The sequence below is a fragment of the Miscanthus floridulus genome, chromosome 5 (assembly GCF_019320115.1).
Source record: "Miscanthus floridulus cultivar M001 chromosome 5, ASM1932011v1, whole genome shotgun sequence".
Lineage (NCBI taxonomy): Eukaryota > Viridiplantae > Streptophyta > Magnoliopsida > Poales > Poaceae > Miscanthus > Miscanthus floridulus.
Genome location: NC_089584.1, coordinates 31,761,249 through 31,833,337, shown reverse-complemented (window position 1 = coordinate 31,833,337; position 72,089 = coordinate 31,761,249). Strand labels below are relative to the sequence as shown.

The 72,089-nt window shown below is 47.2% G+C and overlaps 2 protein-coding genes across 8 annotated transcripts; one reads left to right on the top strand and one right to left on the bottom strand.

Annotated features, from left to right (window-relative positions):
- Positions 1–33,047: 33,047 nt before the first annotated feature.
- Positions 33,048–66,209, bottom strand: LOC136449771 (uncharacterized). Of its 7 annotated transcripts, none has more exons than XR_010758120.1 (12): positions 66,034–66,201; positions 42,562–42,655; positions 42,439–42,491; positions 41,252–41,336; positions 39,692–39,794; positions 39,520–39,612; positions 38,307–38,373; positions 37,918–37,984; positions 37,777–37,830; positions 37,523–37,665; positions 33,521–33,653; positions 33,048–33,311 (listed from the first exon to the last, which is right to left on the bottom strand). XR_010758120.1 is itself a non-coding variant. In XM_066449955.1 (11 exons), exons 1-10 carry the CDS (start codon positions 66,039–66,041, stop codon positions 37,531–37,533), a joined length of 756 nt encoding a protein of 251 aa, XP_066306052.1. In that variant the 5' UTR covers positions 66,042–66,209; the 3' UTR covers positions 33,332–33,653; positions 37,523–37,530. The 7 variants fall into 7 exon arrangements, 4 of the variants coding, with proteins under 4 accessions (XP_066306052.1, XP_066306050.1, XP_066306049.1 ...); XR_010758121.1 differs by lacking the exon at positions 33,048–33,311 and adding an exon at positions 33,733–33,848 and having other exon boundaries at positions 33,332–33,653; positions 37,496–37,665; positions 66,034–66,204; XR_010758122.1 differs by lacking the exon at positions 33,048–33,311 and adding an exon at positions 33,733–33,848 and having other exon boundaries at positions 33,332–33,653; positions 66,034–66,204.
- Positions 33,858–37,535, top strand: LOC136449772 (peroxidase 9-like). The gene is made up of 4 exons (XM_066449956.1): positions 33,858–34,759; positions 34,956–35,147; positions 35,360–35,525; positions 35,949–37,535. Exons 1-4 carry the CDS (start codon positions 34,496–34,498, stop codon positions 36,368–36,370), a joined length of 1,044 nt encoding a protein of 347 aa, XP_066306053.1. The 5' UTR covers positions 33,858–34,495; the 3' UTR covers positions 36,371–37,535.
- Positions 66,210–72,089: the final 5,880 nt, after the last annotated feature.

The window sequence follows — 72,089 nt, the reverse complement described above, 5'->3', positions numbered from 1 at the left end:
AAAAATATACAAAATCTATAAAGCATAGGAAAAAAGACCAAAATGCTCTGGGGCATGATTAATATATGCTGTTGAAATTTGAAATTATTATTTTTGTGATCATTTTAACGACCTCAAATGACAAAATTCAAAATAATGAATTTGTAGATCTCATCGAGAGGTACAATTTTTGTATACAAAGTATCTTCATCCGTCACCATACACACGAGAGAGATGATTTTTCCAAGACGACCTGCTCTAGTACATGATTAATTTGCTGCTCAAATGGAAAATCTTAAAACTAAAAGTTGTAGATATCATCGAGGGCTACAATTTTTAATATAAAAATTATCTTCATGAGGTCATATGAAAAAGATATGATTTTTTTTTAAAAAATGAGCCTTGCCACTGACACATGGGTCCCATCTGTCAGGTCCGTGTAAGCGCTGAATCAGCATGTCACGACAGCTAACGGGTTGGGTAAGCGTCCATTTGGACCTGGATGAGACCTGAATTAACTTCAGGGACCCAAAATTACCATTTTAAAACTTTGGGGACTTATATGACACCTGCGGAAAACTTTAGAGACCTGTAGTTCATTTCACTCCGCTGTTTGCTAGGCAGGTATACACAACTTGGCTGTAGATTACTGATAGTCTTCAACTCGTCCTAGTACCAATATATGCTCCAAAAGGCTACTTCATGGGTTTTAGTTGTAACGGCATCACAACAATTAATGCAAGCAGTCATAATTTTTTTCCTTCTCCCAAGCACAATGGTTGACGATCAGTCTTAGAATCGATAGTCATTAGAGTGCGCTAAACTTATCTTCATTTTCTTAGGCCGTGTACTTTTATGCAGAGGCTTAAAGTGAGTTTACAGTTATTATTTCAACGTGGTGTAATGATCGTAAATAAATAAAAGTTTTTTATTAAAAAATATATTCATCGAAACATGCGTGTTTAATTAACATCGCTTAGTACTATCTAAACTACGGTCCCACATTTTCTTCCAACCAATGATTGTTTTGTTAGAATATGAACAAACAGGACACGACAAAAATAAGCAGTAGACTGGTTGTGTGGCTCCAAATTTGTAGCCTGTTCGCTTGATCGTAAATGATCGTAAATTTCCAGCCAGAATAGTATTTTTCTCTCACACTAAACCAGTCAGCAGTAATAATCCACGATCGTATCAGCACCAGCCGAACAGGCTGTTGGTCATAGATTTATAACACTTACTTATTCCTTCTCCTAGAGTTAGCGGCGTGAGTTTGGTCGTCTACTTGTTTGTTAAGAGAGACGCGAAAGGGTTTGTTACCCCGGAAAAATAGAGTACACGTACACATGTGTGTTTGGTGGTGCTACGCTTTTCTCGTGCAGGGGAGGCTAGAGAGCCCCCAATGTCTTTGCGTGTTACGGACACGCACATGTATATGTACGTGTGGTGTAAGTGTGTAGTGTGTGGGTTGTGTACGTCCAAGTTGTGCTCTTAAATGGTCGTTGGTATACGGTGTTGATTGTACATGTATCCGTATCCCTGTGTTTTTTAGGATAAAAGTACAAACGGAGAGTAGCAAACATGTATGTGTCGCCATTATTCCATATACTCCCGGCCGGCCTCTTATCAATACAAATTATAAATATATAATGCAGGGGAGGTGTTTCACGTGTCCGTTTAGGTTTATTTTGGCGTTTGTTCTATTTCCCATGTCCGTTCTGTTTTTTCTTTTTTTTTTCTGTTTTTCTTTCTCATTCTTTTTTCTATCTTTTTCTAGAGGAGTATCTTCAGTCCATTTCTTCAGTGTCCAATATGTGATTTTTTTCTGTTGTTTTTCTTTTCTTAAGTATACCCTTTTTCATATAAACATAAAAAACAATAAATAAATAAAATATATATTACGAGCCTTTGAATCTTTAACTTTTTTTAATCTCTAATAAATAAATATTCTCATCATTAGATTCTTGATGTAGTTTTGACTACAAATAAAAAATATTTTTTATGACAACTTGGATCAATCAATGGTCTGACTAATGAAGCCGTGAGCTCTTGAGCACATTTTATTGTTTGATCTAATCTATATCTATAGACTTACTTGATATTAGAGGGCAAAGGTATTCTTCCAACTGTCTTTTCTTACTTCTCACAGTAGCCTTGCGCTTCGCTCTACCCCGTTCGTGATTTAGACGCATATACCCATATGAGTTAGAATAATACTTGTCCACCAACGATGCTGAATCTCCACTCCAACCCGCATGTGAGGGGTCGGGTTCATAAATCCGGGGTCCCTCGAGGACCGGCTCCCACGCCCGGGCTCGGCCCAGGAAAACAACATATAGTTCATGGGCCGGCCCAAAAATCTAAAACACAGCGGCCCGGAAGGGTAGTCCGGTCACCGACCGGAAGGTCTACCCAAAAGAACAAGCGTCCGCTCATCAACTTCTTCGGCCTACCTCTCCGACTGGAGCACTCGCTTCAGGCACCAGCCGTCTCCAAGCAGTCTCTCCAATCGGAAGGCCTGGCCCAAAACGCTGCTTCCTACTCCGACCCCACGACTCCGACCCCGCCACCGGGGCTCGTGGGAACCCTGCTCACCGCTCTTCTTCGACCGGCGCACTGAGAGCCGACTGGAGCCGTCCGACCGGGGACACCTCGTTCGGAAGGAACCAAAAGACGTGCGGAGAAAGGCAAGGCATGACCCACAAGTCAAAACCACTGTACCAGGGACCATACCCTGCACGAAACAGTGCTCTGCAGCCACCCTGACACAAAGTATTGTAGGGGCCGCTAAAAACTCCCATACGGTAAGCCCCCCCCCCCCCCCCCCGCATGTCTCTGGACATCGATCGCAGTATGGGCTCCAGGATTTGCCATACCGGATGAACATAGCGCGGCTCCTCACATGCCACTAGGCATCAAGAAGTATTTGCAGGTACCGGCGTCCATCCTTCCTGAAGAAGATAGCTCGACCTCCTGTGCGCATCTGACATTCTACAGCGACATCAACAATGTTGAGGGCACCTACCATTATCTAGTCTTCATCAGCGTGGGCAACAAGGCTTAAAAACATCCGTACTCTCTCCCTCTCACCTGTAAAGCCATCCCCTTCATCTATAAAAGGGGATGCGCTCCCTCCTACAAGGGGGACGAACTACTTCAAGTTCAGACTCACTAGATCGATAGCTCACAACCGTAGGACCTCCAAGTTCCGACCGCAACCCTTCCGGTCGGAGCCGACCGGACCTCTTGAACACCCCTCCTTTCTCCTTCTCGTTTGTAACCCCACTACAGACTTCGAGCACCTAGGCTCAGGAATAAAGTCACCGACCGACCCAAACTAGACGTAGGGCACGTTGCCTAAACCAGTATAAATCCTGTGTCATTGAGTGCTAGGCCACCTCCGATCACAACGTGCAACAAAACTACAAATATTTACTAGTTGGTCACTTTCTGCACCGACAATTGGCACCGTCCGTGGGGAAGACCCTGTACGTTCAACACTCTTTTGGTCATCGGATGGCCCATTTTTCCGCCACCCCCGCCGTGGCGGGCTTAGGCGATACGATTCGTTTCGGCTCGCTGGAGTTCCCCGCACTCTCGCCCACCGGGATGTGGGTTCCACCCATCTTTGAGCCATCCTAGGCCTTCCACTTCGGGAGCCTAGACTTCGTCGCCGACCGGCTCGGCGTACTCCACCTCCACGAGGAGACTCGCGACTCGGCACCCGTCGGAGGGACGTCCTCCATCGACTCCAGGACGCGCGACTTCGACGACGCGGCATCTGCGCTTCATTCCGAGCAAACTCTCTGCTCAAACCCCGTTGTAAGTAATATGCGTACTACTACTCGCTCTTTATTTACTATCTCTCATCAATCACCCGGAGGGAATGTACCGCCCACGCCACAAACGCCATACGATCGGTTCTTCTACGGCCTCGCGTCCTCCGTGGACGCATACGCTCGGGGGGCTCTAAAGGATGCTGGCACCACCCCCCTCATGTCTGAATTCATGGGAATGGCGGGCTATGTTCCTGCCATTTCCCATGAACTCCCGAATGGTGATGGTGAGAGCGACGGTTCCAGCATCGATGACGTGGCGCCCCACCACTATCCGTCCTGGGAGTGCACTATGGCGGACGCTCCGGGACAACCGCCGATGGTTGCGGAGTCTGTGCAAACTTACACCCCTTCGGACCTGCGTGTGGGGGCCCTCGTGTCTGCGCAAGCACACACTGAGGAATTACGACAACGACGGCAGAACCAGCCGCTGCCTGCACCGGCGCCGTTAGTACAACACGTTGCGCCCCATGCGCCTGGCCCGACGGGTGGCGCCCGGGGTCGTGCTCGTCAGGTTTAGCACGACATCGTGAGCGAGGGGAACGATGTCCCACAATTTGCCCGGGCCGGCCAGAATATCGCTGCTACAGCAATGCTTCTCCGTGGTGTTCCCGAGCCCGTCGACCCTCAGGAGCAGGCAGTCTACCGGAACCTCCGGGTTCTAGTAGAGGCCGCTGCCGTCCAACAGGCGGAAACCTTCGCATCGCGACTCCGACCCGCACCCTCTCTCCCAACCGGGGGGACGAGGACGCGCCAGCCGGATCGATCTATTCGCTCGCCGCCGTAGCCGGTAGGCTCGGCTCGGGGAGCGGCAGCCGCACCACGGTCCGACCAGGTGCCTGCTCCACACTGACCGCACCAGGATGCTCATAGCGTCGTTAGCAACCGGCGTTGGGCCCGGCATGGCAACAACGTCCGCCATACGGCAGCAAGCGACATAGACCCTGGCCGAACCATCGAGGGAAGCGATGAAACATGCCCCAGGCGTGGTTGCCGATCGGATGACCGGAGCCCCAGCCCTGAGGGCCTAGGGCCACGGGCCTTCAGCCGGTGCATCCGGAGAGCACCGTTCCCACAACATTTCTAGCCTCCCACCAACATCACCAAATACACCGGGGAGACAAACTCAGACATTTGGCTCGAAGACTTCTGGCTCGCCTATCGAGCCGAAGGGGTGGATGATGACTTTTTCATCATCCAATATCTTCCCATTTGTGTGGGGGAACATGTTTGGGCATGGCTCGAATTCCTTCCACACGACAGCATCTGCGACTGGGCAGACCTCAAGAGGGTCTTCGTCGGGAATTTCCAGGGGATGTACGTCCGCCCGGGAAACTCCTGTGACCTCAAAAGCTGCCAGCAGGAGCCCAGCGAATCCCTATGGGATTACATCCGCAGGTTTTCCCAGCGATGTAACTCCCTCCCTGATGTTGTTGACGCAGACGTCATCAGTGCTTTCCTCTCCAAGACAAACTGCGAGTCCCTAATCCACAAGCTTGGCTGCCTAAAACCCCGCACCACCCGCGATCTGCTCGATGTCGCCACCAACCATGCCTCTGGCGAGGAGGCGGTCGGAGCGGTCTTCAGTGGAGGCCAGGACAAAGGCAAGCCCAAGCGCACGGATCTAGACGAAGGCCCCTCCACTCAGAGGGGCAAGAAGAACAGGAAGGATCGGCGCCGGTCGAACGACACCGCGTTGATCGCCGTAGCTGATCGCACACCCAGGTAGCCCCAACAGGGACTGCCTGACCACTTCAACAAACTCATGGATGGTCTGTGCCCCAATCACGCCTACCCCATCAAACACCTCTACAAGGAGTGCAAGCTCCTCAAACATTTCCTCCGATAGGCCGGCGCGCCAAAGGAGGGAGACGGCAAGGAGCTGATAGTCAAGAGGGGTGGCACGGTAGGCAAGGATAGGGATAGTTTCCCTAAACCTGAGGAGTGCATCATGATCTTCAGTGGGTCCGACGCCATCTGGTCCAAACGCCAGCATAAGGTACGCTATAGGGAGGCGTGCGCCGCCGAAACGGCCGTCCCCTCCTTTCTCAGCTGGTCAAAATCCCTGATCACCTTTGATCAGAGGGACCATCCCTCCTACGTCGTGAGACCGAGATGCTACCCGCTCATCGTTGACCCCATCGTCCACAAGAAGCGCCTCACCAAGGTGCTAATGGACGGGGGCTGCGGCCTCAACATCCTATACGTCAACACCCTCGATGCCATGCGCATCCTCCGATCAGAGCTCCACCTGGCGGGCTCCCCCTTCCATGGGGTAATCCCGAGAGCGCAGGCATACCCGCTCGGACAGATCGATCTGCTCGTCACGTTCGGCAGCCAGGCCAACTTCCGCTCGGGAGGTCCTCACCTTCAAAGTGGTAGACTTTCCGGGGTCCTACCAAGCCATCTTGGGGCGGCCATGCTACGCAAGACTCATGACGATCCCCAACTACATTTACCTCAAGCTAAAGATGCCAAGACCAAACGATGTCATCACAGTGAGTAGCGCCTTCTCACACGCCTTCGAGTGCGACCGCGAGCACTACGAGCTCGCCACCGCGGTCATCAACTCATCCGAGCTCCTATAGCTCGGGGAGTCATCAACCCCAGCAGCCCCAGACTACAATAAACCAACCTCCTCGACGGCCTTCCGCCAGCTTGAGGAAACCAAGGCGGTGGGTGTTGACCCCACCGACCCAGCCAAGACGGTGCGAATTGGGACCTAGCTCCTGGCCCAATAGGAATGCGAGCTCATCGACTTCCTACGCGATAATCACGATGTCTTCGCATGGCAGCCTTCTGGCATGCCGGGGATACCATGGGAAGTCTCTGAGCATGTGCTACGCCTTATCCCAGGCTCAAGGCCCACCAAGCAACGCCTGTGTCGTTTTGATAATGAGAGGCGCAGGGCCATAGGCGAAGAGATCGCCAAGCTCCTGGCAGCCGGATTCATCAGGGAGGTTTTCCACTCTAACTGGCTCGCCAATCCCATCCTTGTCAAAAAGAAGACCGAGAAGTGGAGAATGTGCGTCGATTACACCGAACTTAATAAAGCGTGTAAAAAGGATCACTTTCCTTTACCACGCATAGACCAGATAATTGACTCCACCTCGGGTTGCGAGATCCTCTCCTTTCTAGATGCCTACTCAGGCTATCACCAGATCACGATGAAAGATTCTGATCAGCTCGCAACCTCGTTTATCACCCCGTATGGTTTGTACTGCTACGTGACCATGCCTTTCGGTCTGAAGAACGCTGGCGCCACCTACCAAAGGTGCATGCAGCAATGCTTCGCCGACCAAATCGACCAGCCTAATCAGCCCGACCAGGCTGAACGATTGAAACCAACAATCGTCGTCTATGTTGATGACATAGTGGTCAAAACGGCTCGAGCTTGCGACCTGATCGCAAACTTGGCCGCAACGTTCGTGAACCTTCGAAGGTTCAACATTAAGCTAAATCCCAAAAAATGTGTTTTCAGGGTTCCAAGGGAAAAGCTGCTTGGATACATTGTATCCGAGCGCGGCATCTAAGCCAACCCTGAAAAGATCGTAGCCATCTCCAACATGGGCCCCATACGCAACGTAAAAGGCGTACAAAGGCTCACCGGTTGCCTGGCCGTCCTTAGTCACTTCATCTCCCGGCTCAGCGAACAGGGACTGCCACTTTATAAGCTCCTCAAAAAGATGGACACCTTCGTCTAGACTGAGGAAGCCCAGTAGGCTCTCGAAAGCCTCAAAACATCCCTGACATCGACCCCGATCCTCGTCACTCCCGAACAGGGAGAACCCCTCCTCCTTTACATCACGGCAAGTAACCATGTGGTGAGTGCCGCCATGGTCGTCGAAAGGGAGGAACCGGGATGCCAGCTCAAGGTACAACGACCCATGTACTTCGTCGGAGAAGTACTTACCGACCCTAAGGTTCGGTACCCCCAGGTGCAGAAACTCCTATACGCCGTGCTAATGGCCACCAGGAAGCTCCTACACTACTTCACCGACCATGAAGTCATAGTCGTCACTTCATACCCACTCGGAGACATCATCCACAACCATGACGCCGCGGGACGAATCTCTAAGTGGGCCCTTGAACTCATGGGCCATGACATCAGGTATACCCCCCGCACCGCAATTAAGTCTCAGGCTCTCATGGATTTTGTCGCCGAATGGATGAAGGCCCAGCTACTGGCCCAGGATGTCTCCCACGAGTACTGGACAATGTACTTCGATGGGTCCATAATGGCGCTCGACTCAGGGGCTAGAGTGGTTCTGATCTCCCCAGACGAGAGTAGGCTCCGCTACGCCATCCGCCTCCACTTTTTGGCTTCAAACAACACCGCGGAATACGAGGCCCTTATCAACGGACTATGCATCGCCATCGAGCTTGGTGCTATGTGACTCTATGTCCGCGGCGACTCGGAACTAGTCATTGATCAGGTCATGAAGGAGTCCTCCTGCAAAAGTCCCCTCATGATAGCATACTGCCAAGAGGTGCGGAAGCTTCAGGACAAATTCTAGGGAATCGAACTGCATCACGTCCCTCGAAGGAACAACGCCGCCGCCGATTTCCTTGCAAAACTGGCCGCCAAGCGGGATCTGTCCCCGAGCGGAGTCTTCATCAACGACGTCCATGAGCCATCTGCCCGCATCCTGGAAGGTCCGACCTAGACACACCCCGACGGCCAGCCGATGCTCGAGGGCTCTGATCCCAGTACCTCTATAACAACGTCACCCGTGGATGTCACCGTATTGGCACTCGATCAAACCGATTGGCGAGTACCACAACTCGCCTACCACCTCGGGGAGGTTCTCCCACCTGAAAGAACTGAAGCCCGACAAATCGCTCGACGCGCCAAGACCTTCGTCGTGCTCGGTAACGAACTCTACAAACAGAGTCCGTTAGGAGTGCTCATGAAGTGCGTTCCCGCCAGCCAGGGAAAACAGATCCTCCTCGATGTCCATTCTGGGATCTACGGGCATCATGCGGCCCCAAGGTCCCTGGTTGGAAAAACCTTTTGCCAAGGTTTTTACTGGCCCACCGCACTACGAGATGCAGAAGAGGTCGTCCGTAGGTGCGAAGGATGCCAGTTCTACGCTTGGCAAACCCATTTGCCGGCGCAAGAGCTCCAAACCATCCCAATCACCTAGCCATTCGTGGTCTGGGGCCTCGACATGGTAGGACCCCTCAAAAAAGGCCTAGGTGGTTTTACTCACCTACTCATAGCAGTCGACAAGTTTACCAAATGGATAGAGGCCAAGCCCATCACCAATCTCTGCTCGGAAGAGGCGGTCAAATTCTTCCTCGACATCATCTATCGATTCGGCGTTCCTAACTGTATTATCACTGACCATGGGACTAACTTCACTGGGAAGAAGTTCCAAGACTTCAGCAATAGATACAGCATCAGAATCGATTAGGCTTCGGTCGGACATCCACGAACTAACGGTCAGGTCGAACGCGCCAACGGCATGGTCCTCCAAGGACTCAAGTCGCGCATCTTCGACCGACTCAACAAACACGTTAGGCGGTGGGGTTGCAGAGGTCCCAGTGATCCTTTGGAGCCTAAGAATGACCCCAAATTGATCCACGGGATTCACACCTTTCTTCCTAGCCTACGAAGCGGAAGTTGTGTTGCCCTCCGACCTCGACCACGGCACACCAAGACTAAAAGCTTTCAACCGCGACCGAGCCACGATGGCTCAACAGGACACAGTCGACCTACTCGAAGAGGCCCGTGAGACAACCGTCATCCACTCTGCTCGCTATCAACAAACCCTCCGCAGGTACCACGAAAGGAAGATCAGAGGAAGGATTCTCAAAGTCGATGATCTCATGCTCCGAAGGACCTAATCAACGAAGGAAAAACACAAGCTCTCTCCACCCTAGAAAGGACCCTATACGGTAACCAAAGTAATCCGACCGGGCACCTACCGACTGGAGGACAACAACGGCAATGTTCTCAACAACACTTGGAACATTGAACAACTACGTCGTTTTTCCCTTAGAATTGGTCTAAACACCTTCGGTTAAAGCACATGCTCCTGTAAGAGCGCCTTCGCCCGAACACTTTCAACCCAGGTCGCTCAGGGGCTCCATAAATATACAAATATTGAGTATTGCCTCTCTTTTCTCTTTACTTTCATATGGAGAAACTCATTCCTACCCGAACAAAAGGATTCGTTCCTTTAATTTACCTTACGTAACTTTGCTTTAGAACATTTTGACTGATCGCACCCCGCCTTTTCCTACGGCTACGACCAGCCGAGCCTCGCGGGCCACTCCCCGGGCTCGCAAAGTTACAGCCTACGGAACAAACGGGTAGGTACGAGAGAGAAAGAAATTTAAAACAAAATAATACTAAGGAAGAACTAAGGAACGAAAGGGAACATGCTTCCCCGAACGGAGCAACTCTATCACAAAAATAAAAACCGATTGCAGTCATTAAAACACACACAAATGTTTTACACATGGGTCCCCCCCACGAACTTAACCATTACATCTTCTACTGTTACAAAAACTACTACGACCACTCGACAACTTCACCTGAACGCCAGAAATCGCTCGGTTCCGTTCCTTCAAAACTTCGACAAAACGCAACAGGTACCTCAAGGGCGTCGCACCTATAGATGCTCAGCAGAAGAACATGGAGCTCCTGACCTTCTTATGTAGTCGAGGCAGCTCCTGAGTGGGGGCACCGCTACCGAGGTAAGGTCACCATGGCTGGAAGAAATCTCATCAAACTTTATGAAACTGGCCAACTTGAGAAGCTATAGGCACGGAACCCTCCACCGGCATAGTTGTGAGTAACCTCCCCTCCGACGAGGCTCGCCCGGTAAAGATCCACCAGAAAGTCTACACACGGCTCCATCCCGAAGGAGGCCTCGCAGACCAGATCCAGCGTCACCTCTAATCCGACATCACGCTCTGGGTTCATAACAGGATCCGTAAGTCCTCCCCCTCGCTCACTCTTCCTCTCACTTAGGAACCACCGCAACATACAGGCACTCTTGGTGAGAAAGAAGAAGGAAGAGAGAGCGAGGAATCTCCGCCAGAAGAGACCACCGGACCTCCCTGAGTCAATCGAATCACCCCGGAGGGGCACCGGGCGATAGGTAAGGAGCAAAGGGACGCCTCATACAGGCCATGCTGACTCCGTCTCGAACGACGAGCACGGGTCCCGGTCGGACATTTTCGACTAAAGCCCTCCAAACCCCGTCACTCCAGTCATCAAGATAAACATTACCAAAACCCCCTCTATTTCGTTACAAATCATTCATACATCCATACGCGCATTCATCTCATACGCCTGAACCCCCCGGACGGTTAGGGCATGAACCGCCCAGGGGCTTGGGAACTAAGCATCGCACATGCAGCAAAATGCACTAGAACGCTCCGTGTTGCGCCATGAAGCAGCGGCTTGCCTCATTCGACATGAGCAACCAAACAGAGCTAGGGGAGAAAACCGTAGATGAGCACCGCGCGGCCTTCGCCTGGTCTGGCAAACTGGGTCATCTCAACCTTCTCGTTCGATCCTGAACCTCTCGCCAAGCCCACAGAATCTCCATCGAGGGGAGGCCATTAGGCCACTCGGGTCGGTCTCCGGAACGACCTAGGCATCTACCGGGCTGCAGGTAAAGGAGTAGAGGAATGCCACAAGAGGGCTATGCCGACCCCATCACGAACGACGGACCCAGATTCCGCTCGATCACACCCGTTAGCGAGCTCACCGAGCTAGTCTTCGAGCCCGAGCGATCGGGACAGGCAACGAAACTCAGCCCCTCCGGTTGTGAGGAACCGGATGAGGTAGCGCAAAATGACTCACACCAACCCCCACGAAGGCCCGACAAGGCTCGGGGGCTCAAATGCCAAGGGACCGCGACTCCGAACTCACGTCGATTGGATCAGCGACATTCGACTATGGCTCTTGGGACCGTGACTCCGAACTCACGTCGACTGGATCGGCGACATCTGGCTATGGCTCTTGGCACCGCGACTCCGAACTCGCGTAACGGCTTCACTAACTAAAACTAACTCTCTCGATCCACGGCGAGCACCGATGCCTGGGTCTACTAGCGACTCCACCTTGCCCAATCCCACGGCGTGCACCGACGCCTAGGTCTACTCACGATTCCGCCTCACCCGACCCCACGGTGCGCATCGACGCCAAAGATCAGTAGGCTCTGTCACGTCCAAACTAAGCTATCTCCGTTCACGGTGCGCACCGACGCCAGGGCTTGTCTCAAACTAAACTTCCTCGCCTGATTCCCAGCGCGCACCGACGCCGGGATCAGTAAGTTCTGTCTCAATCCAATCCCTGCGCTTAAAAAACACATCGGCTGCACAACGACGCCATGGTTAAACAAAATTCTATCTCAAAAATAAAAACTCGCGCACCCACAGACACAACACAAAGAACCCCCAGTCGGTTCTGCCCGAACCACCCGGGGCTCGGAGGCTACACACGCGGGTGCGCTCGCGCGCACCCGCCAGCAAGACCAAAAATCCCCCGGACGATTCAGCTCAAATCGCCCGGGGGCTTGGGGGCTCCTGTCGGGTTCATAAACCCGGGGTCCCTCGAGGACCGGCTCCCACGCCCGGGCTCGGCCCAGGAAAACAACATATAGTTCATGGGCCGACCCAAAAATCTAAAACACAGCGGGCCGGAAGGGTAGTCCGATCGCCGACCAGAAGGTCTACCCAAAAGAACAAGCGCCCGCTCGTCAACTTCTTCGGCCCACCTCTCCGACTGGAGCACTCGCTTCAGGCACCAGCCATCTCCAAGCAGTCTCTCCAATCGGAAGGCCTGGCCCAAAACGCTGCTTCCTACTCCGACCCCGCGACCGAGGCTCATGGGAACCCTGCTCACCGCTCTTCTCCGACCGACGCACTGAGAGCCGACTGGAGCCGTCCGACCGGGGACACCTCGTTCGAAAGGAACTAGAAGACGTGCGGAGAAAGGCAAGGCATGGCTCACAAGTCAAAACCACTGTACCAGGGACCATACCCTTCATGAAACAGTGCTCTGCAGCCACCCTGACACAAAGTATTGTAGGGGCCGCTAAAAACTCCCATACGGTAAGCCCCCCGCATGTCTCTGGACATCGATCGCAGTATAGGCTCCAGGATTTGCCATACCGGGTGAACATAGCATGGCTCCTCACATGCCACTAGGCATCAAGAAGTATTTGTAGGTACCGGCATCCATCCTTCCTAAAGAAGATAGCTCGACCTCCCGTGCGCATCTGACATTCTACAGTGATATCAATAGTGTTGAGGGCACCTACCATTATCCAATCTTCATCAGCGTGGGCAACAAGACTTAGAAACATCCGTACTCTCTCCCTCTCACCTGTAAAGCCATCCTCTTCATCTGTAAAAGGGGATGCGCTCCCTCCTACGAGGGGGACGAACTACTTCAAGTTCAGACTCACTAGATCGATAGCTCACAACCGCAGGACCTCCAAGTTCCGACCGCAACCCTTTCGGTCAGAGCCGACCGGACCTCTTGAATACCCCTCCTTTCTCCTTCTCGTTTGTAACCCCACTACAGACTTCGAGCACCTGGGCTCAGGAATAAAGTCACCGACCGATCCAAACTGGACGTAGGGCACGTTGCCTGAGCCAGTATAAATCCTATGTCATTGAGTGCTAGGCCACCTCCGATCACAACGTACAGCAAAACTACAAATATTTACTAGTTGGTCACTTTCTGCACCGACATGAGGTGTACTCACAACCTCATGCTCATACAAATTAGAACAACACGTCCAATAATGATATAGTGTTCTACTACAAGATGTGTCCGTCCAACAATGCTACAATGTCTAAGTGCAACACGTATTGGGATAGATGACACGATTCTTAAGCAAATCTCCAAACCGTAAAGTTGTTTAGGTGACTACACCATATAAGTTGTAGGTTCTGTTGCAACGCACGTACACGATTTACTATAAATATTCTATTATGACTCTTTGAACCTTGATCTTTCTCTAATAAACAAATATTAGGTATAGATATTTTCATATGTTCTTCGAGGAAATCATGAAACTTGATATTTAACTCTACCGACACATGGATAGTGTGGAAACTAAAGTTATGTTATATTCACAAGTAAATATTTATGTCTTTACAACGAGAGAAAAAATCTATCAAAATTCTATTTTAATTTAATTTGGATTTAATAAAGCATTGTCATATACTCATATTATTACTAATATTAATTTATATTATGGTTGTCATAGACTTTATAAAATAAGTTACAAATAAAAATCTAACACATATACATATTTTTTATAGACTTTTTCTCCGATTACAATGCACAAGTATATTTGTTAGTCAATATAAATTATAAATATATAAAGCAGTGGAGACTGGGGAGTCCAGTGAACATATATATGCGTTGCACGCGCATGCTTATATATGATGATCAGGTAAAACGCGATGTGATGTACCAATTCTGAGCAAGCGGCCGGTGTGTGATGATTCGCGTTAGGTACTCGCAGCGCGCGTGGCCTACATTCGTGTCACGCGCGCGCGAGCAGCTTTCCTGGAAGGACTAGCTTGGAACTTGGATGTTGTCTGAAAGCAAGCTTCCAAAATGGTGTCGGTAGAGAAACTTTGTTCGTCTGGCGCAACACGTACGTATCAGTTGGCCGTTGTTTCAAGGAACAACAGCGTGCTTGATCCTGTCAAAAGACTTCACATATGTATATACGCTGACATCGATCTATAGTCTTCCCTGAATCCGATAGGTTCTTTTGCATAAGGTAGAGGAGCAAATTTTATACATCCCTAGCAACAACCCGGAGGCCGGAGCATATGCATGTCACACATGCCTCAAAACTCAAAAGTACCATCCCTGCTTCTAAACCCTGGAGGAGACAAAAGTATACACGCGACATGGACAAGAGCGGGAAAAAAATTCTGTGCCTCGTGCCTCCGTGTATACATACCATAGATAGTTGTACCGTGTGTCCGGTCAACGTAATACAACCGCACGCCTAGAAGATTTGCACGCATGTCCGCATGCGATTTCGGTTGCCTCCCACACCCACTACTTTTTTTGCCTCCACCGTGCACGATTGGATCGCGCTGACTAGACAAATTACAACTATCTATGGCATATATGCAAGGAGTCACCATGACAAGAGTATCTGTTCTTTTTGACTCCCTCCTATATATAGGCTCCTGGTTCGATCATAATTGTCTCCTATTCTTGTTTTCTTTTAAGAAATAGGAGGGGTTGTCGTACTGAAACTTGATTTTTTTGAAAAGAAAGACTCAGCCTGTTCGCTTCGTCGTAAACGATCGTGAATTATTTACTGCTGACTGGTTTGATGTAAGAAAAAAATATTATTCTATCTTATAATCTATGATCGTATAAAAGCAAACAAACAGGCCCGTGTGTTAGGGCGACCTCAATGGCCAAAAAGAAATCGCTAGCGACATGGAAGCAAAAGAAAAAAAAATACAAGCTGTTATTCTCACTCGTCCGTCCGAGCATAGTGTCAGAGACAGTAAAGTTGTTGAAGCCCGTCCGAGCATACTGCTTCAACAGTCGCTAGCGACTTTGCATTTTGCCTTCTCTCTCGTCCACGTGATATAAAATAGACTTGTGCCGGCGATTTATCCCACCGTTGAGAAACTCGGGAAACAAAAAAGGTGAGAAAGAAAAGAAAATCTAGGATTAAAAATTAGCATGTAGCCATTGCACAAACAAAAGGAAATAACCTTTTTTTTTTGCCCTATGAAACACCAGAGCCACTTGTCTCCCTGTTCCTCCCCTTCCCAGTTACTCTTATATAGTATATATTTTAACTCCCTCAAGTCACAAATATATAATGAAATAAATGACCTTAGTGTGTATTGACACGATCGTCAAAACACAACATTGACTAGTAATTTTAATTGGAGAATATTTATAAAGAGTATACTTTTATAAAAACCTTCGACGTACACAAACACTATAAAAAAACAACATTTGTAGAGACGTCTCATTTTTTTAACAGGGGCGGCTCAATCTAAACCGCCTCTAAAAATAGTTTCTGAAACGAGCCGTCTCTAGAAATCATTTGTTGGGATGGCTAGTATTTCCAGTTGCCTCTACAAGTACCCTATTTTTAGAGGCAACTCTAAATCCAGCCGTCTCTATAAATGGATTTCTAGAGGCAGTTGGATCTTAGAGCCGCCTCTAGAAATGGACGACGCACAGTAAAATTCATAAGTTTTTAAATGAAGTCAAATGATGATGAACTTTATACCAAAGCTATATGTTGTGAAGAGATCTATGACTTTGAGTTGACAACCTTTTCATTTGAAATCATTTGATCTAGAAAGTTTTATTTGAAGTTCTCACATTTTAAAATTTAAATTTTTTGAATTTCCCAAACGATCTCTAATGGAGAAATGACCAAAAATAAAGTTATAGATCTCAAAAAGTTATACAGCTTTGTAGTTGACAACTTTTTTATTTGAAATCATCTATCCAAGAAAAATTATGTTTTAAATTCTCAAATATTTAAATACAATTTTTTTAAAACGGACTAAGATGGAGAAACGATCAAAACGAAAGTTGTAGATACCAAAACAACTTTGTAGTCGACAATGTTTTCATTTGAAATCATCTATTCAAGAAAAATTATGTTTGAATTTCTCACATTTATTTGAAATTCAATTTTTTTTTACAAATGACCTCGCATGGAGAAACGACCAAACCAAAGTTGTAGATCTTGAAAAGTTATATAACTTTGTAGTTGACAAAAATTTCTTTTAAATTTATTTAGGGTCCAAAACACTTTATGTGGTCCAAAACATTGTAGATTCATGATAGATAGTTGTCCCATTTCACCATTTTATCTGGTCAAACCTAACACTTTGGCCTTGTTAATAAAGCTACAGAGAGAAATTAAAGAGGTCCCTTGGCACCAAAGGCAGCAGGTGTTAATCTAACAATGCCATGTGTGATGGCTTTGTCGATCCACCATATGTCATGCTAGTTGGATATGCATGTGTGGTCCCTTGGCATGCTAGTTTGTATGTACATGGTGCATCCGTGCATGGATCGTCGAACAATGCTTTGTTGACTATTTGAGACTACCCTTGCTTCCAAGCGATAGCTTAGTTTCAGTTTATCCATATGCTTTTAGCTATGGTCCAGCGGTGCGCGTTTATTGGCTTCTAGAAAATTAACAGCACTTTACTACCCAGTCTTAAGCGTGCAATTAACATCAGAACACACTACAAGCATGTCATGCGACGTCATCATAATTGTACTTCTACAACACTAGTGGAGAAACGGGCTGTACTCCCGGTTCTCAACCGTCTTCGGTCCCGGTTTTAGAACCGGGAGTACCAAATCGGGACTAAAGTTTCTCTCCTTTAGTCCCGGTTTCACGCCCGGGACTAAAGGTGCACCATTAGTCCCGGTTGGTAAGACCAACCGGGACTAAAGGGCCTCTCGGCCTGGCCATGTGGGGCGGCCCTTTAGTCCCGGTTGGTATTACCAACCGGGACTAAAGGTTTCCTTTTTTTCTTTTTTTTCTTTCTATTTTCAATTGATGATTCGTTTTGGTTTTCGAATACGCATTCCACGCTGCTAATAATATACGTATTCTACATGTTTATAACGTTCGAACATTTTGTACAAACTAAAGTATGAAACTAACGTATATATTACATGCATATACATATATATTGTACGTTATTTTATGTACATATAATATGTATGTGTGTGTGTGTATATATATATATATATATATATATATATATATATATATATATATATATTACAAATGAAGGTTGCATTGTATATTCTATCATATCCTTGGGATAACAAAATCACTCAATCTAGTTTGGCTTCCATGTTTCGTTGACGTCATTGTAGAACTCGTCGGCGGGGTTGAGGATCTGGTCATTAAGAAATCCTACTATGGTCTCTTGAATTGCTTTCAGTTGGTCACGTCGTATGACTTTTTCCTTCAACCATAGAGTCTTCAATAAAAGTTAATGGAAAAGTATATATATATATATATATATATATATATATATATATATATATATATATATATATATATATATATATATATATATATATATATATATATGTTGGTCACTTGATTACTTATATATATGAGCAACAAAAGAAATTGTGAATATATGAATATATTTATATAACATACTTTGAGGATCTCTTCAGGAGTTCTTTTTGTGTACGCCCCGATAAACTCGCAAATATAGTATCCGCAGTAGTTGTTCCCCTGTTCTCGCCTCAGAACCCACTTTTACGAGAAAAAAGATCCGGTGAATTGAAAGCATGCATGGTGTTAATTGAATTATATATATATATATAAATGTAGATAGTACTTACTTTGTGTGCGATTACATCCAGTGGCGCCTTGCAATGTTTCATGTGGTGATTCTCAATGAAACTTTTCCAAACACTGCGCCCAATAAAATAAAACATTAATTTGGTCTTTAATAATTGTTGCAGTTAAGATATCGGGGTATATATAGTTGCTAAAGAGACCATATTACCCTTGGATAATATCTATCATGTCTTGGTACTCTGTTTGCTCTTTTCTTAACGAGTCTAAGATTCTCAACCGACTATTGGCCATATCGATGACCATCAATATCCAGTGATTGCTGCATATGTTTTTATACACAAATATGATCGACATTAACTAGAGTCAACATATATGTATATATATGGGAGATAGCTTAGCTAGTAAGCAAATAATTGAATAAATGTCCATATGATCGACATTAATTATTTAACACTCACTTGAAGTTATAGGGGAAGAGTATGTCCTTGTTTTGTTGGTTCACTAAGAACCTCATGAGATTTTTTTCGAGTTCAGCTTTTCATTGAGGCGGGGGATTAGGGTGTTTGAATACGACATTTGGATCAACGAAACCAACATCATTATCCTTTCTCTTTCTGAGTTCTGTCATCTCATATCTGCATATATAAAAATATAGTGTGAGGATATATAATGTATATATATACATGTAGCTTTATATATACACACTTTAATAGTAAAAATAATCACACTTACAGACAATAGCAGCTAATGAGACTTTTGTCGAGAGAGTCCAGGTGGCATAGTTGGTGTAATTCTTCAAACTCGACATATATAACGTCATCGCCACGGAAGTAATGTTGGTTTCTAACTCTGACAGTAACAAAGGCCTCTCCCCGTTCACACGCCGCCATGTACCACTTGTTTAGCAGGTACATTTGCGTACCAGTTCACCTAAGGCCTCAGGGTTGTATAGACTCTTTCCACGTTCAAATTTCTTCCAAGGATCCACTTTCGGAGCAGATGGTCCTTCAGCGAGCACTTGTGCAAGGTCCAAACCAGTTTCCTCGTAAAACCAAGCTAGCTCCTCAAAATCGACGTCTAAGTCTAAGTTCGAACCATATTCATTACGAACGACAAGAGGGGGGATTGATTATTGCGATTGTTGTCCGAGTTGTGCAACACCTTTCCCTGGTCTAGTCTTTTTCTGCGCTGCCTCAAATGACTTGGTGAGAGAGCGGTCTGGAGGTAGGTAGAAGTATGATTTCTCTGGGTTCTCCCCTCTTCTCGTTGCTTTTTTACTTTTTCGAAGAAACGGTCCACATCTTTTTTTACTGCAGCTTTTAATTCCTTTTCACTTTTCTCGAAAGACAGTTTTTGGGGAATAACTGGATTAGATGAGGCTTTCTTCTTTGCCGGCTGGTGGGACAACGACTTTATTTGTGGGGCGGACCTCTTAGGAGCTAGCTTCCTCTTAGTCATCAAGGGAGGCGGGGTAGCCGTTGGAGGCGTTGGAGACCTCCTTGGAGGCGTTGGAGACCTCCTTTGAGGTGGCGGCGGTGGCGGCGTTGCCACCTGATTGCCCGGAGCACTACGATGATTTGGAGATTGAATAATTGGACTTAGGTTGGCGGAGGCCCTACTGTGTGATTACAAAAAAGAATAATTAGGTATAAGAAATTGTTATTATTAATCATGCATGTCAATAGAAAGTTTGTGAAAAAATTGTTTCGTTCACTTTTGTCCGCACCTATTGTCTGGCAGTTGAGGAAGCGGCGGTGGACTAGAGACCTCGGGAATAATGATGTAGCGCTTGCGCCATAGTATGGATGTTTTCTCTGCTTCTTCTAGAGTCTTCTCTCCATCACCTCCTGGAATGTCAAGAGGTAGGTCACTAAAACCTTTGTTAACTCTATCAACTGAGACGCTAACATATCCAGGTGGTATTATTGCCCCATGGATTCTTGGTGTCTTGGTAGGATCTGGAGGAGAAAAAACACCGAGAACCACCATGATTGTGGCATTCTCTTTTGGAATATGTAGCTCATATGATGTAAACGGTGCAGTGATGTCATCCATGGGGAAATGTAGCATCGCGTCATCTTGATTTGGCAACTCTGTGGAAGCGCAGCTGCTTTTCAACTGATCAGGGGGCTAATATTAATGTTCATTCCTGGATCTAATGCCTGCCTCTAGGCACTCATTGCTATTTGCACTTGCTCTATGATTTCGTCCTACATTCTAGCTTGTATGTCTTCTTCACGCTCCTGTGCTTGAAGCAACGCCTCCCGTGACTCACGAACCAATTCCTCCAACATGCTGATCCACGCTGCATCCTCATCCTTCCTTCTCTGCCGGCTTCTGTAGGTATCTCTGTCGTCAGGGAAACCATGCTCCCAAGAAATATTCCATTCTAAACCTCTCGTTCGGCCACTATGTTCAGCGATCCCGAGGGCATACGTCAGTTCATCCTTCTCTTTATTGGGCCTGAACGCACCAATAGTTTTAGCTTGTAGAGCATAAGATAATCTTTGTGTTGCTCTTTCGAATTTTGAGCCATGAATCAGCTTCCCGGTCTCTAGGTCCAGTCTTCCCCCATGAGCGAAAAACCAATTCTTCGCGCGTTTGGGCCAATTGAGTGATTCTGGTATGATACCCTTGGCAAGAATGTCCACTTCCATTTTTTCCCACTTGGGAATGACAGTCGCGTAGCCACCAGATCCCATGCCATGGTGGTATACCTTCTGCTGGGCATTCTCTTGGTTCCTTCTCACCCGTTCCTCACCCTCTTCCAATGTCTTGTACTATACAAAATCATTCCAGTAGGGCTTCAACTTCGCGAGCGGGCCACTAGTATTGAAATTGGGCGTTACGTTCTTCTTGACGTATTTCATGTATAGGGAGTTCTTCCAAGTCTAAAATTGTGTGGCCATCTTCTTCATAGCCCACTTTTGAACTAGTTCCTTCAATTTATCATTGTTGATAGCATCATAATCATCCGCTTGCAACGTGAAATGTTGAAGAATATCATCCCAAATTAAATTCTTATCAAGATCAGAGACAAAACTAACATGAGGCTCGTTGATCTTTTGCTTCCATTCACGGGCACTGATCGGAAGTCTGTCCCTTACAAGGCACCCACAGTGTTGCACGAATTTCCTTGCGTGTGGACCAAGTGGTTCGCCTGTCTCGATATTGAATTCCGATATTATGTAGCGCCCCTCCAATGGCTTTTTCGGGCCTCGATTTTTTTTTGCTTTTCACCGTTGTTGTCGTCGATCCAGAGGGCTACGTATAATAGATGATAGATATTCAAATATATATATATATAATATTCAAATATATATATAAATATATATACCTCACCTGTATTTTCTTGCATAATATTTTCTTGGTTATCTTCAAGAGCCAGGCATTGACTCCCGTCATCTACATCCTGCTGGTCACCATCGGCAAATTGAGTGCCAGTGTTGATAATATTCATCATTTCTTCATCCATGTTGTCTCTCGGGGCAGCCATCTAGCTTTTACACCACCAGATATATCTATAAAAAATAAAAACTATATCTATAAAATGAACTCCTGCAAGACGTGCCACCTCAAGGATAGTAACATTTTTAAAAATCATTTATGTATCTATACTAGTGATAGAATCTAGCATAAGCCTTATTTAAGTGCCTAGCTTGTTTGAAGGGGAAATCTTAACTGACAAAGTTTAAAGGTTTCTAGAGCGTTTAACACTACTCTGCTTGCTGAGAAAGTTGCTAGTGTTGTGTCGTTGGCATTTTTCATGGCCGTGGCCATGGTCATTGTGTTCTCGTCTTTTACTGCGGCAGGTAAGTAATTCACATGATATTTTCGCAAATTAATAGAAGAATGAGAGTGTACACACATAACAATCGATTATCGTTTATATTTATATATATACTACATTTGGGTATGGTGATTGACAGACTACTGCGACGATATCACGACATGTGAATAAATAACCATCCGTACTAGTTGACCTTGCTTACGTGATCATCTCGGCGAGCATTTCTCCACCAAACAACACCGTACTTGGCCACGGAAGAGCTCTGATTCTATGAGGAAGGGAACATGGTCTTCCACAACCGTTGCTGCTCTCCCTCGTAGAATCAAAGCTCCTCCTTGACGTCCGTTACCGCTTGGTAGAGAACATGCTCGCCGAGCTGAACACGGTCCGCAAGTTCAACTAGTACGGATTTTCTACAATTTTCTAACTAGTCATCATAAGCTACCGCGCAAAAAGGAGGAAACGACGAGACACCGAGCGCGCCCGTGCTCCACTGAGCTCGATGGCTTAGCGCAAAATCGCATTACAAGATTGCTGGCACGAGGGCTCGGCATACGCATCCATCCGATTACAAAAGGTTGGAGCAATTAATCCATCATAAATGGATTATATATGGTGGCGGCGGTGGCTCACATCCAAGGTGTTAAACGCGAGGTCCAGCTCCTGCAGCCAAAAAAACATGTTAGAGACTTAGACTTTACTAAAAAAACATGTTACAGAAGTATGCACCAAATTGATGAGCCAAATTGATACTAATAGAAATCAGCAGACTATTGTTTATAACAACAAAATGTACAAAACAAATGCAAAAGCAAGCATCTCACTATATGTTTAAAAATGTTTCCATTGTCAATGCTGCTCTCATCAGCATAGAGATTTTGTCGCAAAAAGTTTCTACCACTCAGGTTCCAATCCAAACTTCAAAGATCATGCACAGATTCTAGATTCATATAGAAGCATCTTTTTTTATGACTTGTAGAAATTGCAAAAGCTCATGATATGAGCCATAACTCCTACTAGATCAAAGTTAGCTCCTGCCCAGATTCTAGATTCATACAAAAGCTCATTTGCAACAAGTATGTACAAATATATAAAATCATAATTCTAATAAACATGATCATCTAGTAGAGCTTTTAATTAAAGGATTTGTCATGCCGGAGCTCCATGGCCACGGCGGCGGCCTCCTTCTTCCCCTCCCGCTCCCGTCGCCGCCAAGGCCAGTATACGCAGATCAGTATATGCATAGTGCACCTGTACCGTGGTTGTCAAGTTAAAAAGCAACTTGAGTTTTGGATAAACTTTGCGTGGCATCAACTTGGATGCTGACCCAACAGAGAGTTGGGGAGTGAATTTAGTAGGTCACCAAAAAATTACACCTAGTGTTCAACTTGAAACCATACTAGATTCATTTTTTTTCAAAAGATGAAGCTGTTTCTGACATCTATGACATGCGACCGCACGCAACCTGTAAATACACAAGATAAACTATAAGAACTAATTAACAATATCTTGAGCATCTATAATAACACATATATCGCGAGAAAGACTTCAAGCCAGCAAAGCAGGTTCACAAACACACACTGCTAACCATCGTCCTCCCTCTAGTGATGATAGAACAAGCCCCTTGGCCCTTGCCCCTTCTATACTTGAGCATGCTACCTCCTAGCAATAGCAACACACACAACTATCATGCACAGCTCTGGTCATCTCGTCGCTGATCACTAATACTGATTTTATTGACCTACACACATCATGAGAAAGATAGTCAGACAACAGACAAGACACATGTTTTAGCTTCCCCGACTCGACCACCTCTTGTTAGTTTCAAATTGCACAACAGAATGTAGTCATGTTTATGCAATACAAAAGCCCTCTAACAAATTCAGTAATATGCATCTTCCAAATATGAACCCCACCATGACATATCTCAACATTGTTCTCCACCAGGTATCTATAAATCCCACCAAGGCCATGGGCGCCCCGCCCCAACCTAGCCCGGTGATCTCCATCGTCGTCGGAACACCAACTACGGCCTCATCAAGGGAAGTGTAGAGGAAGAGGGAGACCGAGCCAAACCTGGAGACGTGCCGTAGCTGTGGCTTGCTGCGGATCTTGGAGAAGACTGCTTGGGGGTGAGGTGGGCCGGGGACGAGGACGACACGAGGTGTGCGCTAGCCGGCCGGTGACAGCGTGCGCGCATGAGGCGAGGCTAGGGTGGCCTAGGGGCGGCGGCACTGCTGGATCGATCTGGTGGAGAAGATGAGGCTTGGCAGAGACAGAGAGGTTTTATAAAGGGAGCCCTTTAGTCTCGGTTGCCGCTACGAACCGGAACTAAAGACCCTTTAGTCCTGGGTGATGATTAGAACCGGGACTAAAGGTCTGATCTTTAGTCCCGGGTGTAGCCACGGCCCGGGAGTAAAGGTCATTTTGGCGGGCTTTAGTCCCGGGTGTAGCCACGGCCCGAGAGTAAAGGGCATTTTAGGCTCGGGAGTAAAGGTGGTCTGCAGTTGGCTTTCTCCGGTTTCCATAAGTTTTTTCCTTTTTATATATTTCTTTTATATAAAAATGCATAGAGTTATTAATTGCCTAATAAATAAAATATTACCAAAAAAAATATTAAAAAAATCCTAGACTTGGTTTTGCATTATTATACACAACAAAAAATTATAACCTAAACTATTTTGTTTTACTGTATGAATATTTGACATAGTATAAATAATAATTACAATTTGAACCATGCAAAAATATACTACTTAATTAAAATCATTAAAACTATTGCTTTTCGACAGGAAATTAGTTTTCACATCTTATTAACGTTGATCATTTGGTTTTTCATCACACATTCTCCACGGGAAATCCACCGTCTAGCAGAAAATTCATTTAAACCGTAGAAAATATGAAAACACAACAAAAAAATCTGAAGTCACAATTATTACATAATAGGTCTAATACATCACTAAATATATCAAGCGAGCACAGTAGTAAACTTCTTCTTAACGTATATCCCTTGGTTATGATCGCGTCGTAACCATGGAGTGTCCTCATCATTTAGCTAGATGCTTGGGTCTTTGTTCACTGTGAAGGGTGGAATTCGGTCATCCTTTTCATAATCTTCTGATATGTCTGACTTGTCTTTAATTCCGACGATGTTTCTTTTCCCTGAAAGAACTATGTGGCGCTTTGGCTCATAGATTGGGTCGTTGTTGTTTTTCCCTCTCTTCGGTTTTGTAGACATGTCCTTGACATAAAACACCTGATTTACATCCTTGGCAAGGACGAATGGTTCGTCTTTATACCTAATATTGTTGAGGTCCACGGTTGTCATTCCATACTAGTTGTCGACTGCTACCCCGCCTCCAGTCGCCTTTACCCATTGGCACTTGAACAAAGGTACCTTAAAAGTAGGTGCATAGTTTAGTTCCTATATCTCCTCTATGCGGCCATAATATGTTTGCTTATTTCCATTAGGGTCGGTGGCATCTATGCGGACACCACTATTTTGGTTGATGCTCCTTTATCTTGGGCTACTGTGTAAAATATATTCCTATTTATCTCATACCCTTTGTATGTGAGGATATGCCACGATGGCTACCTAGCCAACAAATACAGTTGCTCATCAATACTCTCATCACCCTGACATTCTTTTCGCAACCAGTCGCTGAAAGTTTCCATGTGCTGACGCGTAATCCAAGCTTCAGACTTCCTTAGAAACTCGGATCAGAGCAACTCTTTATGTGTCTCGATATACGGATCCACCAAGGAGGAGTTTTGTAGAACTATGTAGTGTGCTTTATTAAAATAATTGTCCTGCGTACCAATATATGTTTTCTTCCCTAGTGTCTCCTTTCCACTTAGTCTCCCATCGTGTCGCGATTTAGGAACACCAACCGGGTCAAGGTCGAGAATAAAGTCAACACAAAACTCAATGACCTCCTCTGTTCCATAGCCCTTGGCGATGCTTCCTTCTGGCCAAGCATGGTTGTGAACATATTTCTATAGGACTCCCATGAACCTCTCAAAGGAGAACATGTTGTGCAGGAACATAGGACCGAGAATGCTAATCTCCTTGACCAGGTGAACTAGGAGGTGTGTCATGATATTAAAGAAGGAAGGAGGGAACACCAACTCAAAGCTGACAAGACATTAAACCACATCATTCTGTAGTTTAGCTAGATCCATTGGATCGATTGCCTTCTGAGAAATTGCATTGAGGAATGCACATAGCTTCACGGTGGCTAGACGTACATTTGGAGGTAGAATTTCTCTTAATACAACTAGAAGCAATTGCGTCATGAGCACGTGGCAGTCATGGGACTTTAAGTTTAGGAATTTCTTCTCTGGCATATTTATTATACCCTTTATATTCGAGGAGAATCCAGATGGTACCTTGATGCTTGCTAGGCATTCAAACATGCTTTCCTTCTCTTCTTTGCTAAGAGTGTAGCTGGCAGGACTTAAGTAATGGCATCCATCATATGTCTTCTCTAGATGTAGGTTGTCTCGTTCTTTCAAACATCGCAGGTCCTGTCGTGCTTCAAGTGTGTCCTTAGGCTTCCCATACACACCCATGAAGCCTAGCAGGTTCACACAAAGATTCTTCGTTAGGTGCATCACGTCGATCGCGTTACAGACCTCTAGGACTTGCCAATAGGATAGCTCCCAAAATATGGACTTCTTCTTCCACATGGGTGCGTGACCGTCGGCATCGTTCGGAACAGGTTCGCCGCCATGTGCCTTTCCAAATACTACTTTCACATCCTTGATCATATTGAGTACATCCTCACCAGTTCGGTTGCCCGGCTTGGACTGGTGGTCTGCCTTACCTTTAAAATATTTGCCTTTCTTTCTTAGGGGGTGATTCGTAGGAAGAAATCGACGATGGCCAAGGTACACGACCTTTCAATATTTTTTCAAGAATATACCTTTAATGTCATCGAAATAGTGCGTGCATGCATTATATCCCTTGTTTGATTGTCCTGAAAGATTACTTAGAGCAGGCCAATAATTGATTGTTACAAACAACAATGCTCGTAGGTCAAAGTGCTCCTGTTTGTGCTCATCCCACACACATACACCTGGTTTGTTCCACAAAAGTAGAAGTTCTTCAACTAGTGACCTTAGGTACACATCAATGTCGTTGCCAGGTTGCCTTGGACCTTGGATGAGCACTGGCATCATAATAAACTTACGCTTCATGCATAACTAGAGAGGTAGGTTGTAGATACATAGAGTAACAGGCCAAGTGCTATGACTACTACTCTGCTCCCCAAAAGGATTCATAACATCCGTACTTAAAGCAAACCTTAAGTTTCTTGTGTCATTTGCAAACTCTAGGAATTCTCTATCGATTGCTCTCCACTGGGACCCATCAGCAGGGTGTCTCAACATATTGTCTACCTTACGGTCTTCTTTGTGTCATCGTAATAACTTTGCATGGTCTTTGTTTTTGAATAGACGTTTCAAGTGTGGTATTATAGGAGCATACCACATAATCTTGGCAGGGATTTTCTTCGTGGGACGTTCGCCCTCAACATCACCAGGGTCATCTCGCCTGATCTTATACCACGATGCATGACATACCGGGCATGCATCTAACTTCTCGTACTCCTCGCCATGGTAGAGGATGCAGTCATTAGGACATGCATGTATCTTCTGGATTTCTAATCCCAAAGGGCAGACTACCTGTTTTGCTTCGTACGTAGTGACGGGCAATTCATTATCCTTCGAAAGCATCTTCTTTTGGATTTTCAGTAACTCCCCAAATCCCTTATCAGATACACCATTCTTTGCCTTCCATTGCAGCAATTCCAGTGTGGTACCCAACTTTTTCTGTCCCGCATCACAAGTTGGGTATAACAATTTCTTGTGATCCTCTAGCATGCGCTCAAACTTGATCTTCTCCTTTTCACTTTCGCATTCTCTTTGTGCGTCACGAATGGCCTGACTAAGATCATCAGCGGGCTCATCTTCTGCCACTACCTCTTCTTTGGCTTCCCCCATTGCAGTATCATTGAAGGCACCATATTCAGCAATAATGTCATCATCGTCCCATTGTTCTTCTTCACCTTCTTCAATTACAACCCCGGTTTCTCCGTGCTTCATCCAACAAATATAGTTTGGCATGAAACCCAACTTCAACAAGTGTGAATGAAGACTCCTTGAGCTAACATATTCCTTCAAATTCTTACATATGGCACATGGGAAGCACATGAAACCATCGCGTTTGTTTGCCTCGGCCACACGTAAGAAAGAATGCACGCCCTCAATGAACTCTTGGGAGCGGCGATCAGCATTGTACATCTAATGCCGACTCATCTGCATTACATGACATACATACCATATTAAAACCTAGAACATAATTAGTTAATTATACGACATGCATGCCACCACACAAGGTATTAATTTATGAAAGTCTCGCTACAATGTAGACAATCCCAACTACCACTAAAAAAACTAAAGCTAAAATGCACTTCAGCAGCATAAGGATTTCGTGATCAATCCCAACTAAAATAGACAGATCATGCGTTTGTTCAACATCTATGGGCTTCTTCCGCAGGATCACTGCCTCATTAGCCATCGTAGCCACCTGTGCAAGAGAGTTTTGCATGTGTTCAACATACTCTTCCTCCCAGTACCAGCCTGAACATCCAGTGCCATCCCACTTAAATTAAAACAAAAAATTAGAACTTTAATCACAATCATCATGAAAATAAGTATAAACTAACCATAATCATCAAATACGACAAAATAACTCACATTGCGATCTAGACACTTGTAGAAGATACGGCCCTTGTTGGGACACTCCTTTCTCACCCGGTACTCCATCACAATCTTCTCCTCACACTTGCCGCATGCAATGAGAGGAAGGTCCGGCCTCAGTCGCTTTGGAACCCGATGAGAGGCCGAGGACCCGGAAGCAGTTGCCATCTACTCTCTATACTCATTTTTAATATAATATAAATTTCTCATTTTATAAACAAATAAAATTAAAAAAACTCTAAAATTCTCTATATCTCTAAACCATGAAGTGTGCTATGCATGCTAGAATTGAAACCTCAATACTAGTTTTGAATAACTACTTTAACCTTCCTTCATCCAAATACGCAAACTTTAAAGTGATTTTGAGCTTAATTGGCTTACAAAAAAAATCTAACATAAAAAACCACATATATCTAGTCCACAAAATGAAATAAGCTACTGATGAAACATGAGAGTATAAAGTTGGTAACCTTTAGAACCGAAGAATCGATGGAGGAATGGAAGAAATCTTGTGATACACCGGTGATGAGGAAGAAGAGAGGCCAGCGATAAAGCAAGAACACTGAGCTCGAAGTGGCTCGGGCTCGGGGAGGAACAAGGGCTATATAGGAGGGACCTTTAGTTTCGGTTGGAGACAGAAACCGGGACTAAAGGTCCCTTCCTAGTCTCGGACAGAGCCTCCAGCCGGGAGTAGACTTTTACTCCCGGTTGGAGGGACCAACCGAGAGTAAAAGTTAACCTTTAGTCCCAGTTGGTAACTCCAACCGGGACTAAAGGTCCCCTGCAGCAAAAGCCTACCGCAGTAGCCGTTGGGCAGGGACCTTTAGTCCCGGTTAGAGCTACAAACCGGGACTAAAGGTATCTCTAGTTCTGGGCGCGAAAAATACTGGGACTAAAGCCAAATTTAGAGGTGGGATCAAATGTCGTTTCTCTACTAGTGAGAAAGGTATAGGGATAGGGTTTATGTACATATGTTCATAGGGTGAGTGTGCGTGTATGTTGTAGACGTCTACGTTGTACTGTGATTCTAAAAAAAACATTATGTCTAGATGCATAACAAAAACTACTACCCTCCATCCCACAAAGAATGTAAATCTCGCATCTCGATGAGTCAAAGATTCTTAAAAAGTATTGATGTTTATGATGCGTAATAAGTATTATTAGATTAATCATGTGATATATTTTTTATAATAAATTTAACTAGAGATCTAAATATAGATAATATCTTCTATAAATTTAGTTAAACTTAAGATTCTTTAGCTCCTCGTAAAACGAGATTTACATTCTTTTTGGGGCGAAGGTAGTATAAATTAAAAAACAGTTAGAACAACACACAATTGGAACAGATGGAGTATAAAACAAGGCAAAGCGAACTCAAAATGCATTGAGCCACTAAAGCACACATATATATAATTAAAATTAAAACCCCCATCATCAACGCTATATTATTAATCCAAATCACAACCTGGCTATATATCTATATCTACTACAATACGATCATAAAACTCCAATGAACCTAAATTCCCAAGAACCAAGAAATAGAGTATACGAAAAATGCAAACTCAAAGCACGCAACTACATGGGCCATGTCTGCCTATCGTAACTAACTCTTGCGTTTGCTTCCATCTGGCAGTGTGCGTACGGCCTTTCCACCTGCTCCCTGAAGTCAACTAATCAGCATTGGCCACGGAATCTGGACAACCACTCGACTTTTGAGATGGCGTCAATCATATGAACCTATCTACTTTCGAGTAGGTGGTTAGAGTTTTGCTTGATTTGGCTAGCACTTCCATGATCTTACTCCATGTTTCAATACGAAATTAATGATCTTACTCACTGGATTTTCGTTTTTTCTCATGATTCTAGTTCTAGTTTCGAGAATTCGGCAAGTTAGCTAAATGGTGGTTCGCGAAATGATTCTGATTCAACAGAGAAATGTATTTTAGAAGAGTCTAGATCCCTATCAAACACCCTTAATAAAAGAGTTGTTGCCTATCTCTATTGTATGCCTAAGGCCTCCACGTGATTAATATTGAACAGGCTCAGTAAGGAATAATCCGAAAGCGTAGGCCAGAGTACAATGACTATTTTGCCCTTGACGGTAAGAAAATGAAACCTTTGGCTGTTCTATCTTTAGAGGCTAGCTAGCTTGACGCCTTGACCTACAGATGGTAACAGACTAACAGGGATCTCTACCACACTCTGTTGGTCCGTGACTCGGGATCATGCTTACGCCGCATGATCATGCTGATGCAAAGCTCATCAGCCGGCGCGATCCATGCATATAGACACTGACTGATTAGTCGCGCTTCCTTTGACAGCGACTGATGACGGCTATATATATGATCCAATCCCCAATCCGCCCATAAAAGAAAACATCAACCTCAAGTGATTGACCAGAGAGGACTAGTAGCCCGTTAGACTGTCTCCAACCATCGCGATTCGAAATACAAAACTCATTCGTTCTTTCGGTAGCGCTACAGGCAAATGGTTCAATACATATTTTTGGTCTTCTCCAACAAGAAAACCTAAAAGACAACCATTTCTACAAATAGGTCTCCAGGAGAGAGGATACTCAGATTTAAGTTATGTCTCTCCTGATACATAAAATTGATCTTCCATATAGATAGTCTGTTAAAGGTTATAGATATTATGTTAGAGACCTATTTTAAATTTGTGCGTCAGCCTTAGTTCCACGCATGCTAACAAACTCACTCTCCAGCCAACTAACGTCACTGGCCTTTTCCGTCCGGTTCATCCCATTCCAAGAACAGCGAGCTGGTGCATGCATGCGTCCTCATAATCAGGTCGATACACTGGGATCGTACATGCACGATGCGATAGCTGCAATAAACAAGAGCCTAGCTAGCCATAGGCGTGTGGGCATAGGGCCTGTTTAGAATCCAAAAATTTTTATGCAGTAACCGTCACATCGAATCTTGCGGCACATGTATGGAGTACTAAATATAGATGAAAAAAAAAACTAATTACGCAGTTGGTCAAGAAATTGCGAGACGAAACTTTTGAACCTAATTAGTCCATAATTAGATACTAATTACCAAATACAAACGAAATGCTACAGTGAGCCAAAATCCAAAAATTTTTGGATCTAAACGGGGCCATATATCATGTGCTGCGGCCTATCCATGTACTGTACTAGTTGATGAGAGCGTGACGCCAAGTGAGACTCTGTTCAGCGTTTTTGAGACCTTTTTCTTCCATGAGTCAAGGCAGGCTACGAAAGGGCTATGCCGACAACGCCGGCCAAAGGCCACGGGCTGGTTGATCGCGACTTGCGAGAGTCGTTGCAAGCAAAGCATGCAGCAGCTCCAACCGAAAAATTCGGCGCTGCCTTTAATGCCGGGCGTGGATGACCGACGCCACTCTATACTAGACTGCTACTGCTGTGCCGTGGCTACTGGCTAGTGTTCGCTGAAACAAGCTAACTCAGATATGAACTGTGACCTTATTTAAATTCATGACGTAAAGTTTAGAATATCACATCAGATATCATACAAGGACGTTACATAAAATTTTTGAATACTAATAAAAAAATAAATTATATAGTGTTCACTGAAACAAGCTAACTCAGCTATGAACTATGACCTTATTTAAATTCAGGACGTAAAGTTTGGGTATCACATCAGGTATCATGGCCCTGTTCGGCTGGTATGAAGTTTGGTTTGTTTGGTTTCTTTTTTCAACCGAAACAGTGTTTTTCTCTCACAATATTTCAGTCAGAACAATGTTTTTCAGCCAATTTTAGCCAAGTTTCAGACCAACGAACAGGGCCCATACGAGCATGTCACATGGGGTGTTCGGATACTAATAAAAAAATAAATTACAGAATCTATCGATAATTCGCAAGACGAATTTAATAAGCCTAATTAATCTGTCATTAACATATATGTTACTGTAGCACCACATTGTCAAACCATAAATTGATTAGGCTTAAAAGATTCGTCACGCAAATTAATCGCAAACTGTATAATTAATTATTTTTTAGTTTATATTTAATACTCCATGTATATGTCCAACCATTCGATAGAATATGAAGTAAACTTTAGAAGGAGAACAAACAAGACCTATATCCCCATCCAAATCGAAGCTGCAGCACAGCTGGTAGACGTGCAATTTCAGACTTCAGACCATTACGAAGCGTACGGCATTTGAGCATATGCACAGTTGAAACTTGAACGGAACTATAGGGGCTTCATCTAGTTGTTGTTAGGGTGACACCGTTTGGATCGTAGCTGGCCAATGGATTCCTAACAACAATCGTCATGTTTATTTGGGCTGATTTGGCTTATAAGCCATTGCTGAGAGTACTCTTAGCTTATTTGGTGTAAGAAAAAAATACTGCTCATTGGCTGATAAGCCATGACTTATAAGCCAATAGGCTGAATATGCGTGTATGTGCATAACCCAGAAGCTTTTCTGCCGGATAACCGGCTAATTGCCAAGTCCAAGACATTGCAAAACCGTTGACCTGTACACCAGATTACGTCGGTACTACTAGTGCTACCAGATAGCTGCTTGGTGCTTGCTGGGATTGTCATGGCTGCCTGGCATGTACGACGATTTCAAATCACTTGCAACTCTGCTGCAGTTGCAAGCACAGTACTGCAATGACAGGTAGGTACTATCAGTCTCACGCTTCAACTATTAAAAGAATGGAATTCTGTTCGATCGTAGCCAAGAAATTCCGTCCGGGAGAAGGTCTACTAACTGCTCTAACCACTAACAGCTGGTGGTAGTGGTAGGAGGTCAATGCATGCTGGTACAAAAATATACACACGATTTAGAACATATCCTAGTTGACTGCAGAAAACCTGACTTCGTGGCAGTTGGAATCCCAAGCGTCGTCTATGCACCGAAGCACGTACGCCTCGTCTATGCACCCAACCACAACGTAAGCTGGCTTCTCAGAATTCTGAACCATCAAACCACCAAGCATCTGCTTTACTGAACAAAACAAACAGGATCATAATAGGCTGTGCATATTATTTTTGCAAAAGAAAATAGGCTGTGTATATGTGGTTACTTGTACATCTATAACTCAAGAGGCACCACATTAAGTCAAAGAAAAATCGATGTGCAAGTAGCCAAACGACCAAGAGCCCAAGCGTATTACAAGTTCAACTTTACTGGAATCCAATGCTGTAAGAAACAAAAGGTTTCCAATTATGCCGAATCTAATGAAATGTTTCACACAAAAAAATGAACCACCAAAAGATCGATCCCAAGAGTTACCTAAATGCACAACTCAATTTAGTTGTACCCATGTTACTTCATACTTCCTGCACAACTCTGTCCGTCCTATTACTGAATTATACAAGGATGTATTTGGAGTGGGTGGAGCTACTACTACCACTTTATGTTGTACATTACCAGGATTTAATTAGAGAAGTATGTTGAAAGAGGCCAATAGTTTATGTTTCCAGCATGTACTTAGCACACAAGCTAAGCTGAAGATCTCTCTAAACAAAACAGCAGGGAGCTTCCTATGGGAAGGCAGACATAACCCTTACAAAAGAAACTTAATGATCTCATGTGGAAGTGGAACTAGTAATAGAGAAGTCAAGGGTTTAGGCAGGTCACACATGGCAATAATAGGACATGAGACAGTGGCAACAGATAAGTAACAAAAAATACACAAAAGCAACCTCTAAATCAGGTACACCTGATGCAAACAGATGATGCTTTCCACAAGTGGAGTGGATGGAGTGATGCAGTGGAATCACATGAGCATCTATAAATAGGAAACAGAAATCACGAAACTAAAGCACAACAGCATTCAAGAACTCATGGCTTCAATCAATATAGTTCTTGGTGCAATTTTCATAGCTTCCTTCTACTTATCTGGCTCCCTTGCCTTCCCTCCTGGTCACCATGAGGGAGCCCATCCAATTGGAAATAGCCCAATCTCAGGTCTTTCTACAGATTACTACAAGTTCACATGCCCACAAGCTGATGAGATTGTGGTGCCCATACTAAAGAAGGCTATCGCAAAGGAACCCCAGATAGCTGCTTCCCTTCTCAGGCTCTTGTTTCATGACTGCTTTGTTCAGGTTAGCACAGTTCAAGTTCATTTCTTTTCATCCAGAATAAACAGAAGTCACCAGTCAGTCAGTCACCACGCATGGTTCGCCCATGTGTTAGAAGTTGAACATTGTTGAGTGCTAGAACCACGATTTCATGTTCTCTAGTCAATAATCCCAATCGTGATTGTCTCGTGGTTTATGTGGTTCTGTGATGAAATTGCAGGGATGTGATGCATCAGTTCTTTTGGATGACACTGAGGAAGTTGTAAGTGAGAAAAATGCTATTCCCAATAAGAATTCTATTAGGGGATTTGAGGTTATAGACGAGATCAAAGCTGCACTTGAGGAAGCATGTCCGAATACAGTGTCTTGTGCTGACACTATCGCCCTAGCAGCCAGAGGTTCAACAGTACTGGTAAATTTCTCTACATTCAAGTGACAAAAACCTGCACTAGTTACAGGACGAGAAAATATCCGGGATTTCTCACAAAAAATAATTCTTTTATTTTCTTTAATAAAAAGACTAAAAGCTGGTAGCCTCAAGCAAAAAATAATTAAGATTTTCCCTAAAAAATTAATTTAGGTCCACTTGATATATTTAATCAATATAATGTTATCACCTGACAGAGTGGTGGACCATATTGGGAACTTCCATTAGGAAGGAGGGACTCAAAGACAGCAAACATGAAGCTAGCAAACAAGAACCTTCCTCCACCAAATGCAACACTACACCGTCTTATCAAGTTCTTCCAAAGGCAAGGACTGGACAAGGTGGACCTTGTTGCACTATCAGGTATAGTACTGGCACATCTTAACGCTCAAATTTTTTTTTTCACAAACACGTAGGAAAACCGAGTGTCATTGTATTAAGAAGATAGAAAAAAGTTATACAAAGTGCCACACAACAAAGAGGCACATGCACACACACACACCAACAACCAACGCCTCTACTGATATATTCAATGCTCAAAAATAAACCATTGATATAAAATAGTTAATGGAATTGGTTCAGTTGTACATAATGTCTACGATTTTCCTTGTTATAAGCTTAGGGCTGAAAGTATAGCAAGAAAAACATTGTATAGGACATAGTAGAAATGCATCACTATCATCAGCAAGAATATCTGTTAGACAACAATGGAAAATAAATAGTAAATGTTGCTATTGGGTCTGCATATTCTCTTATCTTCCTAAAGAGTTTATTTTACACTGACAGGAAGCCACACCATTGGAAAGGCCAGATGTGTGAGTTTCAAACAACGGCTCTACAATCAGCACAGAGATAACAGACCAGAAAACACGCTAGAAAAAAGTTTCTATCACACATTGGCATTGGCGTGCCCACGCACTGGTGGTGATGACAACATAAGGTCACTAGATTTTGTCAGCCCTTCGCAATTTGACAATAGCTATTATAAGCTGATATTGGAGGGAAAAGGGCTCCTTAATTCAGATGAAGTTTTGTGGACAGGAAAAGACCCCGAAATAGCAGGTCTAGTTAAAAGTTATGCAGAAAACAAGCCACTATTCTTTGAACATTATGTGAATTCAATAATCAAAATGGGGAACATAAATCCCCTCATGGGTTACAATGGAGAAATCCGCAAGAACTGCCATAGGGTTAATCAGGAGATCTAGTCGTCAAAAGGCTTCAGTTCGAATCAGGTTCCTCTGCTTATGACGAAAAATTTGATTTAAAGAATGTCAGTTTAAATGTCAACATGCTAATGTGTGATGGCATAGGATGTAACTGTGATTTCAGTTTCTCGCCACCCCCAATTTGCCAACTGTAAACTTTCAATGAAATGTATCTCATCTTCTTTTGCTCTAAAATAGTCTGTTTATTAAGTCATTGCATAATCATGTCCTTACCTTCTACTCCAGTAAATTTTAAGTGACATTTTGGGGCTGGACTCAACAACCAAGGAATAATGGCCCTGTTCGTTTCCGCTTATAGTGAAAAAAAAAACGAGAATCCCACCAAACGCCTCGATTATTTATGATTTTTTACTCGGAACTTTGAACTAGCACAATTGAGAATCGAGAATGGAAAAAATCCCCGCGTTATGGCGATTATAAGTGAATCAATTATAAACGGAAACAAATAGGGTCAATATGAGTTGAGCGCATTGATGATGCAATCCCTATTTTACTCTACTCATTTTTCTTGTAGCATTACAAAGGATGCAGATATTTCATACTACCACTGGATGCACACATGCAAGAAGGGTATTATTAAGAAAACAGGTCAAGGTTGCTGCAAAGGCCACTCTTTCATGGACCTTTATCTAAGAGTTAAAACATCATTTAAACAACTGGAGGGAGTAGTTCATGATTATGGATATCTAGTTTTTTATACTTTTAATTTTTCTGAGGTTGATGACACGCTACGGGTTCAATTAAAATTTTTGAGTAGCTGTACCCTACTCTACTGCAAGATAATAAGACATTAAGCGTGATACCAAGGATGGTGTATGTGCTTTTCATTTTTAAACATGTAAAGAACTTGTGCACAAAAGCAACACTAATAGTGCCATAGTACGTATGGCACAGAGAGCACTTGCAATTGCACATATGGCAGAGAAAGCAGACGTAGTTGGACGAACTGGCCTAATTTAGAAGAGTTGACATAATTAGCAACGCTCCATAAGCTCACTTGCTAGTAGCAGAGGGAAAAAATCTTGGATAGGCTGATGCTAGGTTGTATCCATATATTATGTCTGATAAAAAAGAGCCTAGATTAATTGAGAATAGAATGCAAACCTACAAGAAATGGTCCTCAGAATATACCCATTAGTTCACATTGGCCCATATGCCCTACCATTTGTCCTTTGTGCTACTTGTGTGGTACCAGCCGCGTGCTCCCAAGATGCATGGCTTGCATGGTTTTCACTAGGATTATCTGCGGGCAAGTAGCCTCTTGGTCTACCAAACTGATGAATTATTAAGACAAATAAGTGAGTAAATAGTACCATGTATCGACTAGCATGATCATAAAAAATTTGATGAGCCAACAAAACAGTAAAGACAAAGTGAACACTCACAGCATCCAAAAAGGCAGACAAGACGGCAAAACCAGGCAGCGCATCTAAACCGTACTGAAGTGGAGGGGGAAAATATCAAATGCTTTCAAGCCAACTCTGAATAGTATTGATCTGTTGTTCAAATAATAAATTAAAAAATACCAAATGCTCCACGCGAGTTTTGTAGATGAACCCTCCACAACAAAGTAGGCTTGACAAGACAATGAACCTACACATAGACAGAACAGCAGTCAGAATAGTAAACACTAATACGGCAACAAAATTGCAGCAAGAGCCACAAAAAAGAATGGTAGTAATAGTTGTGCTACCAGGGATAGTACTGGAAGTACTACCAGGGAAAAGTGAACTTCAGTAAGCAGTAACAACAACTCATGAAAGAAACTACAATTACCATGAAAAATATTCATATGTGCAAAAAACAATTGCCAATCAGGGAAATACTAACTTTAGAAGGAAAAAAAGATGTTAAAATCCGTAATAGAATTTTCCATCACTGAGAAGGTAACTTTTTAAGTTAAAGAAACACATACACGCAAGAAACAATTCCAAATATTGCCCAGCCTTTCATGGGATCACTCTCTTTTTCTTGTCTGTAACCTACAGGGAGAGAGATATACAAACAAATTCATATAACTAGGCTACATCTAGATACTGGTATACAAAATGAGGAAAAGAATGCACAATGACATATGCATACTCATGTATTCAAGAATGAAAATAGTGAAAATTGCAAGACTATTCACAACCATGATGCACTTTGCTTATATCACATGATTTGCAGAAGCTATTTGTCTTCTATGACAAATAATAATTGCCATCTCTGAATTTTGTTCTTTGATGACTGGTGGGCAGTGCTAGTGAGGCAAAAAAAACAGCCTGTTGCAAAAGGTCTCAGCTCTCTTATCATTCTGGGGGCTTGGACTCTTTGGAAGCATCGGAATGCTGCGTGTTTGATGGCACTGCCACAAGTATGGTGGGTGACTTGCTGCTTGCCAAAGAAGCAAGCTTTAGGGCATGGCTGGTGTGCAGGGTCTCTCCCACTTGAGTGTTCCAGCACTTAGTGATTAGGTCTTGTTGTGGTTGAGTTTATTTTTGTCACAGGCACAAATGTACTTTGAGAACTACAGGGTGTGGGTGTGAAACAGGGTTTCTACCATTTCCTCTTCTTTAATACAAAGATACACAATTCACCTGTGTGTTCGAGAAAACACAATTACCATCTCTATCAGAGTATGTCATGCTGTGATATAATCTCACTCTTAGTCACAAAGTTCCAGGATAAATGGTGTCAGGAACGGGGTACGGTACTTTCGCGAGGCTTTTACAAGGCAGGGACAAAAATATCCCTGCGTGGTCGTGGAATGCTACCTTTGATCCCCATTTCCTGTGACTATCACTATAAGTAAATGTAAATCAATAAAGATAAGGGAACATTTGATGACAAACGGTTTTAACAATTTGCTGTGTGGCATCTCAAACTCTTGAGTCTAACACCAAAATACTTTTTCACTCCATGCAAATAAATGAATTGAATGGTACTATGAAGTCCAAATAATCATACACCTTTAGAATTTCTATAGTTGCAGTGTCTAACCTAATTTAAGTGCGAAATTATCTCAACTGAACATTGTATAAGACCAATCTTCTGTGTTTTCCTGAATAAAGATCTAACGAAGCTAATGCAGAATCTCCAATGAACAAAAGTCTATAGGCACAGTTGATGATTCTATGGCTAGGACTAACCACATTTTTTCGTTAGTGTAAATTCAATTGGATCATAGCCCTCCACTGGGATAAAAATATTGACCTCATAAGGACTGGCTCGGGCAATTTCACCTACAAAACATAGAAAACAGAGTTCATTTTATTGAAGTTGCATAAAGCATCACAATGGGTACACAAGGAAGAAACTAACATCTCCAGTCCACATTCAAAACTGTAGGAGACAGGGTACTAGGCATGCCACCATTGAATCCTGATCCTGCAAGTGTAACACCAAGCCCTTTCACTGGATTAACCTGTGACAGATAGAGTTTTACATGTATACTGTGCAACTGGCCTTGTAATTAGCACTAATATGGCAACAGTCTTGAATTTATTTTGACAGCAGTGCACTCATATGCAAAAGTTATGCATTAATTAAAAATAATATCCATATGTAAGTGAATATTTGGTCACCAATATATCACTGAACAAAAGAGTGAATGAACAAAAGTTAGCATTGTTTTTAATTGATAATTTGTTTAAGAAAGAAACTAGTTAGACGCTTTAATTGAAATGCCTAGAACAATAATGCAAAAAAAAAACATAGGTCACATGCATATGCATAACAGCATTAAACCTGATGGAAAAGGTCCTTTAAGTATAATGGACGAAATCATAAAGATATTTATCTCATATTTGGGACAATTGTAATCTTGCACTTAGTTTGGAGTTCAATTGTAGATTTTCCTTCCTTTTCTAAATTTGCATGAGTCCTCCTGTTATATGAATCTGGGGTACACTGTTTGTCCCTCTTTGTTACACTAGGGCAGGCGTATTTTCCAGTTAAAATAGATTAATGAAAACAGATGAAAAAAGGGGAGGGGAAGAAACTAAAATAAACATGGCTTGTGTTATTCTTGCAACTCCAGCCCAATCTTTTAACAGCTTGGTTCCTTCCACCGGCACAATCCAGAGCGAGGGAGCACTCTCAGGGTGGGCTAGTGGTGTGTGTGCGGCTAGGCTGGGAGCAGCGCGCGCGGCCTGGCAGCAAAGTGCACCTTGGCAGGGAGGAGCGTGTGCTTCTTTCCCACTGACACATCTCTCCCACCACTGCCCCTCTTCACCCCATGGTCATCAATACCAGGAATCAGACAGAGACCAAAGTCAAAGACCTGTGCTAGTTCCACATGCCTGGTCGTGAGCTCAAAATGCCAGGAATTGGGATCCTCTGAAATCTGAATCTAGATTGAGCACCTCCGTGGAAAAATCAAGTGCCCTCCAACCAAATTGAGTAGCTTGCTGGTTTCAATTCAATTCATCCCACACACCTCCAAAATGGAACTCACTCCAACCAAAATCGAGCAAAGGTGGTATGTTGCATGCCTATTTATGGTTAGAGGCAGTCAACGGCATGCGGGCAGAGGCATTCGGCTGTGTGCACAGGCAGGCAGCTCCGGGGAGCGCTGCGGGTGGGCAGAGGTGGGTGGCCGCACAGGTAGGCAACCGCGGAAGTGGCGTGCATGGGCGGCTGGAAACGAGCAGGGTAATGCTGGAACAGTGATGGCACAGAAATGTTTTTTGGATGTTGACTTAATACAGTTAAGTGGACTAAATGGAGGTAGATTAAAGCAAAATTTCAATTTAAAAAATTAGGGGCAATGACCCGAGGTCTGAAAAATGAGGCCAAATAGGTAGTTGGAGTTCAAAATAGGGGCAACCATACAATTGCCCCGTCATAATTTGACAGCCCCAAATCTGTTTTACATTTTACCTTGAAGGTCGGTTTTCCAACGAGGCCTGAGAGTGAGGACTTGGCGCTAAGATACAGAGACACATGAATCTGCTCGGTCTGGAAGCTGCATGGGAAACAGAATATTGATGAAATTAATATAGAAATAGTACAGGTTTCTATTTTCTAATATGGAATATAATCAGATATATAATTATTAAAAGTGTAAGGACTACAATCTGGAGTAAAAATTCTAGGAGTAATGTTAAAGTTTTGCAGGTATTGGAATAGGATCCCAAGAAAAACTCATAGTCACATAAGTGATCCATAATTACAACATGTCCAAATTGTTTCAAAATAATGCGGATACTGCATAAGAATCAGCTTTGCTTGCTAACTAATTCACATAGATGTCCTAGCACCTACTCACATAAACTAGCAGCATCCTGTTCATATAGAAATATCAAGCTCAAAAGGTGACAGGGACATCTAGCCTATAAACTCCCTCTGTTCATAAAAAACTGTTCTTTAGGACAAGATTTAATCAAACCTTAAAAACTACAAATATCAATAACTTTTAAATTATAAATTTGAAAACATGTAAGTATAGCCGTAGAATTATATTGAAAAATGAAAATACTTGTAAAATCTCATAAAGTTGAAGGATTTTAAAGAATATATTATAGAAAAAAAATAATAGTCAGAAGTGCATGGGGCTTATGTTTGAAGTTCGTGTAGATGAAGTGAGAAATAGCATTACTTTAGCAATTAATTGAAGAAAGACAAGTCTTGTTATCCAGAGGTTGCCTATCATCCTTATTGTCTAGGCCTCTTATGAGTTATGAGACTGCATTCTAATAACACCTATCCTACTGTATTCCAATTGTAGCTTACCTAAAGTCACTAATTAGGATCCTGTTGACGTATCATGTAGTTCTTCCACATTCTCAATGATCAACTAGAAGTTATAAAAGCATCTTGGTGGATAAGCTGTGATAACCACAGAATTGGTATAACACTTTATAGATTTACATCTTACGGAAACCCTTATAAAACAAAGTGAGACCTTCTACAAAGCTGAAAGTTACATTTTGAAGATTACTTGCATGAACACAATTAATATTTCCATTTCACATTTGCACAGACTTATAAAGATAACCTCAAGCTTCAGGCCAAACAAACATCTTCGTCTCATTAAATTTGAACATTACTTTGACAGAAAATAGTACCTAAATCCATGATGAGGTTGTTCAAATCCGAGCTGAGTGAATCCATTATAGACCTAAGAAGACCAAAGAGACCTGTAATACTAGCTTAAGCAATAATTAACAAACAAACCGAGAGGAACTTACAATTTCTGATGACCGGGGATGGAAGCCCACCGTGAAACCCTTAAATACTCTGGGACCACTTTCAACACAAGGAATAGCTAGTTCAACAATCACCCTGATGGAAAAAAAAACATGTATGATGACAGGGAATAAAACAATGCCACAGTTATGTATTTAAAAAATAGAACAGCAATAAACAGGACCGTCCTTTTTGGTCCCTGCAAGAGAATTTGGAGATCATGGGCTCCGGGCAAATGTCAATTTTTTATGTGGCTGGTGGCTCACAACAAATGTTGGACAGCTGATAGACTTGAAAAGAAAGGATTACCACACCTAACCCGCTGCCCCCCTCTGTGACCAGGAGCCTGAAACGATGAACCATTTGCTAGTGGGTTGTGTGTTTGCCCAAGATTTCTGGTTCTTGTTGCTCCGAGGGGTTGGGTTGCAGATCCTTTCTCTGCAGCCTACAGCCCCATCCTTTGATGATTGGTGGTCTGATGCAAATTCCAGGGTTGAAGGGTAGGTCAGGCAGGGCCTCAATTCATTGATCATCTTAGGTGCTTGGTCTATTTGGAACCTCCGCAACCTGTGTGTTTTTGATGGAGTCACACCAAGTCTTTCCTTGATCATGGTCGTGGTTAGAGATGAGCTGAAATTTTGGGGTTTGGCTGGGGCACGTGGTATTTCCTACCTCATTGCCCTAGAACCTGAGTGAGAGCGAATAGGTCTCGGGAAATTGTGATAGATTGATATGGGTACAGGGAGTACATTATATAGGCAAGGATCAGGAAGGGTTTATAGAAACACCCAATCAACGGTGATTCTTGCCTAACCAATAATCATCTACCATAATCCCATGGCCAACCCATAAGGCGCCTATTCAAACACGCCCCCGCAGTCGAATCATCAGCCACTCTGCACGTTTAGACTGGACCTGAACTCCGTGAACACTGAAGAAGGCAGCCCTTTGGTGAAGATATCCGCATATTGTGAAGAAGTGGGAACATGCAGAACACGAAGATCACCAATGGCGACTCGCTCCCGGACGAAGTGAAGATCAATCTCAATGTGCTTGGTTCGCTGATGCTGTATCGGGTTGGAGGTCATGTAGACGGCACTGATGTTGTCACAATACACCAGTGTGGCGCGCCGGAGAGGGGCATGCAGCTCTAGAAGAAGCTGGCGCAGCCAGGTGGCCTCAACAACTCCATTGGCCACCGCACGATACTCGGCTTCAGCACTGGATCTTGACACCATGTTCTGGCGCTTGGAGGACCAGGAGACAAGATTGTTGCCAAAAAACACAGCATAGCCCGAGGTGGACTTGCGGGTGTCTGGACAACCAGCCCAATCAGCGTCGGTGTAGACGACATGATCAGACGAAGTAGACAATCGCAGCAGGAGACCAAGGTGGACAGTGCCTCGAACATAGCGCAGAATCCGCTTCAGAGCTGCAAGGTGAGGCTCACGAGGGTCGTGCATATGAAGACAGACTTGCTGCACAGCATAGGCAATATCCGACCGGGTGAACGTCAAGTACTGTAAGGCTCCAGCGAGACTGCGAAAATCTGAAGGGTCAAAGACAGGGGTGCCATCTGCTGCAGCAATCTTCGGATTGGTGTCAACTGGAGTGGAGCACGGCTTACACTCTGCCATCCCGGCGCGATCAAGAATGTCCAGCATATATTGTCGCTGAGAAAGAAGAAGGCCATCACCACTTCGCTGAACATGCATACCGAGGAAGTAATGCAGTTCACCAAGGTCCTTCATAGCGAACTCCCGCTGAAGGGCTAAGATGATCCGCCAAAGAAGGCCGGGTGAGGAAGCTGTGAGGACGATGTCATCAACATAGAGCAACATGTAGGCTGTGTCTGATCCGCGCTGGTAAACGAAGAGCGAGGTGTCTGACTTGGCTTCAACAAACCCAAGGGACAACAAGTGTGTGGCTATGCGACTGTACCAAGCACGAGGGGCCTGCTTGAGGCCATATAGTGACTTCTTCAAGTGACAAACATAGTCCGGATGAGCTGAATCTTCGAACCCAGACGGCTGCTGACAAAAAACTGTCTCTGTCAGGTTGCCATGAAGAAAGACGTTCTTCACATCAAGCTGGTGGATGGGCCAGCGGTGAGAGAGAGCCAGGGAGAGCACTGCGCGAACAGTGGCAGGCTTCACCACGGGGCTGAATGTCTCATCAAAGTCCACACCAGGCCGCTGGGTAAAGCCGCGGAGAACCCAATGCGCCTTGTGCCTTTCGAGAGAGCCATCAGACTAAAACTTGTGCTTGAAGATCCACTTGCCGGTGACAACGTTGGCCCGAGGGGTCGAGGCACGAGATCCCAAGTGTGATTCTTCAGCAGGGCACTGTGTTCCTCTTCCATTGCAGCTCGCCAAATTTGGTCGGCAAGAGCGCTACGGAAGGTCTTCGGTATCGGTGACAGACGTAGCGTGGTACGCAGCAGGCATCCGAAAACCGCTCTTCGAACGTGTGCCCATGGCGTGCTGGATGGTCACAGGAGGGACAGCAACAGCACCTTTGGGTAGTGGGAGCGGTGCGGCTGGTGCAGGTGCAGCTGGGGCGGCGGTGACATGAGCAGTTGGAGCAGGCGGTGGTCGAGGCCGGCGCGTGTAGTGGTAGGTGAAGGCGTGGTCTGGACGTAGAGGCGGGACACCGGTGCCGGGGAGCCCGCGGTCGGTGTTGGAGACTGCGAGCTCGCACGAAGCGTTGGCGGGATGTACAGTAGGCGAGGTGGAGCGCCTCCAGTCGTGCTGGGTGCGTCCTGAGCCGCGCATGGCGCGAGAGGGGTCCCCGGCGCCCGCAGCGCAGGCGGGATGTAGAGCACGGGCGCTGGGGGATCAGTAGCAGCCACCGGAGGCGTCGGGGGCACCCCAGGCACAGTCTCAGAGGGACTGGCAGGGGCGCTGGTGACGTCAGAGTTGCTGGATGGTGCTCCTGCAGACAAAAACTTATGCAACGGTCCAATAGGAGCGGGCACAACATCAGTAGCATCAAGAAACTCAAAGTCCGCCAGAATGCTAGGACCATTGCGCTCAGCAAAGGGGAAGGCCGTTTCATCGAAGATGACGTGCCGGGAGATGATGACACTATTGGAGGAGAGGTCAAGGCAACGGTATCCTTTGTGGTGAGCGGAATAGCCTAGGAAGACGCACAAGGCAGGCCTAGGAGCGAGTTTATGAGGAGCGGTGGCGGACATGTTTGGATAACACTTGCAGCCAAAGACTCGTAGGTGATCATACGCCGGCGACGTGCCGTACAGGGCAAGGTGGGGCGTGGAGAACTGTAGAGTCTTCGTGGGCAGTATGTTAAGCAGAAGGGTCGCGGTGGAGAGGGCCTCCACCCAGTAGGAAGGAGGCATAGACGCCTGAAAGAGCAATGAGCGAACGACATTATTGATGGAGCGAATAATGCGTTCGGCTTTACCATTTTGAGGCGAGGTTTAGGGGCAGGACATACGAAGATGGATGCCCTGGGTGAGGAAGAAGTGACGGGTGCTAGAGTTGTCAAACTCTTTCCCGTTGTCGCACTGGACAGCCTTGACGTGGGCGCCAAATTGGGTGGAGGCGTGGGCGATGAAGTGGGCAAGCGTATTGAAAGTGTCAGATTTGAGTCGCAAAGGAAAAGTCCACAAGTAGTGAGTGCAATCATCAAGTATAACCAAATAGTATTTGTAACCAGAAACACTGTCAACTAGAGATGTCCACAAGTCACAATGAATAAGATCAAACTTGCTAGACGCACGAGAGGTGGACAAATGAAAGAGCAGACGAACATGACGCCCTAACTGACAAGCGTGACATAGATATGAACAATCCTGAATGTGACAGGAAACAGTAGACGCAAGCTTCGACAACGCCTCATGACCGGGGTGACCGAGACGCCGATGCCACAGTGGGGAGGGAGCCTGAGCGACAAAGGAGTGTGCTGGAGGTAATTGCAGTGGATAGGGTGTTTCTATAAACCCTTCCTGATCCTTGCCTATATAATGTACTCCCTGTACCCATATCAATCTATCACAATTTCCCGAGACCTATTCGCTCCCATGGTATCAGCTGCCTAGGTTTAGGTCTTCCCTTGCGCTGCACACCCCTGCGCATCGGCCTCTGTCGTGCAACACATCATGTCTCCCACTCCCCCGCCCTCCCCCAGGTCTGGGGACGTTACCGCTGACGAGATCGCGGCCCGCCAGGCCAAGGAGAAGGTGAATGACGCTACCGCTGCCACCCAACTTCTCGACAAGGAGCGCCAGGCCGCCCTGGCTCGCGCTGCCCAGGCCGAGGAGGCTGTAGCCGCCGTCAAAGATCGTGACACGGCTGCTGCCCACGCCAGCGAAGCCCTGGCGCGCGCAGCAAAGCAGCACGCGGCCGCCGCCCCCGGTGCACCTAGCGGCGCCTCCTCCAGCACATCTTCAACGTCTCCTCCCGACCTCGCCTCAGCCATGCTCCTCCATGAGGCTATGGCACTGCTGCAACTGCACGCCTAGGCCGTCGCCGTCAACAACATCCGGAACCACGTCACCACCGTCTTCGACGTCGACTCCTGCTCATCCTCGGCAATTTTCTCTTCAGGACCACGTCTACGACGAACCTCCGGCCCTAATCTCCCCTGACTGGGCTCGGATGGACTGCGTCGTCAAGTCCTGGATCGTCGCCACGCTCACCGACGACCTTGCTGAGATCATCTCCGCCCAGGGCTCCACTGCCTGGCATGCCTGGCTCGCCATCAAGTCACAGTTCCTCGGCAACTGGGAGGCTCGCTCCATCCACCTTGAGACGCGGTTTCGCAACTTCGTCCAGGGCGACCTCTCCGTCACGGACTACTGCCGCCGGCTAAAGAAGATGGCTGACGACCTCACGGCTCTTGGCGAAGTGATCACCGACCACACCCTCGTCCTTAACGTGATCCGTGGCCTCAACGAGCGCTTTAGCCACGTCGGGGCCCTCCTACGCCGCAGCCGGCCCTTCCCCACCTTCCTGGAGGCTCGTGATGACCTCATCCTCGAGGAACTCACATTAGAGAACAAGGAGTCCCCTGCCACTGCTCTCGCTGCCTCCACCGCAGCAGGCTCCTCCAGTGCTGCCACACCCACGTCCAACACGGGCTTCGGGGGCGTTGGCGGCCCTAAGTCCTCCAACGGCAATCGCCGCAGCAGGCGCGGCGACGGTGGAAAGGGGGGCCCTGGTGGCAGCAACAGCACTAGAGGCCACCGCCTTCCCTCTGGCGCCCAGCAGCCTACCGCCGGTGGTCGCACCTGGCCCAACGTCTACAACCCATGGATGGGCTCCATTCAGATGTGGCTAGAGGGTCCTCGTCCTCCGCTGGCACCCATCCCGGTGCCTCCTCATCTGCAGGCATAGCAGTAGGCAATCGTCGCCCACCAGCAGCCTGCTGCCATCGCTGCCCTTGATGGCTCAGGACAGTGGGTCGCCTCAGGGTACTACAACCCTGTGGCCGGCCTCCCTTCTTGGGACCCAACGGCCCTCGCCTCCGCCTTCAGCACGACGTCGCTAACCCCTCCTTCGTCCAACGAGTGGTACTTCGACACAGATGCTACTTCACATATGACATCTCAGTCTTCCTTTCACATGTCCTATTCCGGCGGTATCCTACTCCTTCATCTATTATTGTCGGTAATGGTTCCATGCTTCCTGTTACTGCCATTGGTTCCACAGAGTTGTCCCCTACTTTACGTCTTAATAATGTCTTTGTGTCGCCACAACTTATTAAGAATCTCATCTCTATTCGTCAATTCACTATCGACAACAATTGTTCTGTTGAGTTTAACCCCGTTGGTTATTCTGTGAAGGTTCTTCCATCTCGGACCGAGATCGTCAGGTGCAATAGCTTCGATACCATAGAACGAATAGGTCTCGAAAAATTGTGATAGATTGATATGGGTACAGGGAGTACATTATATAGGCAAGGATCAGGAAGGGTTTATAGAAACACCCAATCAACGGTGATCCTTGCCTAACCAATAATCATCTACCATAATCCCTAGAGGCAGCCCAGCCGATAGGCTTGGGTGCCAGGCCCATGGCCAGCCCATAAGGCGCCTATTCTAACACTGAGGAAGGCTAGGTCAGGGTTGTCGGGGCTGGTCTTTGTCAGCTTTTTGCAGTTGAGGTTTTTCCTACTTCTTGGATCCCTATTGGGGATTGGTCTTGGCTCGTGTTGAGTGTTGTTTGTAAGGGTTCTGTACCCATTTTTTTCTTCTTCTTAATACAATAATACACAGCTTTCCCGTGTGTTTGAGAAAAAAAGCAGATCCATAGACCCCAATTACATATTTTCTACATATCAAGAAAAGGATACACAAAAAAAAATCATCCGAGAAATACCTTGAGTTCATATTAGATTGACTAAGTAAGCTTTTCAAAATTGGGTTGACCTCGCCTGCACCCTGCCTAATATTTATCTTTCCTACTAAGATGAAACGTGGTGTCCATTCTGTGTTCTAGGCTCCCCTCTCACCACTTGAAACAACAACAAAAACAAAGCCTCTCACCACTTGAAAATTAGGAGTAAAAGTTTAGAAAACAAGGAAACTGATTCATCTAAGTAATTGTAAATCAAATTATATATCTCCCTCAACTCTAGGAATCAATATGCTTCCTCAAACAACTTCTAGGAAACTCTTTAACAAAATCTATCTCGTCAAGCCAATTCTTGGAAACATTCATCTCATAAATCCAAACTAATTTCATGTTACCGCTTTTTCACCTCCCCTCTGCTTTCCATTAAAACTTTTATTTTTGCCCAAACCCCACATAGTTGACTAAAATAGAGTTCTAAGAACCTCAAAAGAGTAGATGGCATTGCACAGGACAATCAGAGCTCACGGTAATGGCTGGATGTGTTAAGCCAACTTATTTTTGTATTGCATAGCAATGGATGGGCATTCAGCTAGTATGATGTGTTAGGGAAGTATTCTGTATTTCCATGTAGACAGTTCCCCTATTGCGTATTGCCTGTTAGATGACAGATCTACTTTTTCTCTTATTCGTTGGTTCATTTATTAATAATATCAAAATGTTGTATCATGTGCATTTCCATGACAGCGCTTATAAATGGAAAAAAAAAGGTGTTCTGATGTCTAATAGGTTGGTGTCCTTCCATCAATCTAGCAAAATTGTATCCTCATATATTCTTCATTTTGGAAACATTTGTAAAAGTTCCTTTGCAATTACCTCGGAATTTCCAATTTCTTTGAGGAAGCTAACAAAGGTGCATGTGCAGCCAATTATTGACTGCGTTTGTTTATGTACACTTCTCTTTTTCTTAATAAAATTCTACAGTGGGGGCCCCCTGCTGTACCTTATGCTAAAAAAAAAGTTGTCCTCACTGTGATCAAGCTGAAGAATCTATCAACAATTTGCTCCTGTCTTGTGTTTTTGCAAGAAAGTTCTGGTTCAAACTTCTACAAAGAGTCGGACTGCAGTTCCTTGCCCCGCAGATCGGGGAGTTCTTTGATGATTTGTGGGCATTGGGAAAGAATCGATTTGAAGGCTGGGTATCATTACAGAAAGGCCTCAATTCCTTTGTCATTCTTGGCATGTGGACTTGTGGATTCATCGTAACAAGTGTGTTTGGTGGTGTTTCCCCAAGCCTTACTGCTTGCTGGTGAGGAGACGTGTTGATATTTGGGGAAATTTCTAGAACTCTCGTCTTTGATTAGTGTTACGTATATACATGGTACATAGGCTCATGGGCCTTTACACACTTATGCACAGATAAAGCCCAACACTCCCCCTCAAAATGGGTGATAGATATCTATCATTCCCATCTTGCTACATGCTAAATTACATTCTTTTACTCCTAAACCTTTTGTTAAACAATCAGCTATTTGACCACCTGAGTTTACATGAATTAACTCTAATATCCCATTCTCCTTGATGAAGAAGCGATCTATCTCCACATGCTTGGTTCTATCATGCTTTTTTTTCCGAACTACGCAGGAGAGCTGCGCGTCATTTCATTAAGGTAGAAATAAAATACACAAGTCTAAATAGACCCTACTCAAGTACAAAACACCACCAACACACACCCATTCACTTAACTAAAACAGGCGCGCCACAAACTAAATTCTTGTCGACCAGACAAAAACCGCCTGCCTTATACCCCCACGGCCGGCTCCCTGACCAAGAGTTCCTGGAGCTTTCTTGCTCCAACCCTGCACCAAAGATTGCCCTCAGTGCTGACAGCCCTAAGAACCTCCTGGATGCTTGGCGTGGCATTTTCAAACACACATGAGTTACGGTGCTTCCACACCTCCCAGGCTATCAAAATTATCAGGGAGTTGAGACCCTTCCGTTCCGCCTTGGGCACTGACGATATTGCCTTCCACCACCATTTAGAGAAACAAGATGTTGTAGGTTCTGGCGATAGAGAACTGAGACCCAAGTATTGGAAGATTCGAGCCCATAATTGACGAGTGAATACACAACCAACCAGGATATGATGAAGTCTCCTCAGCTTGATCACACAAAGGGCAAGCCTCAGGATGGGGCAATCCCCTCTTCGCAAGGCGATCGGCCGTCCAACACCGATTGTGAAAAACCAACCAGATAAAAAATTTGCAACGAGGAGGCACCCAGCTTTTCCAAATTCTTCTCCAAGGACCAAACCTAATGGCTCCCATAAAGAAGGCAGCATAAGCTGATTTACTTGTGTATAAACCAGATTGGGCTAGCTTCCAAATAAATTGATCTGGAACCTGTTGCTGCAGAAAAATTCCATCCACCAAGTCCCAGAGCTGCAGGTACTCGACGAGGACTAGTACAGTGCGAGCTCCCCTGATGTCATCTACCCATTTTCTGTTCTGGAGTGCCTGAGCAACAGTACGTCTTTTGGCTGTACGTTTGGGGGCAACATTAAACAGGTTGGGGGGCAACTCAGCCAAGGTGTGACGTTTAACCATCTATCTGTCCAGAACCGAATTTTCTCACCATTCCCTACTATGGCATCTACTGCAATATTGAAGAGGGCCTGAGCCTTGCGGGGGACTTGTACTGGAAGACCAGCCCATGGTCTTGATGGATCAGTTTTCTCAGCCCACAGCCATCGAATCCTTAAAGCGCAGCCAAGGAGTTCTAAGTTATGGATCCCAAGGCCACCATATTCAAGAGGCCGCTGCACCCTTTCCCAAGCGACCAAACAATTACCACCATTAGCCTGCTCCTGGCCTTTCCAAAGGAAGCCTTCAGAAACCATTTTGGCAAGTCCATGGCGATCGAAAGGTAAATGGGAACAGCTGTTAAAACTACTCGAACCATTACCAATCTTCCCGCCCGATTCATTAATGAGGCTTTCCAGCCCGGCAAGTAATCTGCCACCTTGTCAATTATTGGTAGCAAATCCTCCTTGGTGGGTTTCCCAATAGTGAGAGGGAGCCCAAGATAGGTGCATGGAAATTCCTTGATGGTACAGGATAAGATATCAGCTGTAGTGGCCACTTCATCAACAGAGCAATGAATCGGAGAAATCGAGCTTTTGGACAGATTGGTTCGGAGTCCGGAAGCATGTCCAAAACGGTCCAGCAGCTCTTTCATCAAATACAAGTCATCACTTCTCGGCCTTAGGAAAACAACTGCATCATCAGCATAAAAAGAAACCCGATGCTGGACCTGCTGCATAGACAATGGCTGCAACAATTGCTCCCGAGTAGCATACTCCATCAAGGAATTTAGGACATTCATGACAATAATGAAAAGCATGGGAGAGAGAGGATCTCCCTGCCTGAGACCTCGCCTATGAAAAATTGTCTCACCCGGCTCCCCATTCACCAAGACTTGAGTGGAGGAAGTTGACAGGAGCAGACATAAAAGATCCATCCACTGCTGTCCAAAACCCACATGGCCCAAGACTTCTAGCAAGAATGACCAAGAAACAGAATCAAAAGCCTTAGAAATATCAAGCTTGAGGAGAATATGAGCCTCTTTTTTCTTGTTCTTGTGCAGGCATTTAACCATCTGCTGGACAAACATAAAGTTATCATGTATTCGCCTACCCTTTACAAAAGCAGTCTGGTTTGGGGATACCAGATTTGGTAGGACAGGGGCCAACCGGTTCGCCATGATCTTAGTCACCAGTTTGGCAAAGCTGTGCACCAAACTTATAGGCCGAAAATCCTTTACTTGGACAGCATCCTGCACCTTAGGCAATAACGTGATGAAGGCACTGTTCAGGAGTCTGAATTTGAACACATGGCCTCGACAGATAGCATCAAGAGCCATTAGCAGATCACCCTTGATAACATTCCAGCAGGATTTATAAAATCTACCAGTGAAACCATCTGGCCCTGGGGCCTTGTCCATGGGCATGTCTTTTATAGTTGCCCACACCTCTTCTTCCGAGAAAGGAACGTCCAAAAGAGAAAGTTCATGCTGCTGTATGCCTATCTCACCCAAGTCAATAGTGTAATCTCTATCTTCCGCCTCTATCATGCTGAACTGGATTATTTGCGATACTGATTGCAGACTTGTTATCGCACCACATTCTCATGGGGCCTTTTCTTAGGACATTCAACTCTGACAAAAGATTTCTTACCCATAACATTTCACTCAATCCATGAGACATAGCTCTATATTCTGCTTCGGCAGTTGAACGTGATACTACTGATTGCTTCTTACTCCTTGTTAGGAAATAGAATATCCCCTGCTAATTATGGATATCATGGCCATAATTAGCAGCTGTAAATCAGGTAATTAGCAGATGTAAATCAGGGATCAGTTGCTATAGTTAGCAAATGTAAATCAGGGAGATTACCCCCTGCCTTGTAAAGCAAGGCCAGCCGGCCATATAATAGAAGGCGCCCCCTCACATTGAGGTGTGGCCAATTGCCCCCAAACTCTATTCTTCTACATGGTATCAGAGAACCGGGCCTTGATCTGATTTTCCACCTCCCACGCCGCCTCCCCTCCTTCTCTTCCCATGGGAACTGCCTCAGACCTCACCTCTGCCACCAGCGGCACCCTAGGGGCTACTTCTGCCCCGACCATCTGCCCCTTCGCCACTATCAATGTCAAGCTGCACGTCCCCATGGTCCTCGAGTTGAAGCCCTCCAACTTCACCAAGTGGTCGATGGCTTTCCGCGCCATGTGCGGGAAGTTTGGCCTGCTGCAACACCTCGACACCGCCTCCCCTGCGCGCCCCACCGACGAAGCATGGCAGCAGGCTGACTTCTGCGTCCGCGGATGGATGTACAGCACCGCCTCCGACTCAGTCCTCAACCTCGCCATGACCAACACTCAGCAGACGGCATGCGCGCTGTGGCAGGCCATCGACGACGTGTTCCAGGCGAACAAAGCGCCTCGTGCCATCTTCCTCAATCACGAGTTCCACTCGATGATTCAAGGGGATTCCTCCATCGACGACTACTGCGTCCGCATGAAGGCGAAGGCCGACGAACTGCGTGACGTTGGCCAGACCGTCCTCGAGAGCACCCTCGTCCTCAACCTTCTGCGCGGCCTCAACGAGGTCTACTCTACGGTCGCCGACAACATCGCCGGGCAACAGCCCCTCACCTTCTCCTCCGCTCGCCATCAGCTTCTCCTCAAGGAACTGCGGCTGCAGAATGACGAGAAGGTACGTGCTGCCTCGGCACTCTTCACTGCTGCCTCCTTTCCTGCTGGTGGCCAGCAGCAGCAGCAGCAGGACAACCGGCGCCCCAACAGCAAGAAGGGCGGCCAGCAGCCCTCCACCTCTGGCGGCCACAACCCCAACCGGCGCCTACCCTGGGGCTTTAACCCCTGGACCGGCGAACGCGTGGCTCTTGGTGAGCGGGTCATCCCTCCTGGACAACGCCGCCATAGTGGCTTCGGCGGGTCTGGTGGCCCCAACGCCCAGTCTGGGCGCCAGCAGGGCCTCCTCGGGCCTGCTCCCCAGGCACACACAGCCTTCGCTCCTGCGGCAACCTCCGGCAACTCCAGCAGCTCCACCTGGGATGCAGCCGGCCTCATCGCCACCCTACAGGCCATGAACATGCAGGGCAACTCACCCTGGGTCGTCGATTCCGGCGCCTCAACACATATGACGTCCTCGGATGGTATGATTACCCAGCACCTACCCCCTTCCATCTCCTCAATAACAGTAGGTAATGGCACTACCATTCCAGTCACGTCTAGAGGTCACTCCGTCCTACCCACTCCCACATCTAATTTTATTCTTAAAAATATCCTTGTCGCACCATCTATAGTTCATAACCTGCTCTCTGTTCGTCAATTCACTCGCGACAATAGTTGTTCATTTGAATTTGACGCTCATGGTTTTTCTATCAAGGATCTCCGAACGGGACGCGTGACTCTCCGCTGTAACAGCGACGGGGACCTCTACACCATGCCCGTCTCCACCCCTGTCGCCCTCTTGGCTGCTTCGTCGACCCTATGGCATCAACGTCTCGGTCATCCAGCACCTGCTGCCTTAGCGCACCTTAATAAAATTCATGCTGTTGCCTGTAAAACAGTAGATCGCTCCCTCTGCCATTCATGTCAGTTAGGCAAGCACACACGTCTACCTTTCAGTTCTTCGCATTCCACAACTCATGCGCCCTTTGAACTCGTTCACTGTGATGTATGGACATCACCTATCAACAGTCTGTCTGGTTTTTCCTACTATTTGGTGTGTCTGGATGATTACAGTCATTTTTGTTGGGTTTTTCCTCTCCGCAAAAAGTCCGATGTTCACCAACATTTAGTTGAGCTCGCTGCCCTCGCCCAAACTCAGTTCAGCCTACCTATCAAATGTGTCCAGGCTGATAATGGCACTGAATTCCTTAACACCACCACCACCCAATTCCTTGCCGCTCGCGGCACTGACCTCCGCCTCTCCTGCCCCTACACATCCCCACAAAACGGCAAGGCCGAACGTATAATCCGCACCCTTAATAATTCCGTTCGCACCATGCTCCTCCATGCCTCCCTGCCACCCACCTACTGGGCCGAGGCCCTCCTGACAGCATGCTACCTACTTAACCGACGTCCATCCTCCTCCATCCAGCATGACGTTCCCTTCACTCGCCTGCACAAACAGCCACCCACCTACAACCATATGCGTGTCTTTGGGTGCCTCTGTTACCCAAATCTGCAGGCCACTTCCAAACACAAGCTCGCACCTCGCTCCGCGGCATGCGTCTTCCTTGGATATCCACCCTCTCACAAAGGGTACCGCTGCCTCGACCTCTCGACCCGTCGCATAATCATCTCCCGTCATGTCATCTTCGACGAGTCCACGTTTCCCTTTACAGCAACCCCAGACGCCCCATCCCCCACCTCCCTAGATTTCCTCTTAGACGACGATACGGTTTCGGTGCCTTGTCCTACTGTTATTGCAGGTGGAACTCCTTCCTCGACGCCCGTGGTCGCTCCATCCATCTCGGATGTCGAGCAGCCGCACACCGATGCCGCACCTACATCACCAGCAGCCGGATCAGCTTCTCCGGCACCGGGCGGGCGCCCTCCTGTGGTTCCCTTTCCACGGGTCTACGTCCGATGCCCCCGCGCGGCGTCCGCCCCTGCCCCGTCACCGGCTGCCCCGACGCCTCCAGTTGCGCCGGCGCCGCCTCCGGTTGCACCGGCGCCACCCGCGCCTTCGACAGCACCACCACCGCCACCTCCGCTGCGGGTCACGCGCACCATGACTGGTGTCATCCCTCGCGTCAGCTATGAAGGGCTGACGGCCACATCATCCTCGACCTCGCCTCTCCCGACGAACTATCGCAGCGCGCTGGCCGATGCCAACTGGCGCGCAGCGATGACGGATGAGTACCAGGCTCTTGTCAACAACAACACCTGGCAACTCGTCCCGCGTCCCCCCGGTGCCAACATCGTGACGGGAAAATGGCTCTTCCGACACAAGTTCCACGCCGATGGATCTCTTGCCCGCCACAAGGCTCGCTGGGTGGTCCGCGGCTTCTCTCAGCGCGAGGGCATCGACTACGACGAGACCTTCAGCCCGGTGGTCAAACCGGCCACCATTCGGACCGTCCTCAGCATCGCCGCATCTCGCGCCTGGCCGATCCACCAGTTGGACGTGAAGAATGCTTTCCTTCACGGTCATCTCGAGGAGACTGTCTACTGCCAGCAGCCACCAGGCTTCGTCGACCCTGGCGCCCCCGACAGTGTCTGCCTCCTGCAAAAGTCCTTGTACGGACTGAAGCAGGCTCCGCGGGCCTGGCACCAGCGCTTCTCCACCTTCGTCCGGCAGCTCGGCTTTGTCGCTTCCGCCTCCGACGCGTCCCTCTTTGTTCTCCAAGAGGGGACGCACCTCGCCTACCTACTGCTGTACGTCGACGACATCGTCCTCACCGCCTCATCCACAGCTCTCCTTCAGCGCATCACGGCCCAGCTGAGCTCTGAGTTCGCCATGACGGATCTTGGCAAGCTTCATCACTTCCTCGGCATCGCCGTCACACGCTCCTCCGACGGCCTATTCCTGTCTCAGCGCCAGTACGCCGTCGATCTTCTTCAGCGTGCGGGCATGGCTGAGTGTCATCCTACGGCGACACCTGTTGACACTCAGGCCAAGCTCTCCGCACATAACGGGGAACTCCTGTCCGAGAAGGACGCCTCTGAGTATAGGAGCCTGGCTGGGGCGCTCCAGTACTACACTTTGACTCGTCCTGAGCTGGCTTATGCTGTCCAGCAGGTGTGTCTCTTCATGCACGCTCCCCGAGAGCCGCACCGTGCGCTGATCAAACGCATCCTGCGCTATGTGAAGGGCACCCTCTCCTCGGGTCTACACATCGGCGCCGGGCCCGTTGACAAGCTGACGGCTTACTCCGACGCCGACTGGGCAGGCTGTCCTGACTCCCGACGCTCTACCTCCGGCTACTGTGTATACCTCGGTGACACTCTGGTCTCCTGGTCCTCCAAACGCCAAACCACAGTGTCACGTTCCAGCGCCGAGGCGGAGTATCGTGCTGTGGCCCATGTGGTGGCCGAATGCTGTTGGCTCCGACAGCTCCTCCAGGAGCTCCACCTACAGCTACCCTCTGCCACTGTTGTCTTCTGTGACAATGTCAGCGCAATCTACATGACGGCCAATCCCGTCCACCACAAGCGAACGAAGCACATCGAGATCGACATACACTTCGTCCGCGAGAAGGTGGCCCTTGGTGCGATTCGGGTACTCCATGTGCCCTCTTCTCATCAGTTCGCCGACATCATGACTAAAGGGCTTCCGACGGCATTGTTTCTAGACTTTCGATCCAGTCTTTGCGTCCGGGAGCCTCCCGCTGCAACTGCGGGCGGGTGTTAGGAAATAGAATATCCCCTGCTAATTATGGATATCATGGCCATAATTAGCAGCTGTAAATCAGGTAATTAGCAGATGTAAATCAGGGATCAGTTGCTATAGTTAGCAAATGTAAATCAGGGAGATTACCCCCTGCCTTGTAAAGCAAGGCCAGCCGGCCATATAATAGAAGGCGCCCCCTCACATTGAGGTGTGGCCAATTGCCCCCAAACTCTATTCTTCTACACTCCTCCATGACACTAGGTTTCCCCCAACAAATATGCAATAGCCTGAAGTTGATCTCCTATCATCAAGGCAACTTGCCCAATCAGCATCGCAATAGCCTTCCACATTTAGGTGACCGTGACTCTTAAACAAGAGCCCCTTTCCCGGACTATTCTTCAAATATCTTAGGATTCGGTAAACAACATCCAAATGACCACTTCTTGGGTCATGCATATACCGGCTCACAACACTCACTGTGTAGGATATGCCAGGCCTCGTATGGCACAAATAGATAAGGCGCCCAACAAGCCTTTGGTACCTTTCTTTATGTACTGGATTACCTGATTCGGCACATAACTTGTGATTTAAATCAATCGGTGTTGATACTGGTCGACATCCAAGCATGCCTGTCTCACTTAGCAAGTCTAGAACATACTTTCTTTGTGAAAGAACAAGACCTTTTGGATTCCGTGCAATCTCAATGCCAAGAAAGTACCTGAGTTGCCCGAGGTCCTTGACCTCAAATTCCTTAGATTCTCCTTGAGTCGTATGATCTCTTTTTCATCATCACCGGTAATGATAATATCATCCACATACACAGCCAACACCGAAATGTTGCGCCCTGAATGTCTATAGAAGATGGTATGATCTCCATTGCATTGCTTGTATCCCATGCCACACAATGCACGCTTAAATTTGTCAAACCATGCTCGTGGAGATTGTTTGAGACCATACAAGGACTTTTTCAATTTGCACACCTTCCCAATTGCCCCAGGATTAGAGAAACCAGGTGGAATCTCCATATACACTTCCTCTTGAAGATCACCACGCAAGAAAGCATTCTTGACGTCCAATTGATGCAAAGGCCATCCAAAATTCGCCGCACAAGAAACCAAAGTTCTCACTGTACTCATCTTTGCCACAGGTGCAAATGTTTCATCATAGTCAATGCCATATGTCTGACTATACCCCCTTGCAACAAGTCGAGCTTTGTATCTTTCGATCTTACCTTCAGGTGTTTGCTTCATAGTGAAGACCCACTTGCAACTAACAGCTTTCTTTCCTAGAGGTAGTTTCACAAGGTCCCAAGTTTTATTCTTTTCGAGGGCTCTCAACTCCACCAACATGGCCTCACGCCACTTGGGATCATGTTTTGCTTCTTTCCAATCTTTAGGAATATGTGCAGATTGTAATGAAGCAATAAATGCTCTATATGCGGGAGATAATGATTCGTATGAGACATAATTACTTATGTCATGCTCAAAGCCATACTTAACTGGAGGTTTCCCAGTTGTACTCCTTGCCTCCTTTCTTAGAGCAATAGGCAAATCAATGGAAGAGTCAACTTCTCCCCCTGTCTCTATGGACTGCTCAACCTCACCATCACCAATGTCAATACCACTAGTTGAAGATTGTTGTTGCTCCAATAGTTGTGAATGCTCAACATGTTGCTCCACCAGTTGTGGTTGCTCAACTTGTTGCTCCACTGGTAGCACTCCAACATTTTTATTTCTTCTAGTATAAACCTACACAATATTTCTATTTCCTTGCTTTGTGTTCATGTTATTAACATTTCTGTTTTCCTGTCTCTCATTCACATTAGAATTACCGACACGCAATGGAATCACTCCTGTGATAACTTCTGTTGCCCTTGATTGATGACCTTCATTATCTTGTACTACATCTATGCCATCCATACCTTCTTGTTCATACATGCTCATGCTTGGTTCACCAAGCTCAAACAAGGAGCTCAAATCAGTCTTCTCCCCACAGTAAGGTTCAGATTCCCGAAATGTCACATCCATACTGACAAAGAGACGTCGTTCAGTAGGACACCAACACTTAGCCTTTTTGACTTGAGGAATAGCCCACAAATATACACTTAACCGCTCGGGGGTCCAACTTTGCCACAGAAGGTCTGTGATCCCTAACAAAGCAAGTGCACCCAAATACCTTAGGTGGAACAATAAACTCATTCACTCCTCATAACATTTCATAAGGAGTTTTCCAACCAAGCAATCTCGAGGGCGTACGATTAATCAAGTATACCGCCGTTATCACTGCCTCACTCCATAGAAACTTTGGCACATTCATAGCATACATAAGTGAGCGTGCAACCTCCAAGATATGACGATTTTTCCTCTCAGCAACTCCATTTTATGGAGGTGTATCAGGACATGTAGTTTGGTGTAAGATCCCTTGAGCTGATAGAAAACTACAGAATTCAGTGTTCACATACTCCATTCCGTTATCTGTCCTCAACACTTTAACTCGAGCATCATATTGATTTCCAATAAGTGAGCAAAAATCCTGAAAGCATTTAAGTACTTCAGTCTTGTGTTTCATGAGATAGATCCAAGTCACACGTGAATAGCAGTCAATAAAGGTGACAAAATACTTCATTCCACTAACTGAGGTGACTAGGCTCGTCCACACATCAGAATGAACTAGCATAAATGGAGTTATACTCCAAAGTCCTCTACTTACATACGTTGCTCTTTTACGCTTCCCATACTCACATGCATCACATACTAGTTTCCTCTTATCTGTCTTAGTCATTATTTCTGGAAATGCTTTGGCCATAGTATCAAATGACAAATGCCCTAGTCGACAATGCTGAAGCATCACCTTAGCTTCATCTTCATTCATGCTTGCTGCTAAAGCAGCACCCAAAAACTTGCCATTTTCCTTCCCGTCTAGGTACCATAATCCACCATGCCTAATGCCAATTCCAATTTCCTTTCCCGTCCTCCTATCTTGAATGAGACAGTGCTCTTGATCAAAAGAGACTCGGCAGTCCATTTGATCAACTAATGCACTTAATGATACTAGATTAACAGGAAAAGAAGGGACATGCAAAACTGATGAAAGAGCACTTGACAGTACCACTCCTTTGATAGGTTGACATGTCCTATCAGCAGTTTGAATGGTCTCCTTATATGTAGATGGATATGGTGTGTAAGATATAAACTCATCAGGAGCACCAGTAACATGTTTGGAAGCACTAGAGTCCAATATCCATCCATGTTGAACTCTCTTCATGCATGAGAGAGCTTCAGCATGAATATCTTCCAACTTGGTACTCGTGGGCATCAACGCCACCTTGTCGGTGTTTCGAATAAACACCAGCTAGTAAATTTGTAATTGTTGCGCGTTAGGCCCGGACGGTGCACTAAAGGATACAAGGTTTATACTGGTTCGGGCTGAACGTCCCTACCGTCCAGTCTGCTGCCGCTCGTGTTATTAGTACCGAAAAGGGTTCGTAGTAGGAGGTACAAACAGTCGAGAGAGGGACGGGTCCCAAGTCTCTGATGGAATGGTCGAAAGGTCGCCGAGAGCTTAGTCGCTGCTCAGCTGTGTGTGATGTGTGTTGCCGAATCGTATCGATTGATCTCTCTGTGAGTTGATCCATCCGTCCCCTTAGCGGGGTGCCCTGCCTTCCCTTTTATAGACCAAGGGGAGACAGGGGTTACATTTCGAAGAAAGGGGAAAAACCAGAGGCCAAGAAGCCCTTCCGAAGGCGCTGGGTCTTCCTTTTCCTCTGAGCCAGCTTCGCTGACACGGCCAAACGGTGTCAGGGATTGGCACGTTCGCCGAGCGCCTGTGTGCTGACGACGCCACGCCCTTACTTGACCAGCAAGTGGTCACGTCCCGTCCCGCCCCCCGGGCGACGTGTCGGACAGGGGTGTTGTCCTGTAGCCCTGTGGGGAGCGGACGGCGCGGTGACCGCACGTTCGTCACTGTAGAGGACGAGAGTCTCTTCTTGGACCGTAGTGGTTGTCGTATGTTTATGTTAGGTTCCGCGCCCGAGGGCTGAAGGCGGCGCCTACAACACTATTCGGACTCTGCCATGACTGGAATGGTCTAAAGCGCCCGTCCCGTCGTACCCTGACGGTACTTTCCTGCAACGGTGCAGGGCATGGTCCTTGGTGCTGCGTTTGACTCGAATGTCCTGTCGTACCCTGCGCTTGTCATTATGGAGCAGGGTGTAGTTGTCGGACGAGGCGGAGTCTGCCCTCGGCCGTCGGGCAAGGCGGAGCCTGCCCTCAGCCGTCGGGCGAGGCGAGATCTGCCGTCGGACATCGGGCGAGGCGGAGCCCGCCCTCGGACGTCGGGCGAGGCGGAGCCAGCCCTTAGCCGTCGGGCGAGACGGAGCCTAGCCCTCGGAGGTCGAACGAGGCGGAGCCCGCCCTCGGACGTCGGGCGAGGCGAAGACAACCCTTAGCCATCGGGCGAGGCGGAGCCTAGCCCTCGGAGGTCGGGCGAGGCGGAACCATTCTTCCGTCGTTCGGACAAGAAGCGCAGTAGCGTTCTCGTCTGATCGGAAGTGTCAACGTTCGATGGTCATTAGTTCCACCTCATTAGGTACCCCGGTGTTAGGTTCCCGACACACCTTCTGTATCATCTCCATTTTCTCCATAGTTTCCATACTTGAGGATGATATCTCAGTGATTTTCACAATGAGTAACTTTACCATTTTTTCTAGTTCAGATAATCTCCCAAGAACTTCCATGATTTCTTGATTTCCCCCCATGATTTAATGTTGCCAAGGCCTTCTTCTTCTAGCTTCCACAACTGCAGAACAGAGCAGTATAGCAACAGCTCCAATGCCTTCTGCACCTGCAGTTTTTCTACTCACGAGACCAAAGAACAGAGCACTGCAATCACCCTCCAATAGCAGCGGCTCCTCTGCCTTCTGCAGTCCAGCTCCTCACAAATCCACTCCTAGGATGTACACAGCACACACCCCAGGCAACAATTTCTTCTGCAACACAACAGCACAGGAAGAGCACAAGCACACGCACCTCAATCTCCTTAGAACTTGCCTCTCCTTCCAGATCCTGTCCAGTTGCTTCACGTGTTGCTACTTCTTCTAGCTCTTGCTTGCTTTCTCCTCCTGCTGATGCAGCTCCCAATCCACACACAACAGCTCCCTTTCGTACTCCTCTTCCCGTTCCACACCTCAGGCCAGCAACTGTCGCCGGACACCCAGATCGTAGCAACACCGCCACAGCCACACAGACCTCCTCCTCTCGGACAGCAGACCTCCTCTCGGCGCGGCCTCCTCACGCGTTGTGACCGTCGCCGCAGTCCGCGCCTCCTCTCGCACCTAATGTGCGCCGCCACCTGCTCCACCTAAGCACCTCAATGCTCTGCCCCTTCGACACCTCTCTGCCGGCCACCGTCACGCGAACAGGGTAGAGCAGGTGGTCGCCTCCATCGCCACCACCATCGGCTCTGATACCATGTTGATATTTGGGGAAATTTCTAGAACTCTCTTGTCTTTGCTTAGTGTTACATATATACATGGTACATAGGCTCATGGGCCTTTACACACTTATGCACAGATAAAGCCCAACAAGATGCATATTTGGGATTTGGCCAGGGCTAGGGGTATCTCCTACCTCATCGCCCTTGTGCCGGTGTAGTGTGATTTGCTTTGGTCTCCTACGTGTTCGATAAAAAAAGAAGACACTAAGAAGTATTTAAAGTCATCACATATAGCCAACACTTTCTTTAGAAAGAGAGAATCTCATCTAGTGACCTTCAGTAGCGGACAACACTCTAGCCAGATTGATTTTGTCCTCGCAAGAAGAAAGGACAAACGAGCATACTTGGGTTGCAAGGTGATACCAGGGGAGTGTGTTGTTTCTCAACATAAGCTTTTGGTGGCAGATTTTCGTTTTCAGGTACGTGCCCGTAGGGATAAACAAGCTAAGATTGAAAGAACAAAATGTTGAAAACTGAAAGGGGAGACGTCAGAGGTATTTAGGGAAAGGGTTATCAAAAAGGACTCTTGGAAGGAAAAAGAGGACATAAACAACATGTGGGAGAAGATGGCAACCAACATTCGAAAAGTGGCCTCAGAGGTGTGTGGAGTAACCAAAGAAAGTAGAGGCGAGGCTAAAGATACTTGGTGGTAGAACGAGAAAGTCCAAAGAGCTATTAAGGAGAAGAAAGAATGCTATAGACGCTTGTACCATGACAGGAGTGTGGACAACATAGAGAAGTACAAGGTGACAAAAAAGACTGCAAAGCGAGCTGTAAGTGTGGCAAAGGGTAGAGTGTACGGGGATCTTTACCAACATTTGAGTACAAAGGAAGGAGAGAAGAACATTTATAGGATGACTAGGGTTCGTGAGAGAAAAACAAGAGACTTCAACCAAGTTAAGTGCATTAAGGATGAAAAGGAGCATCTCTTGGTGAAGAAGGATGAGATCCGACATCGATGGCAAGAGTATTTTGACAAATTGTTCAATGGTGAGAATACGGACATAACCTTTCAGTTGGATGACTTTTTTTATGACACCAATGAGCGCTTTGTGCGGAGAATCCAAGAATCTGATGTCAGAGAGGCGTTGAAAAGGATGAAAAGAGGTCAAGCGATAGGATCAGATGGTATCCCAATCGAGGTATGGAGATGCCTTGGGGACATAGCTATAGTATGGCTAACCAAGCTGTTCAACCATATCTTTCGATCGAACAAGATGCCTGACGAGTGAAGGAGAAGTATATTGGTACCGATCTATAAGAATAAAGGGGATATTTAAAGTTGTACTAATTACTGGGAAATTAAATTGATGAGCCATACTATGAAGCTATGGGAGAGAGTTATCGAGCATCGCTTAAGACCAATAACACGGGTCTCTATGAACCAATTTGGTTTTATGTCCGGAAGGTCAACCATGGAAGCCATTTTCTTAATAAGATAAGTTATGGAACGGTATAGGGAGAAGAAGAAGAACGTACACATGGTTTTTATTGACTTGGAGAAGGCTTATGATAAAATACCAAGGAATGTTATTTGGTGGGTTTTGGACAAACATAAAGTCCCAACAAAGTACGTCGGGCTCATTAAGGATATGTACAACAATGTTGTGACTAGTGTTCGAACAAGTGATGGAGACACGGATGACTTTCCGATTAGGTTAGGACTACATCAAGGGTCAGCTTTGAGCCCTTATCTGTTTGCCTTAGTGATGGATGAGGTCACAAGGAACATACAAGGGAACATCCCTTAGTGTATGCTTTTCGCAGACGATGTAGTGCTAGTTGATGAAAGCCGGACATGAGTGAATCAGAAATTGGAGTTATGACGGGAGACTTTGGAGTCTAAAGATTTTAGACTCAGTAGAACTAAAACTGAGTATATGAGATGTGACTTCAGCACTACTACTCGGAAGGAAGATATTAGTTTGGAAGGTCAAATAGTGCCTAGGAAGGATGTCTTTCGATATTTATGATCAATGCTACAGAGAGACGGGGATATTGATGAAGATGTTACCCATAGAATCAAAGCAGGGTGGATGAAGTGGCGCCAAGCATCTGGTGTCCTATGTGACAAAAGGATACCACAGAAGCTAAAAGTCAAGTTTTATAGAACGACGATTAGACCTGCTATGTTGTATGGTGCAGAATGTTGGCCTACGAAAAGACGACATGTTCAACAGATAAGTGTCGCGGAAATGCGTATGTTGCGTTGGATTTGCGGTCATACAAGAAAGGATCGAGTTCGGAACGATGATATACGTGATAGATTAGGGGTAGCACAAATTAAAGAAAAGCTTGTCGAACACCGGTTGAGATGGTTTGGACATGTCCAACGGAGACCTTCGGAGGCACCGGTGCGTAGTGGAATCCTAAGGCAGGATAGAAACATGAAGAGAGGCAGACAAAGACCGAAGTTGACTTGAGTAGAGGCAATAAAAGGAGACTTGAAAGGATAGAATATACCAAAGACTTAGCCTTAGATAGGAGTGCTTGGAAAACAGCTATTCACGTGCCTGAACCTTTTGCTTCTGCTGGGTTTCAACTCTAGCCTACCCCAACTTGTTTAGGACTTAAGTGCTTTGTTGTTGTTGTTGTTGAATCAAGTTTCATATTCATAGTTATCTGAGAAACATCTACATCTTTGTAGTTATGGTTTATCTGATGTGGACATCTCCAGCATTCACACCAATCATTAGACAGAAAACATTTCACTTAAAATATAAATAAATCGAATATTTCATGATTACCTGCACATCCGTTCATGGTAAGATATGCTGCAAATGCATCCTTGTTCATCTGCACGGTTTTCAATATCAGCATATGCTTTCTCATGAGCATGTGGCTAAGATCGAACTTTGTGTTATCTTTGTATTGAAAACCAGCAAGAAATTGACCTTTTCATAATCATTTCACCAATTATCATCCTAGCAATAAAACCAATAGTGCTTGCCAACCGTATATGGCATATGCACACCAATATATACAGAGCATCTACATGATGCCCATTGTTGGATAAGAATGGTGCTTTTAACTAATGTGCCAATTCCCAGGAAAAAATGTAACAAGGACTTGAGAACAAAAAAAAAATACTTCATTCAATTATCTTGCAGGGGGGGGGGGGGGGGGGGGGGGGGGCAATGAAGTTAAATAATCACGCCAAGCCAGCCAACATTTTTCTTCGAAGCGCTAAAGAGTCCCAGAGAAAAACAGGAAACCAAATCTACTGATAAATATATGCAGCACCAAGCACCTGGGCCTACTGATTATGAATTAGGGCACGTTTGGTTGCTGACGGTAGTTGCCGCGCCAAAGCTTGGGCCGGCCAAATTTTGGCGCACAAATCGGTTGCCCAGGATCAGCCGCAAAAATGGACTAAGCCGCCTATGTCTGAACTGGGGCCAACCAAAGTTTGGCTATCATCCAAACGGTAGGTTTGCATACAGTCAACGACCAATGTTTGGCCTGGCAGCTTGAGGCCGGCATCCAAACATGCCCTTAATTGCTTGGTGGCGCCAAGTTTTGCAGCAACTAGATAAACAACACCAAAAGGGTTTAAATTCTTTAGTGGTGTTGGTCATTTGGTGGATTTGGAAGCATAGGAAATTAGGAATATATGTGTCTTTGGAGGGTCATTTGGTGGATTTGGAAGCATAGGAAAGATTAGATATGAGGAAAAAATGTGGTGTATGGCAGGGGTCAAAGGCCTCAGGCACATTTGGGCATAGCCTGGTTGCGTAGGTGGTCTGTTGGTCGTCTAGTACTCTTGTAAACCCGAGGGCTTGTATGAGTCTCTTTGATTCTTTGTATCTTCTTGATGTAATGATATGCAGCTCTCCTGCATGTCTGAGAAAAAAAAGATAACCATAGCTGGAAAGTGAAAACAAATCTGTGTGCAAGTAAGAAGGCTACTTCATATTAAACCTATGCAGCAGGAAGTAGCATTTCCACCTCCTAAGCTGTCTTTGAGAAAATGCATAGTGATCTTTCTTTATTTGGTCAGTAATGCTTGAGTTGTGATTTCCTTATTGGGCTACGTGCTCCGGGAGAGAGGGCTGTGGAGCTCGGCAAGGAGCTGTCGGAGCCAGGAGGCCTCAGCCACGCCGTTAGCGACAGCTCGGTACTCCGCCTCGGCACTGGATCGGGAGACCACCGGCTGGCGCTTGGACGACCAGGACACCAGGTTGCCGCCCAGAAAGACAGCGTAGCCGGAGGTAGAGCGCCGAGTGTCCGGACACCCGGCCCAGTCGGCGTCAGTGTAGACGACGAGCTCGGTGGAGGAAGACCGCTGAAGGAGTAAGCCGTGGTCGACAGTGCCGCGGAGGTAGCGGAGGAGGCGCTTGAGCGCAGTGAGGTGAGGCTCTCGGGGATCATGCATGTGAAGGCAGATCTGCTGTACTGCATAGGTGATGTCTGGCCTGGTGAAGGTGAGGTACTGAAGGGCACCTGCCAGACTCCGGTAAGCAGTGGGGTCTGCCACGGCGGTTCCCACGGCCTCGGACAGCTTGCCCTGTGTGTCAACTGGAGTAGAGCAGGGCTTGCAGTTAGTCATCCCAGCCCGCTCCAGGATATCAAGAGTGTACTGCCGCTGGTGAAGGAGAAGGCCGGTGGGGCGAGGCTCAACAGTGACCCCGAGGAAGTGGTGGAGCACACCAAGATCCTTCATAGCAAACTCCTGCTGAAGAGAGGCGATGACACGGCTGAGTAAGGACGGACTGGAGGCTGTGAGGACAATATCATCAACGTAGAGCAGCAGATAGGCAGTCTCAGCTCCATGGTGATAGATAAACAGGGACGTATCTGACTTGGCCTCCACAAACCCCAGTGTCAGCAGGAAAGCAGCAAACCGAGAATACCACGCCCGGGGGGCCTGCTTGAGCCCGTAGAGAGACTTGTTGAGCCGGCAGACCATGGCCGGACGAGAAGAGTCAACAAACCCCGCTGGCTGGCTGCAGTAGACCGTCTCGGTGAGAGTCCCGTGGAGAAAGGCATTTTTGACGTCCAGCTGATGCACGGGCCAAGAGCGACTGAGAGCCAGGGAGAGCACTGTGCGTACGGTGGCCGGCTTCACCACGGGGCTGAAAGTCTCATCATAATCGACTCCAGGGCGCTGAGTGAAACCCCGGAGAACCCAGCGAGCCTTGTACCTCTCAAGGGAACCATCAGCCCGCCGCTTGTGTGTCCAGATCCACTTCCCGGTGACGACGTTGGATCCGGGTGGACGGGGCACCAGATCCCATGTCTGGTTGGCGAGGAGAGCCGCGTACTCCTCTTCCATCGCGCGGCGCCAATGAGGGTCCGACAAGGCGTCGCGAACGGAAGAGGGAACAGGAGAGATCTGCGGGTCGTCGGGCATCGTCGCGAGAGCCCGGGGCCGCAGGGTTCCAGCCGCGTGTCGCGTCACCATAGGGTGAACATGCCGCGGGTGTCGGTGAAGGAGTTGCGGGTGGTACACCGGCGACACGACACGGGCAGCCTGAGGCGGCGGCGGCGGTGTAGGGGTCGCCGGCGGAGAAGGGGCCACCGGTGGTGTAGGCGTCACCAGTGGAGAAGGGGACCCCGGTGATGCCGGAGGCAGCGGTGCCGCCGGCACACGGCGCCGGTAGACGTGCACCGGCTGGGCGAAACGCGCAGGAGGTGCGACAGGCAGCGTCCCCGTACCCGCTGCGGACGTAGGGGTAGGAGCAGCTCCGGAGGGCGACGCCTCCGGACCCGGGCAGGGCGCAGGGCCAGGGGCGTCACTGGTGGGTGGCGAGCGGGGGCACGGGCCCGGCGAGGGGCACGGGGAAGCAGTACCTGCAGGAGACAGCGGTAAAAGTGGCTGGACCACCGTGTCAGTGGGAAACAAAGAGAAGGGGTCCGGATCGGGGGTGGGAGATGGGGTGGTGGTGGTGAAGGGGAAGACAGACTCATCAAACACCACATGGCGAGAGATGATGACCCGACGGGAGGTGAGGTCAAAGCACCGGTACCCCTTATGATCCGGGGAGTACCCAAGGAAGACACACAGAGTGGAACGGGGAGCCAGCTTGTGGGGAGCGGTGGCAGTGGTGTTAGGGTAACACGCACACCCGAAGACACGAAGGTGGTCATACCGAGGAGGGGTACCGAAGAGAGCGTGGTGTGGTGTGGGAGCCGGGCAGGCAGCGGAAGGAAGGCGGTTAAGGAGATAGGTGGAGGTGTGCAGACTCTCTGCCCAGAAGCGAGCAGGTAGCGACGCCTGGAGCAGAAGGGTGCGCATGGTGTCGTTCGTGGTGCGAATCATGCGCTCGGCCTTGCCGTTCTGGGAGGAGGTATACGGGCAAGACATGCGCAGCTGGACACCGTGAGAGAGGAAGAAGGCACGGGAGGTGCCGTTATCGAACTCACGGCCATTGTCACACTGGACGGCCTTGATGGTGAGGCCGAACTGAGTAGACACCCAGGCGAAAAAGTGGAGAAGAGTGGTGAAAGTATCCGACTTCGCACGCAAAGGGAAAGTCCACGAATAATGCGAGAAATCGTCAACCACCACAAGATAGTATTTATACCCAGAAATGCTGATGACAGGAGATGTCCATAGGTCGCAGTGTACAAGATCAAACACATGCGTAGCATGTGAAGAAGAAGAACAAAAAGGGAGACGAACATGACGGCCCAGCTGGCACGCATGACACAAGTGCTCATCGTGAGCCCGAGTACAACCAATGTCGGAACTGCGACTAAGCTGCGTCAGAGCATCACGTCCAGGATGGCCAAGGCGACGGTGCCAAGTGGTGGAAGAAGGAGTGGCGGCGAAGGCAGCTGACAAAGTAGACGGCGACGAAGAGGAAGCAGACGCCGGAAACCGAAGGGTGTAAAGGGGTCCCGTGCTGTCACATCGGAGAAGAGGACGCCGGGAAGCCAAATCCTTCACAGTAAGACCAGAAGAGTCAAATTCAACAGAACAAGAATTGTCAGCTGTAAAACGGCGAATAGAAAGAAGGTTGTGAACCATAGAGGGTGCAACAAGAATGTCAGGAAGACGAAAGGAACCATGAGTGCCGGCGGCCCCCACGGACGTAACTGGAATACATGAACCATTCGCGACCATGATGGACGAAGGATGAGAGGAAGAAGGAGGGTGAATAGAAGAGAGTATACCAGGGTCTGGAGTAGTGTGGTAAGTGGCACCCGAATCGGCAATCCAGTCGGTACCAGCAGGCGGTGTCAGGGCCATGGTGCTGAAGGATCTGGCCAAGGCCGCCGGGTTCCAACCGACAGGCCCGGGCAAGATGTCGGGAGGTGGCACCCACGAAGATGGGCAGTGAAACCCTGGAGGAGCTCCAGTGAGCAAGGCTGCTGGTGGGCGAGGCTCTCCGCCTGGAGCCGGGAAGGGCCACATGTAGATGCGCCCCGACCACGGGTTGTGGAAGGAGGGCGAGGGTGCACCCCGTGGAGTCGCGGGCGTAGGGGCTCCGGAGGGCGACTGCACCGGTGTGTGGTGGCTTCCGCGGCCCCCACGTCCCCCTCCACGGCGACGGCGGCCGCCACGGCCCCCTCCACCCCCGCCCGGCCCGGGGGGAGGAGAACCAAGAAGCGACGACGGCGGTGGAGCGAGGGAACGCGCCGGAGGAGTAGCGGCCAGGGCAGTCGAGGAAGACGAGGACCCTGGCGTGGAGGTGGACCCTGGCTGGACGCCCTGAGTGAGCTCCTCCATGACAAGGTCGTCGCGGACCTGCAGGAAGGAGGGAAAGGGCCTCTGCCGGGTGATCCACGTCCGGAGGTGGGCGTAGCGGTCACTGAGCCCGCGGAGGACATTGAGGACCAGGATGCGGTCCTCCACGGGCCAGCCAAGGTCGCCGAGGGAGTCCGCCATGCTCTTCATGCGCCGGCAGAAGTCGCCAACGGAGAGGTCACCCTGGACGAAGGTGCGGAAGCTCGCATCGAGACGCAGGGCCCGGGCTTCGGCATTGCCCAGAAACTGGCCCTCGAGTGCAAGCCAGGCCCGGCGAGCGTCAGCAGAGTTGCGGACGAGGTCGTGGAGGTCCAGGGAGATCGTCCCGATGATCCAGGAGAGGACGACGCTGTCCAGGCGCAGCCACGATGAGGTCTGGACTGCGACCGAGGCGTCGACTAGGACGTGGTCGTCGAGGGCGTAGCGGCGGAGGGTGAGAAGAACCAGGTCCCTCCAGCGGGCGTAAGAGGGCGACTCAGGTTCGAGGACGACCGGGACGAGGAGTCGGATGTTCTGGACACCCCCGGCCTGGTAGTGGAGCTGAGCGACGTGCGGGTCGGCCGGGTCGTGCCAGATGACCGTGGTGTGAGACGCGCGGTGACCCGTCGAGCCGGAGGAGGTGGCCGCGGTGTCGTAGGATGTAGGGAGGACGAGGAGCTGCTCCGCCTCAGCGATCTGGCGGGCCAGGGCATCAGCCGCGTCGCGCTCGCGCTCCAAAGCGAGGGCGGCCGCCCGCACCCGGGCCTGGCTGTCAGCAGCAGCAGCCCGTGCAGCCACGAGAGCAGCGGCGAGAGCGGAGCTGGCCCCTGCCGTCTGGAGAGGGGCAGGGGGCGGCAGAGGAGGAGGAGCGGGGAAGAAGAAGCTCCAGGTTCTCCCCCGAACCCCAAGGGAGGCGTGGCTGTATGCAGAGCAGGAGGTACGTGTGCTGAAGGAGGGAAAGGCGGATGCAAAAGCAAGAGCCGGCGGAAGGGCAGGGGGACAGGGCCTGGACAAGAGCACGAGGCGGCAGGGCCGCCTGTGAACGAGCCGCAGCGGGGGGCCGCCTGCGCCCGCGACGCAAGAGAGGGCCGTGCGCCGAAACCGCAGAGAGGGGCCCGCGCCCGAAGCGGC

Coding starts and splice junctions, on each gene's coding strand:
- LOC136449772 (XM_066449956.1), top strand. CDS start 34,496: ATGGCTTCAATCAATATAGTTCTTGGTGCAATTTTCATAGCTTCCTTC. Junction 34,760..34,955: donor TTCATGACTGCTTTGTTCAG/GTTAGCACAGTT, acceptor ATGAAATTGCAG/GGATGTGATGCATCAGTTCT. Junction 35,148..35,359: donor CCAGAGGTTCAACAGTACTG/GTAAATTTCTCT, acceptor ATCACCTGACAG/AGTGGTGGACCATATTGGGA.
- LOC136449771 (XM_066449953.1), bottom strand. Junction 41,337..42,438: donor CAACCTCATCATGGATTTAG/GTACTATTTTCT, acceptor TTTCCCATGCAG/CTTCCAGACCGAGCAGATTC. Junction 38,374..39,519: donor TACACTAACGAAAAAATGTG/GTTAGTCCTAGC, acceptor CTCTCCCTGTAG/GTTACAGACAAGAAAAAGAG.